The 71,166-nt window shown below is 45.8% G+C and overlaps 4 protein-coding genes across 14 annotated transcripts; 2 read left to right on the top strand and 2 right to left on the bottom strand.

Moving 5' to 3' along the window:
• Positions 1-24,226: 24,226 nt before the first annotated feature.
• On the bottom strand, positions 24,227-30,408 carry LOC127318699 (uncharacterized). 11 transcript variants are annotated; one of them, XM_071822967.1, is made up of 9 exons: positions 30,008-30,383; positions 29,863-29,929; positions 29,714-29,778; positions 28,640-28,737; positions 26,408-26,483; positions 26,223-26,292; positions 25,449-25,682; positions 24,871-24,966; positions 24,227-24,750 (listed from the first exon to the last, which is right to left on the bottom strand). In XM_071822967.1, the coding sequence occupies exons 4-7, from the start codon at positions 28,706-28,708 to the stop codon at positions 25,469-25,471; spliced, it is 429 nt and encodes a 142-aa protein (XP_071679068.1). In that variant the 5' UTR covers positions 28,709-28,737; positions 29,714-29,778; positions 29,863-29,929; positions 30,008-30,383; the 3' UTR covers positions 24,227-24,750; positions 24,871-24,966; positions 25,449-25,468. The 11 variants fall into 11 exon arrangements, 10 of the variants coding, with proteins under 10 accessions (XP_071679068.1, XP_071679072.1, XP_071679066.1 ...); XR_007862086.2 differs by having other exon boundaries at positions 24,871-25,682; positions 26,403-26,483; positions 30,008-30,401; XM_071822971.1 differs by adding an exon at positions 26,134-26,163 and having other exon boundaries at positions 24,227-25,682; positions 26,246-26,292; positions 30,008-30,408.
• A 1,788-nt stretch (positions 30,409-32,196) lies between these two features.
• On the top strand, positions 32,197-33,641 carry LOC127318737 (annexin D5). The gene is made up of 3 exons (XM_051349218.2): positions 32,197-32,746; positions 32,847-33,062; positions 33,166-33,641. Exons 1-3 carry the CDS (start codon positions 32,306-32,308, stop codon positions 33,460-33,462), a joined length of 954 nt encoding a protein of 317 aa, XP_051205178.1. The 5' UTR covers positions 32,197-32,305; the 3' UTR covers positions 33,463-33,641.
• Positions 33,642-43,573: 9,932 nt separating this feature from the next.
• LOC127318739 (annexin D5) lies at positions 43,574-45,076 on the top strand. Its single transcript, XM_051349219.2, has 5 exons — positions 43,574-43,748; positions 43,838-43,983; positions 44,058-44,276; positions 44,363-44,578; positions 44,666-45,076. The coding sequence occupies exons 1-5, from the start codon at positions 43,673-43,675 to the stop codon at positions 44,960-44,962; spliced, it is 954 nt and encodes a 317-aa protein (XP_051205179.1). The 5' UTR covers positions 43,574-43,672; the 3' UTR covers positions 44,963-45,076.
• Positions 45,077-45,190: 114 nt separating this feature from the next.
• On the bottom strand, positions 45,191-58,094 carry LOC127318740 (uncharacterized). Its single transcript, XM_051349220.1, has 3 exons — positions 57,738-58,094; positions 46,768-47,005; positions 45,191-45,582 (listed from the first exon to the last, which is right to left on the bottom strand). The coding sequence occupies exons 1-3, from the start codon at positions 58,017-58,019 to the stop codon at positions 45,443-45,445; spliced, it is 660 nt and encodes a 219-aa protein (XP_051205180.1). The 5' UTR covers positions 58,020-58,094; the 3' UTR covers positions 45,191-45,442.
• Between the last annotated feature and the right edge of the window lie 13,072 nt (positions 58,095-71,166).

Genomic DNA, 71,166 nt, shown 5'->3' with positions numbered 1-71,166 from the left:
ATTCTTTTACTTTATGTTGAGTCAGTTTACCCACTTCTTTCTATCTTAGAAGCAAACACTTGTGTCAACTGTGTGCATTGATTCCTACATACCTGCTTATTTGCATTCATCATATTACTTTGTGTTGACAATTATCCATGAGATATACATGTTGAAGTTGAAAGCAACCGCTGAAACTTATATCTTCCTTTGTGTTGCTTCAAAACTTTCTACTAAGAATTTATTGCTTTATGAGTTAACTCCTATGCAAGTCTTATTGATGCTTATCTTGAAAGTACTATTCATGAAAAGTCTTTGCTATATGATCAGTTGTTTAATCATTGTCTTTACCATTGCTTCGAATCACTTCATTCACTTCATATGCTTTACAATAGTATTGATCAAGATTATGATAGCATGTCACTTCAGAAATTATCCATGTTATCGTTTACCTACTCGAGGGCGAGTAGGAACTAAGCTTGGGGATGCTTGATACGTCTCAAACGTATCCATAATTTCTTATGTTCCATGCTAGTTTTATGACAATACTCACATGTTTTATACACACTTTACATCATTTATATGCATTTTCCGGCACTAACCTATTAACGAGATGCCGAAGCGCCAGTGCCTGTTTTCTGCTGTTTTTGGTTTCAGAAATCCTACAAAGGAAATATTCTCGGAATTGGACGAAATCAACGCCCAGGGTCTTATTTTTCCACGGAGCTTCCAGAAGACCGAAGAGCATACGAGGTGGGGCGACGAGGTGACAGACCACAGGGCCGCGCGGCCAGGGTGGGGCCCGCGCTGCCCTATGGTGTGGGGCCCTCGTGCCTCCACCGACCCTGCCCTTCCGCCTACTTAAACTCTCCGTCGCGAAAACCCTATTACCGAGAGTCACGATACGGAAAAAGTTCCAGAGACACCGCCGCCGCCAATCCCATCTCGGGGGATTCAGGAGATCGCCTCCGGCACCCCGCCGGAGCGGGGAATCATCACCGGAGGGCTCTACATCACCATGCCCGCCTCCGGATTGATGCGTGAGTAGTTCATCCTTGGACTATGGGTCCATAGCAGTAGCTAGATGGTTGTCTTCTCCTCATTGTGCTATCATGTTAGATCTTGTGAGCTGCCTATCATGATCAAGATCATCTATTTGTAATGCTACATGTTGTGTTTGTTGGGATCCGATGAATATTGAATACTATGTCAATTTGATTATCAATCTATCATATATGTGTTGTTTATGTTCTTGCATGCTCTCCGTTGCTAGTAGAGGCTCTGGCCAAGTTGATACTTGTGACTCCAAGAGGGAGTATTTATGCTCGATAGTGGGTTCATGCCTCCATTGAATCTGGGACAGTGACAGAAAGTTCTAAGGTTGCGGATGTGCTGTTGCCACTAGGGATAAAACATCAATGCTTTGTCTAAGGATATTTGTGTTGATTACATTACGCACCATACTTAATGCAATTGTCAGTTGTTTGCAACTTAATACTGGAAGGGGTGCAGATGCTAACCCGAAGGTGGACTTTTTAGGCATAGATGCATGTTGGATAGCGGTCTATGTACTTTGTCGTAATGCCCTGATTAAATCTCATAGTAATCATCATGATATGTATATGCATCTCTATTTTTCAATTTCCCAACTGTAATTTGTTCACCCAACATGCTATTTATCTTATGGGAGAGAAACCACTAGTGAACTGTGGACCCCGGTCCATTCTTTTACATCTGAATACAATCTACTGCAATCTCTGTTCTCTGTTGTTTTCTACAAGCAAACATCATTCTCCACACCATACGTTTAATCCTTTGTTTAGAGCAAGCCGGTGAGATTGACAACCTCACTGTTACGTTGGGGCAAAGTATTTTGATTGTGTTATGCAGGTTCCACGTTGGCGCCGGAATCCCTGGTGTTGCGCCGCACTACACTCCGTCACCAACGACCTTCACGTGGCCCTTGACTCCTACTGGTTCGATAAACCTTGGTTTCTTACTGAGGGAAACTTGCTGCTGTACGCATCACACCTTCCACTTGGGGTTCCCAACGGGCGTGTGCTTTACGCGTCATCATCTTCTAAGAAGCAAAATTGTATATCTCTCTCCATCGCCGAAGCCGAATATGTTGCCGCCGCAAGTGGATGCACTCAATTGTTATGGATGAGGCAAAATTTAAAGGAATACGGTGTCATTTGTGACAAAGTGCCTCTATTATGTGACAATGAAAGTGCCATCAAGATTGAAGATTGCCTATAATCCGGTGCAACATTCAAGAACGAACCATATTGAGATCCGGAATCATTTCATTAGGGATCATGTTGCCCGTGGTGATATTGAGCTTATATATGTTCCTACCAAAGATCAACTTGCCGATATATTCACGAAGCCTCTTGATAAAGCAAGGTTTTGCTATTTGAGGAATGAGCTAAATATCATTGATTCACGGAGTATAGCTTGATCATCTTGCAAACACACCTCTATCTCAAAACTTTATTTGGTTTAGATGTGGGCATGGAAATAGGGGGAGTGCGGTTTAAATTATTGAGCTATCCCTCCCCCCATAAGGCCAACATTAAGAAATCATTCTCTTTATATCATATGTTGATATGTGAGCTTCAATGATGAGTAGTGGTTTGGGCCCAAGATATATCTTCGCGGTGCCATGCCATAACACTCATATATGGTGGCCTAGGTCACCACACTCTTCTTTGTGAAGAGTTGGAGTTATTTGGATTTTCATGTTTTTATTTGACAACTCCTTGTTCTTATGAGAAATCACTCTAGTTTGGCCTTATTCGCTCGTATCTTGCAAACTTGAGTGATCACGTACAATTAACAGTTTGAGCTTTCTAAACCCAAGCCTACACTCATCTATAAGCCATTTCCATCTTGCTCATATGTCATGTTTTGGTAAAAACTTGGAGTTTGAGGAATTTTGGTCGGATGATCTAGGTTGCCCCATCTTATTGGTCAATATGCATCTTATATGTGTTGTGATACTTCATTGCACCACATATGGGCTTATGCAAATAACCAACAAAAGATAGGCATGATTTCCGGTGTTCTGGAATTTTCCAGGAAACCGGATAATCCGGCCCTTGGGTGTTGGATATATGCCCAAGAGGCAATAATAAATTGGTTATTATATATCTTTGTGTTTATGATAAATGTTTATATACCATGCTATAATTGTATTAACCGAAACATTGATACATGTGTGTTATGTAAACAACAAGGAGTCCCTAGTAAGCCTCTTGTATAACTAGCTTGTTGATTAATAGATGATCATAGTTTCATGATCATGAACATTGGATGTTATTAATAACAAGGTTATGTCATTAGATGAATGATGTAATGGACACACCCAATTAAGGGTAGCGCAAGATCACGCCATTAAGTTCATTTGTTATAAGCTTTCGATACATAGTTACCTAGTCCTTTCGACCATGAGATCATGTAAATCACTTATGCCGGAAGGGTACTTTGATTACATCAAACGCCACTGCGTAAATGGGTGGTTATAAAGGTGGGATTAGGTATACGGAAAGTATGAGTTGAGGCATATGGATCAACAGTGGGATTTGTCCATCCCGATGACGGATAGATATACTTTGGGCCCTCTCGGTGGAATGTCGTCTAATTAGTTTGCAAACATATGAATGGTTCATAAGAGACTACATACCACGGTACGAGTAAAGAGTACTTGTCATGAGACGAGGTTGAACGAGGTATAGAGATACCAATGATCAAACCTCGGACAAGTAAAATATCGCGTGACAAAGGGAATCAGTATCGTATGTAAATGGTTCATTCGATCACTAAGTCATCGTTGAATATGTGGGAGCCATTATGGATCTCCAGATCCCGCTATTGGTTATTGGTCGGAGAGAAGTCTCAACCATGTCCGCATAGTTTGCGAACCGTAGGGTGACACACTTAAGGTTTGATGTCGTTTGAGTAGATATGGAATATGGAATGGAGTTCGAAGTTTTGTTCGGAGTCTCGGATGGGATCCAGGACATCACGAGGAGTTCCGGAATGGTCCGGAGAATAAGATTCATATATAGGAAGTCATTTTACATGTTTGAAAATGATCCGGAGCATTTGTGGAAGGTTCTAGAAGGTTCTAGAAAAGTCCGGAAGAAAGACACTATGGAAGGTGGAGTCCCAGAGGGACTCCACATGCTAGGCCGGCCAAACCCTAAGGGGAGGAGTCCCAGGTGGACTCCACCAAGGGTGGCCGGCCACCCCACCTCAAGGAAAGGTGGGAGTCCCACCTTGAGTAGGACTCCCTCCTTTAGTAGGTTTCCCACCAAAGGTAGGTTTTGGTGTTGGGGTCTGATACGTCCATTTTGCATTACCATTTTATATCATAATTTACTGTTATTCATTGATATATTTCATATTTAGAGATGATACTTATGTTATTTCATCTATTTTGCATGTTTCATGATTATTGGAGAATCATTCACCGGAGTCAGGATTCTGCTGGAAAAAGCACCGTCAGAATGCAATATTTCTGGAGATCAACAATTGATGGAAATTACACCGAAGATCTTATTTTTCCCGAAGACGAAGCCAGCCAAAAGGAGGGACCGAGGAGGTCCGCCATGGGCCCCCCCCATAGGCCGACGCGGGCCCTGGCCTGGCCGCGCCGCCTTGTGGGGAGGGGGCCCACAGCCCCCTTCGGCCGCCTCTCCTTCGCGTACTTCTTCGTCCCGAAAATCTAAGCTCCAGAGAATAATCGCGAAGAGACACAGCCGCCTCTGCGGGACAGAAAACACCAGAGAGAAAAGAGCTCTCCGGCGGGCAGGAATCCGCCAGGGAAATTCCCTCCCGGAGGGGGAAATCGACGCCATCGTCATCGTCATCGAGCTGGACTTCATTGGGATCATCATCACCATCATCTCCACCATCGACACTGCCATCTCCACCGCTGCACCTCGTCACCTCTGTAACATCTAGGATTGAATCTTGATTGTTTGATAGGGGAAACTCTCCCGGTATTGATTACTCATTGTTATTGATGCTATTGAGTGAAACCATTGAACCAAGGTTTATGTTCAGATTGTTATTCATCATCATATCACCTCTGATCATGTTCCATATGATGTCTCGTGAGTAGTTCATTTTGTTCTTGAGGACATGGGTGAAGTCTAAATGTTAGTAGTGAATTATGTTGGGTAATATTCAATGTTATGATATTTAAGTTGTGGTGTTATTCTTCTAGTGGTGTCATGTGAATGTCGACTACATGATACTTCACCTTTATGGGCCTAGGGGAATACATCTTGTATTGGTTTGCTAATTGCGGGGTTGCCGGAGTGACAGAAACCTAAACTCCCGTTGGTACATCGATGCAGGAGGGATAGCAGGATCTCAGAGTTTAAGGTTGTGGTTAGATTTATCTTAATTACTTTCTTGTATTTGCGGATGCTTGCAAGAAGTATAATCACAAGTATGTATTAGTCCTAGGAAGGGCGGTGCATTAGCATAGGTTCACCCACACAACACTTATCAAAACAATGAAGATTAATCAGTTATATGAAGCGAAAGCACTAGACTAAATTCCCGTGTGTCCTCAAGAACGTTTGGTCATTATAAGTAAACAAACCGGCTTGTCCTTTGTGCTAAAAAGGATTGGGCCACTCGCTGCAATTATTACTCTTGCATTTTATTTACTTGTACTTTATTTATCTGCTATATCAAAACCCCCTGAATCCTTGTCTGTGAGCATTTACAGTGAATCCTTCATCGAAACTGCTTGTCAACACCTTCTGCTCCTCGTTGGGTTCGACACTCTTATTTATCGAAAGTACTACGATACACCCCCTATACTTGTGGGTCATCAAGACTATTTTCTGGCGCCGTTGCCGGGGAGTGAAGCGCTATTGGTAAGTGGAATTGGTAAGGGAAACCTTTACTGTACGTGCTGATTTTATTTCTGCCTGCTGCTATAATTCATTATGGAGAGATCTTCTCTTGAATTCCTATTTGGAAAATCTACTACTACTGCAAAGGTAGTGGATGAGGCGCCAGGTGAGAAAGAGGTTCCATACAAAATACCTATGAAAATTATTGAACGTGTTGTGGATAACCACTGTGAAGGGGATGGAACTGTCCATCCTGGAGATCATTTACAGTTTTTACATGAATTGTGCGGTTTATTCAAGTGTGCAGGTATTGCTATGGATGAAGTTAGGAAGAAACTATTCTCTATATCGCTGTCTGGTAAAGCGGCGCATTGGTATAAATTGCTGAAGAATGGTGATTCTCTTGATTGGAAGGATATTCTGCCTTTATTTTATTCTAAATTCTATCCTCCAAGTGAAATTCACAAAGATCGAAACCGCATATATAATTTCTGGCCTCATGATGGAGAGAGTATTGCCCAAGCATGGGGGAGATTGAAGTCTTTAATGCTCAAATGCCCCATTAATGAGCTTCATGGTAATATTATTATTGATAATTTCTATGCAAGACTGTCTTTTCAAGATAAGACTTTGCTGGATACTTCTTGTTCTGGATCATTTACACGCAACAAAGAAGAGTTTAAAAGGGACCTTCTTGATCGGATCCAGGAGAATACTGAAGGATGGGAGAACGACAAAGATAGAGAGTCAGGTATAAACTATGATTATAAATGCATTGAAGTTTTTATGGAGACTGATAAATTTCGTAATATGAGTGCTACTTATGGTCTTGATTCTCAAGTCGTTGCAAACTTTTATAAAGCTTTTGCCTCTCACTTTGAATTGCCTAGGAAGAATTTTGATAAGTATCATGAACCATACAAAGATAAAACTGATTCATCTATAAATAAATGTGCTATAATTGAAACTGTTGATCATATTCTTCCTGAAGCATATATTGAAAAAACTCCTTTTCCTGCTAAAATGAAGGAGTATTCTGTTATAACTAGTGCGGTTAATAAAAGTGCAAAGAAACCTATAGAACCTGAAGAACAAATAAAGGTTGAACCTGCTATTGCAATAGTTAAGGATCTTGTGACTGAAAATGTAGAAGATGGTCATATTATTTTCTGTGAAGATGCTTCTAATATTGTTTCGCATCCTAATAAGTCTAGGAAAGCAGTGTTCCTATGCTCTCTGTTAGAATTGGTGATCATTGTTATTATGGTTTATGCGACATTGGTGCAAGTATTAGTGCCATTCCTTATGAGCTTTATACGGAGATCATGCATGAAATTGGTTCTTGTGAACTTGAAGATATTGATGTGGTTATTCGGCTAGCTAATAGAGAAACTATCTCTCCTATTGGTATTGTTCGAGATGTGGAAGTTCTATGTGGTAAGATTAAATATCCTGCTGACTTTTTGGTACTTGGTTCTGCTGCTAGTAAGTCTTGTCCTATTATTTTTGGTAGACCTTTTCTAAATACTTGTGGAGCTGTTATAGATTGCAAGAAGGAAAAAAATTGTGACTAAATTTGCTGGTGAATCTTATGAGTTTAATTTCTCTAAATTTGCCAAAACTCCTTATAAAGCTGATTTGCCTAATAATGATTTTAGAGTTGAACAGTGTGCGTCTATTGCTCTTGCTCCTAATAATCCTTTGCAGCAACATTTGGAGGATAGTGAGAGTGAAGTCTTTAGGGAAGAAAGGAATGAGCTTGATGAAATTTTCCTTCATCAACCTATTCTTAAACATGACTTACCGGTTGAAGATTTAGGTACAACACCACCACCAAAGGAAGATCCTGTTTTTGATTTAAAACCATTGCCTGATAATCTTAATTATGCTCATATTGATGATAAGAAAATATATCATGTTATTATTAGTTCTAAGCTTTCAGAATTTGAGGAAGAATGGTTATTGGAAATACTGAAGAAACACCGAGGAGCTATTGGCTACACTCTTGATGATTTGAAGGGGATTTCTCCCTCTATTTGCCAACATGATATCAACATGGAAGATGATGCAAAGCCTGTTGTTGAACATCAGCGTCGTCTAATTCCTAAGATGAAGGATGTGGTAAGGAATGAGGTATTGAAACTTCTTGAAGCTGGTATTATATATCCTATTGCTGATAGTAGATGGGTTAGTCCTGTGCATTGTGTTCCTAAGAAAGGAGGAATGACTGTTGTGCCTAATGATAATGATGAGCTCATCCCTCAAAGAGTAGTTGTAGGGTATAGAATGTGCATTGATTATCGAAAAGTTAATAAGGTTACTAAGAAAGATCATTACCCTTTACCCTTTATTGATCAAATGTTAGAAAGGTTGTCTAAATATACTCATTTTTGCTTTCTTGATGGTTATTCTGGGTTCTCACAAATTGCTGTTAAAACTAAAGATCAAGAGAAAACCACTTTCACTTGTCCCTATTGAACTTATGCTTATAGACGTATGCCTTTTGGTTTATGTAATGCTCCTGCTACTTTTCAAAGATGCATGTCTGCTATTTTTCATTGCTTTTGTGAGAATATTGTAGAGGTATTCATGGATGATTTTTCTGTCTATGGGAATTCTTTTGACAATTGCTTGCGAAATCTTGATAAAGTTTTGCAGAGATGTGAAGAAACTAACCTTGTTCTTAATTGGGAGAAATGCCACTTTATGGTTAATGAAGGAATTGTATTGGGACATAAAATTTCCGAGAGAGGTATTGAAGTTGATAGAGCTAAAGTTGAAGCAATTGAGAAGATGCCCTATCCTAGGGACGTTAAAGGTATTCGTAGTGTTCTTGGTCATGCTGGGTTTTATAGGAGATTTATTAAAGATTTCTCCAAGATTTCAAAGCCTCTTACTAATCTTCTTCAAAAAGATGTGCCTTTTGTTTTTGATGATGATTGTAAGGAAGCTTTTGAAACTCTAAAGAAAGCCTTAACAACTGCTCCTGTAGTTGAACCTCCTGATTGGAACTTACCTTTTGAAATTATGTGTGATGCTAGTGATTTTGCTGTAGGCGTTGTTCTTGGACAGCGAGTAGATAAAAAATTAAATGTTATTCATTATGCTAGCAAAACTCTTGATGCTGCTCAAAGAAATTATGCTACAACTGAAAAAGAATTATTAACTGTAGTGTTTGCTTGTGACAAGTTTAGATCCTATATTGTTGATTCAAAAGTCACAATTCATACTGATCATGCTGCAATTAGGTACCTTATGGAAAAGAAAGATGCTAAGCCTAGGCTTATTAGATGGGTACTTCTTTTGCAAGAATTTGATTTGCGTATTATAGATAGGAAAGGTGCTGATAATCCTGTTGCTGATAATTTATCTAGATTGGAAAATATTGCTTATGATCCTGTTCCTGTTAATGATAGTTTTCCAAATGAACAATTGGATGTAATAAAGGTGAGCTCGCGAGATAGTCCTTGGTATGCTGATTATGCTAACTTTATTGTTTCCAAGTACTTGCCTCCAACCTTTTCAGATCAGCAAAGGAGGAAATTCTTTTATGACTTGAGGCATTATTTTTGGGATGACCCACACTTATATAAAGAAGGAGTGGATGGTATTATGCGAAGATGTATTCCCGAATATGAACAACAAGAGATATTGAGTAAGTGTCATGGTAGTGCTTATGGAGGACATCACGCCGGAGATAGAACCGCGCAAAAGGTTCTACAATCAGGTTTCTATTGGCCAACTCTCTTCAAAGATGCAAGGAAGTTTATTTTATCTTGTGATGAATGTCAAAGGGTTGGTAATATCTCCAGACGCAATGAAATGCCTATGAATTATACTCTTGTTATTGAACCATTCGATTGTTGGGGATTTGACTTCATGGGTCCTTTCCCTTCTTCAGAAGGTAACACTCATATAATTGTCGCTGTTGATTATGTTACTAAATGGGTGGAAGCTATACCCACAAAAAGTGCTGATGGTGAGACTTCTTTAAAAATGCTTTTAGATATTATTTTTCCTAGATTTGGAGTACCTAGATATATTATGACTGATGGAGGTTCTCATTTTATTCATGGTGGTTTTAGAAAAACTCTTGCTAAATATGGTATTAATCATATAATTGCTTCCGCTTATCATCCTCAAACTAGTGGGCAAGTAGAATTATCAAATAGAGAGATTAAATCTATCTTGCAAAAGACCGTTAATAAATCTAGAAAGAACTGGGCTAGTAAATTAAAGGAAGCACTATGGGCTTATAGAACTGCTTATAAAAATCCTATGGGTATGTCACCTTATAAAATGGTTTATGGGAAAGCTTGTCATTTACCTTTAGAACTAGAGCACAAAGCTTATTGGGCTGTAAGAGAACTAAATAAAGACCCTAAACTTGCCGGTAAGAAGAGATTGCTACAATTGAGTTCTTTAGATGAATGGAGAAGTGAAGCTTATGAAAATGCTAAACTCTTTAAAGAGAAAGTTAAGAAATGGCATGATAGAAGAATTATCAAAAGAGAATTTAATGTTGGAGATAAAGTCCTATTGTATCGGTCTCGTCTCAGATTTTTTGCAGGGAAATTACTCTCAAAATGGGAAGGACCATATGTCATTGTGGAGGTGTATCGTTCAGGGGTAATTAAAATTAGTTCTCTGCAAGGTGATGCCACACAAGTAGTGAATGGACAAAGACTCAAGCACTATATTTCTGGAGATTCTTATAATGAAGATGTTGATGTTATCCAAGTGGTGACTCCGGAAGCTTTCATCAAAGGTCAAATTTACAGTTCTGCAGAGTTCGACTTTGAATAGGTAACAGTACTGGTAATAAAAAGTCCTCGTTTAAATTTACGAACAATGTTTTTGCTATTTTCGGAAAATATGAAAAATTACGAGATCGAAACGGAAGGGAGAAGACGCACGAGGGCGTGCCCCCATAGGCTGGCGCGGGCCCTAGCCTGGCCGCGCCGCCCTATGAGGACGGCGCCTCGTTGTCCCTCTCCGACTCTGGTTCGACCTGGTACTTTCCTTTTGTCGTGAAAATTTCTGCTATATAATCCCCCGGACCCCTGGAGGTCCGTATATCGTTTTCTCGTCGTGTTTTGTTTCGAGCTGTTTTCTGCCAGGATCTGTTTTTGATCTAGAAGCACCATGGTCTCCAACAACAAGGACCCCGATTTGAAGGAAGAATTCAAGGAGGAAGCGAAGGAGATGTCGTCAATAAAAAGGAAGCGGCAAACTGTGGAGAGTAAGCCAATCTTGGTGGGATCGGTTAACACTGGACGTTCTTTTTCTCATAACTTGCAGGGACCTCTACCACCTGCTCTTAGCCTCAACTCTTTCCCTTGTGTGGAGGAAGCACTACGGGTTACCGATGAGTTTTGTGATCAATACCGTGCTCTGAGAAGGGAAGTGGAGATACTTCAGGAGGAGAACAACCGACTTCGCAGAATGCTGGAATATTACTCAATTCCCATCACAAGGCCGCCACCGCCACTTTCAGATAACAATGAATCTCTTCAAGTCTTAGTGCAGAACTGCCAAACTGAGAAGCTGAAGCTGAAGGAGATCTTTAAGGATCGCAGGAACGGACCACCACCATCATCATCGAAGGAGTAATTCATCATCGGTATTGGCATTCCCTTGGTTTGTTCCAAGCTTGGGGGAGTGCCGCGGTATCACATCATCACTATCTTTTACCTTTTTACTATGAAGTAGTGTCATATCATGAGTAGGGAAGTTATCATATAAGATGGTTTGCAGTGTGGAAGTATCTCTCTTTTTAGTTGGTTATCTATGTATCCCTTGGTGTGAGTTATCGTTATGGAATATTAATGAGAAGTTTTATCATTTACATATTGCACATCTTATTTTAGTTTGAAATCTCTATTATGTGATTGATCTTGTTGTTAGTATTGGTATCACTTTGGGAGCATTGAGTAAATCTATTTGGTTTTGGCAAACTTAGCATTGGTCAATAGCAACAATACTTTGAGTTTAAGTAGAACGGAGGAAATACATGTAGATATGTTGTTTCATTCTTGTTAGTTCCTAGCTTAGTTTTCTGAAGTTAAAATCATTTGTGCTTACAAGAAAGATGCATGATTGGTTCTATCACATGTATATTTGTTTGTTTCCCTCAACTCTTATGCTTGCTAATCAACCTTGCTAGCCAAAGACCTGTACTGAGAGGGAATGCTTCTCGTGCATCCAAACCCTTAAACCAAACCTATGCCATCAGTGTCCACCATAACTACCTACTATGTGGTATTTTACGCCACTCCAAGTAAATACTTCATGTGCTACCTTTAAACAATTCAAAAGTTATCATCCCTTATTTGTGTCAATGTTTTATAACTCATGAGGAAGTATGTGGTGTTTATCTTTCGATCTTGTCATTTACTTCTGATAGACTTTCACAATGGACTAGTGGCTTCATCCGCTTATCCAATAACTTTGCAAAAAGAGCTGGCAACGGGGTTCCCAGCCCCAATTAATTAACTCTCATTAATAATTCTCTTCACATGCTTTGCCCTGATCTATCAGTAAGCAACTTAATTTTGCAATAGACACTCCTCCATGGTATGTGAAATGTTGGAAGGCACCCGACGATTCGGTTAGCCATGGCTTGAGAAAGCAAAGGTTGGGAGGAGTGTCATCCATAATGAAACTAAAATACATGTGTAAACAAAAGAGAAGAGGGATGATCTACCTTGCTGGTAGAGATAACGTCCTTCATGGGAGCCGCTCTTGAAAGTCTGGTTGATAAGGTAGTTAGAGTACCCGCTACCATTCGTTGACAACAACAAACACCTCTCACAACTTTACTTTTATGCTCTCTATATGATTTGAAAACTTGAAAAGCTCTAGCACATGATTTAATCCCTGCTTCCCTCTGCGAAGGGCCTATCTTTTACTTTCATGTTGAGTCAGTAAACCTATTTCCCTCCATCATAAGCAAGCAATTGAGTTGTTGTGATCCAACCATCTATATTGTGGTCATGCCTTTTATTTCTTCCTTGTTTAGTACAAGTTTTATCTGAATGAATATAGCTTTGAAGGTTATCAATGATTATGAGGAGATTATTATGATTGAGTATGCAAGTTTTGCTATAAGCTTTAATATAAGAGCGCTGCTCGATAAATAAGTACAATCTGTTAAATGTTCTCTGACCAAGAACGAAGTTTGCCATCACAAATTATGATTTCCTATGCACCTTTATTTGTGATTTCCTTTTACCTGTTTCAAGTTGAATCATATTGGGAAGTTGTTCACTAGAATGTCTTGTGTGAATTAATATGATGCTTCTTGTCCGTATTTTATTTATCGACTCTTCACTCCATAAACATGTGGTCTTGTTTACTGAGTTCAGTTTCGCTTGGGGACAAGCGAAGTCTAAGCTTGGGGGGAGTTGATACGTCCATTTTGCATCACCATTTTATATCATAATTTACTGTTATTCATTGATATATTTCATATTTAGAGATGATACTTATGTTATTTCATCTATTTTGCATGTTTCATGATTATTGGAGAATCATTCACCGGAGTCAGGATTCTGCTGGAAAAAGCACCGTCAGAATGCAATATTTCTGGAGATCAACAATTGACGGAAATTACACCGAAGATCTTATTTTTCCCGAAGACGAAGCCAGCGAAAAGGAGGGACCGAGGAGGTCCGCCATGGGCCCCCCATAGACCGCGCGGGCCCTGGCCTGGCCGCGCCGCCTTGTGGGGAGGGGGCCCACAGCCCCCTTCGGCCGCCTCTCCTTCGCGTACTTCTTCGTCCCGAAAACCTAAGCTCCAGAGAATAATCGCGAAGAGACACAGCCGCCTCTGCGGGACGGAAAACACCAGAGAGAAAAGAGCTCTCCGGCGGGCAGGAATCCGCCGGGGAAATTCCCTCCCGGAGGGGGAAATCGACGCCATCGTCATCGTCATCGAGCTGGACTTCATTGGGATCATCATCACCATCATCTCCACCATCGACCCCGCCATCTCCACCGCTGCACCTCGTCACCGCTGTAACATCTAGGGTAGAATCTTGATTGTTTGATAGGGGAAACTCTCCCTGTATTGATTACTCCTTGTTATTGATGCTATTGAGTGAAACCATTGAACCAAGGTTTATGTTCAGATTGTTATTCATCATCATATCACCTCTGATCATGTTCCATATGATGTCTCGTGAGTAGTTCGTTTTGTTCTTGAGGACATGGGTGAAGTCTAAATGTTAGTAGTGAATTATGTTGGGTAATATTCAATGTTATGATATTTAAGTTGTGGTGTTATTCTTCTAGTGGTGTCATGTGAACGTCGACTACATGATACTTCACCTTTATGGGCCTAGGGGAATACATCTTGTATTGGTTTGCTAATTGCGGGGTTGCCGGAGTGACAGAAACCTAAACCCCCGTTGGTATATCGATGCAGGAGGGATAGCAGGATCTCAGAGTTTAAGGCTGTGGTTAGATTTATCTTAATTACTTTCTTGTATTTGCGGATGCTTGCAAGGGGTATAATCACAAGTATGTATTAGTCCTAGGAAGGGCGGTGCATTAGCATAGGTTCACCCACACAACACTTATCAAAACAATGAAGATTAATCAGCTATATGAAGCGAAAGCACTAGACTAAATTCCCGTGTGTCCTCAAGAACGTTTGGTCATTATAAGTAAACAAACCGGCTTGTCCTTTGTGCTAAAAAGGATTGGGCCACTCGCTGCAATTATTACTCTCGCATTTTATTTACTTGTACTTTATTTATCTGCTATATCAAAACCCCCTGAATACTTGTCTGTGAGCATTTACAGTGAATCCTTCATCGAAACTGCTTGTCAACACCTTCTGCTCCTTGTTGGGTTCGACACTCTTATTTATCGAAAGTACTATGATACACCCCCTATACTTGTGGGTCATCAGGGTCTTATTCGAAGACTTGGGAGACAAGACTTGGGGCTTCCACCTATATAAGGAGGAGCAAGGGGAGGGGGCCGGCCAACCCAAGACCACAAGTTGGCCGCACCCCTTAGGCCGGCGCCCCAAACCCTAGCTGCTCCCCAAACCCTAGCCGCCTCCTCCTCCACATACAACTCCCACAGCGCATAGGCGAAGCCCTGCCGGAGTTCTCCACCACCACCGCCACCACGCCGTCGTGCTGCCGGGATTCCGAGGAGGATCTACTACTTCCGCTGCCCGCTGGAACGGGGAGAAGGGCGTCGTCTTCGTCAACACCGTACGTGTGACCGAGTACGGAGGTGCTGCCCGATTGTGGCACCGTCAAGATCTTCTACGCGCTTTTGAAAGCGGCAAGTGATCATCTTCTGCAACAACGAGATCTAATCTCATAGGCTTTGGAAATCTTCAAGGGTTAGTCTCGTGATCCCCTCGTTGCTACCGTCTTCTAGATTGGATCTTGGCTTGTGTTTCGTTCTTGCGGTAGGAAATTTTTGTTTTCTATGCTACGAATCCCATCATTGGGCAACCCAGAAAATCCGGCCCGGCTGGATTATCCGGCCCCAACTTAGGCCGGATTATCTGGCCTGGGCAGGTCTTGAAGGGGTTGAGGACGAGGCCGCGGGGGCAAATGGTTCACAACCAGCCCCCACGCGCCTCTCTCTCCTCTCTCTCCCCTCAAGGTCGCCGGAGCTCCTCCTCCTCGCCGGAGCCACCCCGTCCGCTCCCTCTTGGAGTTTTTGGGTGGATCGGGTGCTCCTCCTCCCTAGCACTCATCTCCTCCAAGCGGCTCCTCCAATGGATGGGGGTATGGCTCACAATCCCTAACCCTAGGTGTTGTGTTTTATATGTGCTTTTTTCTTGGTGGAGATGTTGCCTAGTTGTTCCAAATCATGTGTAGTATACTCCTCTTGCATGCTATAAGGCTGATCCGGTCATAGACAAGTTTTTGATTGCGATTTCTGCAGATCCAAAGGGCCGGATTATCCGGCCCCCGCGCTAGCCGGATTATCCGGCCGGGCCGGATTATCCGCCCCTAGGGGACACCGGATTATCCAGCCTGGAGCTTCATCGCTGCTGCAGTATTGATTCAATCTATCATGTCTAGACTTCTACCGACTTATAGTATGTTTCTAGAGTACATTACTGTATCATACATGACTTATGAGCATTATCTTCTCTTTGCTATCCATCTTTGCTTCTCACATGTAGTGGTTCTCGGGGTACTCGGAGATGCCCAAGGCATGACCGGTCGAGTGATGAATTTGCACCGAATGCTCCTCGCAAGTCCACCGCTACAAGGCGGAAGAACAAGACAACTAGGAAAAACTACAAGTCAATGGACATTGTCACTTATGCAGCAATCCGTATGAAGAACTGGTATGAGGACGTTGAGAGGGATGATGAGATAGAGGGCAAGCGCTTCTGGTGCTTGGAACAGGAGTTCATCTACAAGGATATATATGAGCCCATGAAGAAAGTGCGACCCATGCAAGCAATCAATGTGGATGATCTGGCGGTCAATGATCATTTTGAGGATGCCATCTGGGTGACTGGTAGGATGGGTTTGCAGGATCTGATGAAGATTCAGTGTGACTACAGTCCAGAGTTGATTAAGCAATTCTTTGCTACACTGGCCTTCAAGAAAGATGATGAGCGTACTATGGAATGGATGTCTGGCTCCACCCATTGTAAGGCAACCTTGCGCCGGTTTGCTGCTATTCTTGGACTTCCAGCAGAAGGTGGTCTCCGCCTCCATGGTCCTCAGAAGACGGACAAAAATGTGCTTTTTCATCTTTATGACTCGTCTGGGGTGGTTGGTTCTACCAAGGGGCTTCTTCCCATCTACAGTCAGGTGCTCCGTTTCCTTCGAGCCACCATTGCTCCAAGTGGTGGCAACAATGATGCACTCAGTGGAGCTCTTGTGTATCTTATGCACCTCAGCCTTAAGTGTGCTCGTGATAGTAATGAGGACCAAGACTTCTCTCTTGATGTCATGGACTTCATCTTTAATGAGATTCATGATGCCATGGTCTCCCGGACCACCATGCCATATGCACCTTATATCCAGCTCCTCATCAACAACTCTGTGGCTATGGATGAAGACTTGAGTCGGTTCCCAAAGGAGAAGCACGCTGTCAAGAAGGCTTACAAGAAGAAGCCGGTTCCCCATGCTGCACCTGCTCCTGATTCCTTTATGGGAGATGCCCGTTCTAGTGGCTTTTGATGGGATTCGTAGCATAGAAAACAAAAAATTTCCTACCGCAAGAACGAAACACAAGCCAAGATCTAATCTAGTAGACGGTAGCAACGAGAAGATCATGAGACTAACCCTCGAAGATTTCCAAAGCCTAACGAGATTAGATCTCGTGGTGGATGTAGTCGATCACTTGCTGCTTGCAAAAGCGCGTAGAAGATCTTGACGGTGCCACAATCGGGCAGCACCTCCTTACTCGGTCACACGTTCGGTGTTGATGAAGACGACGTCCTCCTCCCCGTTCCAGCGGGCAGCAGAAGTAGTAGATCCTCCTCGGAATCCCGGCATCACGACGGCGTGGTGATGGTGGTGGTGGAGATCTCCGGCAGGGCTTCGCCGCAAGCGCTGCGGGAGAAGAAGGAAGAGGAGGGAGTAGCTAGGATTTCTTCCGGACTCTTCTAGAACCTTCTAGAACCTTCCAGAAAAATACCGGATCATTTTCAAACCTAGAAAATGACTTCCTATATATGAATCTTATTCTCCGGACCATTCCGGACCTGCTTGTGATGTCCTGGATCCCATCCGAGACTCCGAACAAAACTTCGAACTCCATTCCATATTTCCATATCTACTTAAATGACATCAAACCTTAAGTGTGTCACCCTACGGTTCGCAAACTATGCAGACATGGTTGAGACTTCTCTCCGACCAATAACCAATAGCGGGATCTGGAGATCCATAATGGCTCCCACATATTCAACGATGACTTAGTGATCGATTGAACCGTTCACATACGATACCGATTCCCTTTGTCACGCGATATTTTACTTGTCCGAGGTTTGATCATCGGTATCTCTATACCTCGTTCAACCTCTTCTCCGACAAGTACTCTTTACTCGTACTGTGGTATGTGATCTCTTATGAACCATTCATATGCTTGCAAGCTAATTAGACGACATTCCACCGAGAGGGCCCAGAGTATATCTATCCGTCATCGGGATGGACAAATCCCACTGTTGATCCATATGCCTCAACTCATATTTTCTGAATACCTAATCCCACCTTTATAACCACCCATTTATGCAGTGGTGTTTGATGTAATCAAAGTACCCTTCCGGCATAAGTGATTTACATGATCTCATGGTCGAAGGACTAGGTAACTATGTATCGAAAGCTTATAGCAAATGAACTTAATGACGTGATCTTATGCTACACTTAATTGGGTGTGTCCATTACATCATTCACATAATGACATAACCTTGTTATTAATAACATCCAATGTTCATGATCACGAAACCATGATCAACTATTAATCAACAAGCTAGTTATACAAGAGGCTTACTAGGGACTCCTTGTTGTTTACATAACACACATGTATCAATGTTTCGGTTAATACAATTATAGCATGGTATGAAAACTTTATCATAAACACAAAGATATATTATAATAACCATTTTATTATTGCCTCTTGGGCATATCTCCAACAGCTTTGCCCCCGCTCGTCATGCTGATATTCATGTGATGAAAAGGCAGGTGAAGAAGCTAAGTTGGTTTCAACGCCACATTCTGTGCATGAACATTGAGATTCACAAGGAAAACTTCGAGGCCAGCCGTCAGCGTTCTGAGATTTAGCATACTCAGGCGGTCATTCTTCACAAGCTCAGTGGTGAGCAAGGACCTCCACCTCAGCCTCCAGTTCACCCAGGATACAGTGGGTGGCACTCTTCTCAGGTTCCATGGAATGATCTTGAGGATTGCATTCAGAGGGCCAACTACACTCGCAGCTCTCCTCCTGCCACTTACACTGAAGATGAAGAGGAGGAACAGGAGTACCAGACCGAAGACGAAGAGGGCTCCGAGTGATCTTCATGGGGCGAGTAGCATCGCGCTTTTCCCCTTTTTGGCGTCTCGATGCCAAATGGGGAGAAGTGTTTTATTAGGACTTCTCGGGGATTTGCATGGTGGTTAGGGCACAAGCATATGCGTTTATCATTCCTTTATTGCTTGTGTCCTTTATGTCGTTTATTTGAACCATTTGGCTTGTTGGTTTGATCGTTTAAAACTATGTGCTATATGTGGTTGTGAGACATCATGTTAAGGATTTCGGATTTCTATGTGTTGAGACCAAGGTTTATTATATGGTGTGTGATGTTATATATCTCCATATGGGTATGATTTCTATCACCTTGTCTCAACTTCATGTTTGTCTATGTCTCGTGTTTGAGCTCATGTTGGATATCTCTTGTGTTGAGGCACCTCACACCTATATGTTGTGTATTTGTATTCAAATGCAAATTACTTGTATGCACACACGTAGGGGGAGTGCCTCTATGTTTTGCCAACATGCTTGCTCTCTATAATGTTTTTTCTTGCAAATCCGTATATTGTCATCAAACACCAAAAAGGGGGAGATTGAAAGAACATCTCTCACAATATGTTTTGTGTGTTTGATGTCAATATATGTGATACACTAATGTTCGATGAAGTGGTGCAGGATTTATATAGGTACATGAATATAAGTGACTTGTGTGGAAAAACGAGTCAAAAGAAAGCTGAAAAAGATTCACCAGACCGGATAATCCGGGCCGGATATTTGCAAAATATCCGGCCCCCATTTTTTGGCTAAGGACTCGAGGCAATGTGGCTCAGTACTTCCCTGGACAAGGGCCGGATTATTGGCCGGACATTTGGCCGGAATTTCCCCAAGGCCGGATAATCCGGGCTGGATATTTTCGAAATATCCGGCCCCCCAAAAATCGGCTAAGGACCAGAGGCGACGCGGCTCAGTAAGGCCCTGGACATGGGCCGGACATTTGGCCGGATTTTGCCCAGGGCCGGATTTTTGGTGGGGGGCGGATTATCCGGCCCCAACTTAGGCCGGATTATCCGGCCCTCGAAGTCTCCAACGGCTGGATTTTGGGGGGGGGGGTATTTATACCCCCCTTCTTCTACCTTCCTCCTTGCTCAATCATTGCACAAAAATCTGCCAAGCTTCACCACCATTAGAGCCACCTCAAGAACACAAGATTTGCAAGATCTCCTCCCTAACCCCACCAAAGCTCTTGATCTTTGGAGATTCGAAGGAGAAGACACCGATCTACATCCTCACCAAAGTGATTTACATTTCCCCCTCATATGCTTGAGGGCCCTCTTGCTAGTGTTCCTCTTTGGATCCCTAGTTGTTTGTTGTTGATGTATTGTTGTGTTGTTACAGATTTGGGAGCCTCCAATTTGGTTGTGGACGTGTGCCCCAAGAACTTTGTAAAGGCCCGATTTCCGCCTCGAGGAAATCCCTTAGTGGAAGTGGGCTAGGCCTTCGTGGCGTTGCTCACAGGAGACCTGAGTGAAGTCTTCGTGACTGTTGGTCTGGCTTTCGTAGCGACCACACTCCTCCAAACGTAGACGTACCTTCTTGCAAAGGAAGGGAACTACGGGAATCAACTTCGTGTCTCCGTGTGCTCCACTCTCGGTTACCTCTATCCTTTATCTCCTCTATATTGCTTTGCTATATCTTGCTTTGTCGTTGACCTTGTCATATAGGTAAATTCACATAGTTGTATATCTAGAGAATTTACATTTGTGTCAAGCCTAATTTGAAAAAGAACTAAAAATTGGTTAGCACCTATTCACCCCCCCCCCCCCCTCTAGGTGCGGCATACGATCCTTTCAATAACGCGAAGTCATCAAGACACGTCAAGAGACGTTTGAAGTCTGTCAGGAAATTGCGAAACTCCGGAGTAATAACTGTTACATATATTCAAACAGACAAAAACCTAGCAGATCCCTTTACAAAGGGACTATCACGTAATGTGATAGAAAGTGCATCGAGGGAGATGAGTTTGAGACCCGTTGATGTTACGCCATAGTGGTAAGCCAACCTTTGTGATCGGGGATCCCGTGAATTAGGACCTGGGAAGAACAAACTAGTGGTTTAATTGAGGAGAGTATAATGTAACCCTCTCTATGTGAAGATGCAAAACTCTCAATTGCTGTAAGGCAGGTTGGCAACAAGCCTTAATGTGTTTATGTTGGCTATTTTAGCAAAGATGCTGTCCTACAGAGTATTCTTGAAATAACACACCTATATGAGTTCGATTGTTAAACGTCGCAATCTATGAGATTTGGGTGATCTCTAGTATACTCATGAAGAGAGCACGAAGTATGACGCATATGCTTCACCCGCGGGGTAGGCTACTGGCAGCCATGTACTGGTCATGAATTTGAGTGAAACCCTGTTCACGCAAAACTTGCAATTCAAGGCTTAGTCCATTGTTCAAGTGTGAATGGATGTAGCTTAAGGTTCTAGGCGGAAGTTCAACTTAACAGTCTCTGCTGAAACAGTGGTATATAAACAAGCTATGAGTATTGGTAAATCTCTAAATGGGTATTTGAGATCTGGTGGGGGATTGTTGAATTATTGGGCCCACATTTGATGGCCCATACTAGATTTCAGATTTTCCCTATAAATCTCAAAGCCCACTTAGTGACAGCCTTGTGAGTTTGGGCCCAAGTTGGTGGCAGCTCACTAGGGAGTGGCAAGAGGTGGGAAGTTTAGTCTCACATGGAAAGTTGGGAGGAAGTTAGACCACCTTATAAGGTGGGTTGTTCCACCACTAGTAAGTGAGTGAGAATAGGAGTGCTACATGCACGCTCCTCCTCCTCCTCGCTCACTCGTCTCGACTCGACACGACACGACACGTCACGTCACGACGCGCGCCGCGCTCGTGGTGAGACTTTCCTTTCTTTTTGCAGTTCAGGAAAACGAACAGAGTCTTAGACGGACGCGTCGCAGTTAGTCGGTTCGGGTCGCTCCTGGATCGTGGGCTATCTGTAATCGACTCGAAACGTTCGTGCAACGTGGGCGTGGCCCATGTTGCCTAGGGTTTCCCAAGCCTATATAATCTCTTGCCTGGCTACCGCAGAAACATACTGAATACACGAGTTGGGGTTTCCACCTCTCTCTGTTTGCGCCGCCATCGTAGCCTACTCCATCCCGCGCGCCGACGTGCATCGGCGAACGGGAGAGCAGGTCTCCGGAACCGCTCGTCCTTGCGATCCTGTACGGGAGAGGGCGAATTAGGTTTTTGGGAAGCGCTCTGCGCGACTGCTCAAGCTCTTCATCACGGGTCGCCTTCCGTCCAAGTCGGGCGGTGCTGCCTACCGTCGTCTTCAACGCCGTCTACTTCGACCCGTCGTCCCTGTCGTCAACAACGTTGTCATCAACAACGTTACTGCTGCGACATCATCTGCTACACCTCCACCGCCACCTCCACCAGATCGGTACGTGCGACATATCTCGATCTGTTTAGCGATGGATGCTTTACCGTTTGCGCTGCTGCTACTCATGTTGATTAATGCATCTAGTATGTTCGAGTTTCACATGTTAGTAGTTGCTGTCATTATGTTTTATGTTCTAGAATTAATCATGAAAATTGTGCCTAATTATCGAACAGTAACGACATCAAAAGATGCGTTCGCGCTACTCTATTTTCTTGTTGTTATTTTTTAGTTAGGTAGTGACTTCTTTTTTTGAATTGGAGGTACTGACTAACTAAACGCCCATCGTTGTGGGGTAAGTCGCTTATATGATCCATTTTTGTACTACTTCCCCGTGAAACATGTCTTAAATTTTTCAATATTTAGATGTATCTAGTCACTCAGTGGTTACTACATACATCCAAAGTTCGAGAAATGTAAAACAGATTTCATGAAAGGGAGGAAGTATTTTTTTTTTTCACTTAAGCGCCCACATTAGCGTCTAGCGTTGTGGCTGCTCTGATAAGACTCTCATGTTTAGGGCATGTACAGTGGTGATGACTCAGCTGTCTGTAAAGGGTAGTTATATGTGATTTTGGTGATGTGGAGGAAAAAAGTGATGAGAGAGAGGGAGGTTGTCTGTAAAGTTACAGACAGTCTGTAGACTTCTTACAGACGCCTTACAGACAGCATTTTTGTTGTTGTATGAAGGGTGTCTATAACTTATACTCACACATGGTTATGGTTAAAAATAGATACCTTACAGACAGATCATTGTAGACGTTATCTATACTATTGTCTATATATGACATGGAGTGATACTACAGACACCATCTGTCTAGACCATTGTACATGCCCTTATTGCCGGCTTATAAGTAGCGCAGCTTCATGATAAATTCTATAACACGCGCCGCACACCTCCTCAGGGCATGGGCCTAGCCCATACATAGATCACCGTGTAGGTTTTTCTTTCAGGTTTTTTCTATTTTCTTATGGTTTCTGTGTTCTTTCAGATTTTTATGGTGTTAGTCCGTTCTTTCAACTTTTCAATTAATGTTTTTTAATAAATTTTTATTTTCAAAAAATCAATTGTCAAATTTGTTCAGTTTTTTAAAATGTTCAAATTGAAAAAAGTTTATTTTCAAAAAATTAGATTTTAAAAATCTCAATTTTGAAAAATGTTCAAATATAATTTTTTTCAATACTTAAAAATGTTCAAATTTTGAAAATATCAAGTTTCTGTAAATATTCAGACATTTTTTTAAGACCGACTAGTTAGAAAACCGAACGAACTACCGAAAAACCCAAAAAGCAAACAAACCGGGCGAAAAACCAGACCTCGATATATAGGCCGGGCCCAAAAACAACAGAGACGTGAGGGATGGCGATTACCGCCGACCTGGCCCCTCCCTACTTCGCCCAGAATTCTTAGGTGACCTTCACGCAATCCTAGCGTAAGCATGGGACTCGCCCATCACTGCGTCAGGTACCCAAATTGCCGGCACAAAAAAGTGCCGGCAAAGGCACCAAAAGTGCCGGCAAAGATTTTTCAAGGCACAAAAAAAAATGCTGCGTTTATTCCAGTCGAGGTAGGTCTTTGCCGGCATTTTTAGAAAAGTGCCGTTAATTATATTTTAAGGCACTTCCAAAAATGCCGCTAGTTAGTATTGCCGGCACTTTTGAAAGATGCCATGGAATCTTTTTGCTGGCACTTTCCGAAAATGCCATAGAATCTTTTTGCCGGCACTTTTCGAAAAATATCACGAAATCTTTTTACTGGCACTTTTCTAGGGATACCATCTAAACTTTTTGCCGGCACTTTTAAAAGATGCCTACAATTACTTTTTCAGGCTTTTAATTCTGGTGCCGCTGATTATTTTCTTAGGCATTTTTAAGGTTGCTATACTGCCTGCAAACATTCAAGCAATCTACAATCAAGCATACATCACACTCAAGAAGTCAAGCAAATGTTTAAAACCAATATTTCCAAGCAATCTAGGTTTGAAACCAATATTTTGAAACATTCAAGGATTCACAATCCAGGCATCTAACTTACATGACCAACAGGGTTCATCTCCACATCATGAACAACATGGTTTGAAACCATTAGATAAAATACACAACAGGGTTGATCTCCTCATCATGAACAACAGGGTTCATCTGCCGCCGAGGAAGAAAGTTGTCATGGAGTTTGGGCCCTGCCTCGCTGCGCGGCCAGATGCCTCGTCGTGCGGCCAGAGGAAGTTGCGCCATCCGCGCCATGCATCCGACGCCACAACCAGGTTCACGTCCCCGACGCCACAACCAGGTTCACGTCGAGCATGATGCCAGAGCACCGGTGAGCGCGCCCTCCGCCCTCCACCCACCCTCCTGCAGTTCACTGAAAATGTTCCAAGTCCTTCATCCTTTTGATAGTAAATATGAAGATAAAACACCCACGGAATAATTGTGCTTGGATCTGCCTCAATGGAGCGTGCAAGAAGTAAAAGAGCCTACAGAATGTATGTTCCGAATTAGAGGTAAGTTGAGTAGCTGAGAACACAATAAATCCAATTCATGTTTGATTGTGTAACTGTAACATGTCCCTAAGCAGTAAGCAATACAATGATCACCTTTAGCCTGTCAGGTTTGTTTACTTTCCCATAATATAAACCAAGTGCAGCCTCTAAGAATAGTTCGACATCGACAGATCCCTATACAATCTTATTCTACACAACAAAAGGTTAAATAAAAACTAATCAAAATATAAGCAGATCAGAGAGCAATGAACTAGTAAAAGATTCAAAGGAAAGTGTCATGTCATTAAATGTGAAAAGAAATGCAAGTGAATAAGACTGGACATCGTCGACAGCAGGTTGAATGTTTTTTGTCAACTGTTGATTAGTCCAAAGAATTTCAATTGCCAATCTTTTTTTTGAAGGGGGTAGCATGAAAAGGGTGTGATATAAGCAAGCAAGTACTCCCTGTGTTCCCTATTAATTGACTCTGATTTAGTAAAAAGTTGTAATAAATCAGTATTATGGAATCAATCAATATTGGTCATATATGAAAACTAAAACCTAATCTGTCATGTCCCTCAACTAAAACAACAGACAAAAAGTTTATACTTCATTTGTTACCAGCAAAAGAGGCATCCTATATGAACTCTGTAAAATCAAGGAGGATTGGTGATATCACTGGTGTGTGTTACCTGGATGCGAACATGGTAAATTAGGTCGGGGCTCCCAAATCCATGGGGACAGATTCAGATGCGAGTTTCATGTCGAGGAGAAAGACCTCCATACCAAACGGCGAGAACGACTTGGTAGAGGTATCCATGATTGGTGCATGGAACTGAACCATAATTACACACGCGTAACTGAACTTTAGGATGTGGCGGTCAGAGAGGCGGAGCTCAAAGCACCTCTGCACCCTCGGGATCGACCTGCGGGGAGAAAAAAAAACACCTTTAGAATGCTTGCATTATTTGAACACAACAGAGGCAAATATTTTAAGATGATCAGTTCTGGAAAAAAAAAAATCGTTCTTTCCCTTCATTTCACTTGGCGAGAAAAAACTGGTATTAGTTATATATGAATTCCATGGCGATCATTGTTATCTGCTCAAGCCACAATAGCTAATGTATATATGAAAAAATTATAAGAAACTTAGGGGGAAAATAAATTACAGGTTATTGTATAAACAACTATCCTATATGTGACGCATTGATATGCACTATATGAGCGTAGCCTAACTGAACCCAAAATGGTCTTGTTGCACAGCTCATGTATGCTATTATGAACAAACTAAGAATACTTCACATTCTATTCTAAAACAACTAAGGACGGTTCACATCCTATTCCGAAACAATTAAGAATACTTCACATTCCATCTACCTTTTTAAAGAAACAATCAATAGTTAAGAGTAGATTTGGCCTGATAGTAGTTCATCAAACAAAATAATATAGCAGTCCAGCAAACAAACCATTCCACGCCGTTTCCTTCCCGGCCCCTGTGACCCACTGGCAATGTTGTCCAGCACACATGACCAAAAGCTGAAACACGACAATATAATGAACTAATCAGCGAAAGCCAACCATGTGGAACGATGGACTAATAAATGAAGTATTGAATAGCCAGCCAATCAAAGCAGAGAAAATTCCACCTCACCGATAGCAGGAAAAGGACCAGCAACAAAATCGAAAAATAGAACAAAACCAGCAGACACCACAAGCTCGATGTGAGTCTGCAAAAGAATTACACCCGTTGGAACAAAAGGATTAGGATAAGCAGTGATAGAGAACGTTTCCTTGATTGAATATTAGCATTACTTGTGTCCGAGCTAGCTACCAGCAAGATGTATGTATTACCAAGAATGGTATGACCATAATATCAATGAAAATCAACAACCATATTATCAAAAGGCAGACGGAATATTTATCAGTGGGTACTAAAAACCTAAATGGTGCAATATATGGTATAGGTGTCCCTCGATGAATAACAATGCTTTTGACCTCGCAAATAGAATACCTATTGTAAACTTTGATTTTACATTAATTATATAATTAAAGTTTTTTAAAAGCATGGAAATCCCTATAATAAGTGTTCTAAACAGAGTGATTTTTTGATTCCTACAGTCCTACCAGAACTTATGGACATGTTTTCTGAAGTTAATTGGCAGTTGGCACCGTCAAATTTGAGGTATGGTATCATGGAAAAATGCTGAAATTGAGAAGGAAAGCATGTGCATTGATAGTCCAAGTAAAAAAAAAGGAACCCATAGAATCCGACATCTACAGGGACCCATGGTTATGATGGACCTGGAATAGCACTACTCATAGTTGCAGCCTGAATACTAATTCTTGCTGTCACTGGAAATAATGATTAAATGAAGTAAGGTATGAAACAGCAAAGGTAAAAATGCCTCTATATTTTATAATACTTCTATTTTGAAAATTGGGGTGTAGATAAGATGCATACAGAAATAAAGAAACAATTTGACAGTTTAAACTTTTTAGTGTGAATGTGCTATATTAACGCCGAAACAGTATCTCTGTTTCACTGTTACCTACTCCCTCTGTTCATTAATATAAGACACTTAAGATATTTTAAAGTGGACTAGATATGAACCAAAATCTACACATTAAAAATAGACTAGATACAAACTAAAGTGGGCGAATCTATAAAAGAGCTAAAACGTCTTATAAAAGAGAATGGAGGGAGTATTTGTCTGCATTAAAAATGGCTTCCTATGCTTGGTTTTTGAGCAATAAGGCAAAAAAGGTGAGGTGACTGATAAGCTAAAAAAATTAGAAAGTAACTCCAGCCATAAATAATGTGGAATTAGTTTGATAAACTCGCTAAAAAAAGTCCTATCGGCTTTGTTAGGAACCACAAAGTTCAGATGTTAAGCACTGTACTATTACTCTTAAACAAAGGTGCATCAACTAATTCAGACATTTTGCCAAACTCATGGTTCCTTGGGCTCTCACTCTTCTCCTAAGAATCTGAACCTAGATAATGAAGTACATCTAGTACTCTGAGCACTAACATGTTTCTGTTGTTGCTGAAATTCGAATTTGATGTCTCAGTTTGGCAGGGATAAGTGGAGATGGACATGCCAGCAATAGATGTATTCACAAAGTGACCAGGTTGGTACTCTGCTAGAATAAGAGACTCATAGTAACATTTAGAAATGTACTTGTACATGAAAGGATTAACCTTAGTACATAAATATACTAGCCTAAGAACCTCAAACAACCAAAGCCTAGATGCAAATACAACCAGAGTATCGCAAAGCTCATAAAGGAAAAAAGAAGAGAAACCCGACATCTTACCTAAACATCATATATATCTTATACGACATATCAATATGCATACAACAACCATCAACAATTAGCTGAATACCAACATAGTAATGGAGATACTAGCACAAAACCATAATTGTAACGAAAAGCATTGTTTAACCCTGGAACTACCAAAACATGTGAGAACCAATTTCCCTTTTACCTTACAAATCATTATGCACATAATTTCTACTATGGGAGTATATCATATAAATTATATGGGGGATTAACAGAGGCATCATGCCTCCAAGCATAACCTAGCTGTCAGGCAAACATTTGCAGTTACCAGAGAGTGGGTACCTCGATTATACTCTGTATAGGAAAGAACAAGACACAATAAAAATGCGTCTTGGGGTTAGAAGGGCCTAAATAAACGTGTGTTTCCACAACAACAAGAAAATAATAATCGTTGGCACAAGTTAGAACCTGTTACATATTCAACTACGAAAAATCTAAGCTAATACAAAACTTGACATCAGAAAAATGGATACGAACTTAGACTGCCGAAGTCCCAAAATTGAAGGGTAAAGTTCTCTAGACAGGCATGTGAGCTTACAGTATCTGCTGGAGTTGAATCCTTGTGAACTTGATTGTTATGAATTCCTTCGAGCATCTTGAGCAACATTTCTATCTATATCTCTAGAACTTTAATCCCTGTAGTTGTATAAAAGGGTAAATACCACACCATAAGAATTTTTTTTTGGAAACAAACTTTACTAAGTGGAGACCAAATATCTGGCTGTATAAGGAACAAGAGGAAAAACCAGCAAGTAACTTTACTGAACATAAGAAGCAAGGTAATAAGATAAAAACATGTATATAGATGACGATGCAAACTTTACATTCTGCTACATGGTTCCACTTGGTAATTACAGAACTCCCTTCTAACTACAAAGTTCATCTAGACATAACCCACAATAACACGAGATAGAGAATAATCCATCTAGGCTACAACACCTACAGACTACCGTTGAAGACCACATCAACGGTGTAGATATGAAAAATATGCATCAACCAATTCAAAAAAAAAATTTGAGAAAAAAAATTGAATATGGTCTACACAAAGACAAAGGGCTGGGGGGTTTACACTATAAGCAGTATTCTTTTCAGTCAATCACCAGATTGTTTTATTTTTTGTCGCCGGGGCTGCATGCATATACATTCTAGTAAACAGTAATATTCCCACTGAATCAATCTAGAGCATAAGCCTTGGCACACAGGACAAAATGAACATCCAGTTAACATGACATATTTAGGAGTTAAACTTTTAGATTTACTTAAAACTTAAACTACACAAACAGCCCATTTCCACATAAACCCCCACAGTCAAAGAAAGCATGAAAGGAGAAGAACTAGTTTGCCGACATATTACTGCTAGGGCTGCACGCTTTACATTAGACTAAACAGGTCGCAGAAGACATAACAACCAATAATACAAGACCGAGAACAATCCGTCTAGGCTACAACACCCACATTCTGTCCATGAAGACAACGTCGACAGTGTATGCAGACGTGACAAAGGGAACAGCAGAAAATCTACGCATCAGCTAATTCAATACGGCCTGAATGCCGACGGAGCTGCACACGGTAACAAGTAAGCAAGGAAACAGAACAACGCCTTCGCAGGTACCTCTCGCCTGAGTTCGTCGTCACAGTTCCCCAAATCCTCATCCAGGTCTCCGCCCGCTGCAAGTTCTGAAACCAAAAACCAGGAAATCAGCCCACGAGTGCGTCGAGTCCGAGCGGATCGGCCGGGGGGGGAAGGAAATTCAAACCCACTTGCTGCGTCGTCGTCGCGGTCGTCCAGGAAGGCGTCCCCGAGGCTGCTCGCGCGCACGAGCGGGTCCTGAGCCAGCGGGAACAGATCAACACCGTGCGGGTCGAGAACAAGGGGTTTACTGAATCGCAGAGGGGGTGGGCGTACCTGGAGGCCGTCGCCGGAGACGCTGCCGGGGCGGCCGTCGCCGGAGGCGCTGCCGGGGCGGCCGCGGAAGCAGGAGAGGAAGCAGCCCATGGCGGCGAGGGATCCTACGGAGAGTGCGCTCGGTGCCGGGCGGGCACGCCGCCTCCACGGCTAGGGTTTCACGGGCGCTTGCGCGTGGGTGCTGGAGAGGGCCGCAACGGCGGGGAACCAAGGGAGGAGATGGCGACGTTGTATTACCGGCCAGCTGCCGCGGAAGATTCAGCCGGCGGTGGCCGGAGCGGCAGGCGGCGGTGGCGACGGCATCGCGTGGGCGTGAGGAAAGGGGAAGACGACTTGTGAGAGAGGTCATAGGTGGAAGGAGTTTTCTAAATAAGTGACTTTTTTAGGGGTTTTCCACAAAATGAGCAAAAATCGCCGGCACTGTTAGGCTATAATGCCGCTGTTACAAAGCACGGCAGTTATCAAAATGCCTGTAATCAGGCCAATATTGCCGGCACTTTCCTCAACTGCCTGTATTGATGCAAAGATTGCCGGCACTTTCCAAAATTGCCAGAACTAATGCTGCATTAACGGCAGTTATAAAAAAAATGCCTGAAAAACTAGCCATTAGCGGCATTAGGCTAAAATGCCGTCCCCAAACTGCCGGCAATCAGGGTACGTGGGGTAGTGCATTAAGTGTGCACGTGTGTGTGTGTTTTTTTTTGCTTTTTTTGGTGGTTTTTCTTTGGGTGTCTTCTGATCTCTTTGTTTTTGTCCCTTAGTTTTTCAATTTTATTTTATTGTCCTGCCCTTTTAAGTTTCAGGCTTTTCTTATTTCATGTTTTATTTTCCTGTCGTTAGTTTGTTAGTATAATTTTTCATTTCCATGCTTCTTTTTCGGCCTTCCTACATTTTGTAAGTACCGTGCATGCATGTTTTTTGAAAGTACACATATCTTTTTCATATGTGTGAATTTTTTTTTAGAATTGCTTTTTATTTATTAACATTACTTGTAAGCATACGAAGAAAACACCACTCTTAACTCCTATATACTATGAACATTTTTATAGGGCCTCGAGGAACTGGTCCCTCGAGTCACTTCTAGGAGGGCGGCTCAGTCGAATTCCAAGCCGCCATCCCTTCGGTCCTTCTCCCTGTCCCCTGCCCACCATGCCATAGCCCATACCCATAGGACACTCCAATAGCCAAAGCCCTCTCGACAAACGGCAGCGGTGCGGCTCATCCCCTTCTATTGTCGTGATCTTCGGCCGAGCATGGTGTATGGCGGACCCGAAACCGTTTGATGATAGAATGGTTGTAACACCTATGTGGGTAGAATCTCGGTGGCTGACCGTGGATCTATGTAGCCACGGCTGCAACGATAGGTCCGATGACGACAATTGGATTGACTCGATGGAGACACCAATCGTGGCCACGCTGGTACCGTGTTTGCATTTGGAGAGGCAGGGCAATACAACTGGATTTATCAGCTTCTTTGTGTCGTTCTAGCCTGCAGATTTTTGTGAAAATGATTTTTTATTTAAACTTTTTTTGAATTTGAATATTTTTTGAATCCTAAACCCTGCCCAAATTGCTGTAAGAGCCATGACGGCCGAAAAATTGTAGTCCGACCTGAGTAGCTTTCAGACCAGTTCTGTACACTAGTTCTTCTTCTCGCAAAAGAAAAACTTTAGTTTTTCTGCATCATACGTCTATTGGATGATGGCTGTGTGGAGTGTACATCCAAACAATAAGTACTAAGCAGGAAAGCGGGGCCAGGAGGTAATATTATAGTGTAAAAGATTGAATTCAGTAGCTCCCATGTCCTGAGCGTGGAAGATGGATGTTTCTTCCCGTACCTCCCTTGTCATGCAGGTAGGAAAAACCTAGCCGCCGACCACGGGCGTGTTGGCTGGCGTGCCACATCACCCACCACGGATGCCACATTTTGATCTGTATGGCCCATCTGGTATGGGCCGAAAGGCGCGCGGCGCAAGGCGATTGATCCTCACTGGGTCTGGGTCGATGACGACGATGAGGAGGCATATTTCCCTTTGCCTTTCCCGGTGATTCGTGGTGAAGTGGTGGGGGTCGCCGGCCACGCGACCGCGTCGATCGGACGCGGTGTACCATCTGCCCACGGCGTTGATTGATCTATCGGTTGATTCCCCGCCGGGCGTTTCTTCCTCCTTTAAAACCCCCGGCCAGTACGCAACGCCAGCACAAGCGGCAGACTCACACGCGGCCGAGGCAGGGGTAGAAATTAACGGCCATCTGAGAGAAGAGAAAAATTAGAAGCTCGGAGAGGTCGCGCGATCCATGGCGAGCCTGAGCGTGCCTCCGGTGCTCACGTCCCCGCGCAACGACGCCATCGCCCTCCACAGGGCCTTCAGAGGGTTCGGCTGCGACAGCACGACGGTGATCAGCATCCTGGCGCACCGCGACTCGACGCAGCGCGCGCTCATCATGCAGGAGTACCGGGCGCTGTACCGGCAGGACCTCTACCACCGCCTGTCGACGGAGCTCAGCGGCCACCACAAGAAGGCGATGCTGCTCTGGGTGCTGGACCCCGTCGGACGCGACGCCACCATTCTGAACCAGGCCCTCAACAGCGAGATCACCGACCTGAGGGGCGCCACCGAGGTGATCTGCTCCAGGACGCCATCGCAGCTGCAGGTCATGAAGCAGACCTACCGCGCGCTCTTCGGATGCTATCTCGAGCATGACATCACCGAGCGCACCTACGGCGATCATCAGAAGGTAGGTTTCGTCGGTTCTGCAAACTTTTCCTACTACTGTATTTCAATCTACAATTAATCCCAACCTTTTCCTTGTGTTCTTGACGCGTGCGTGCCTGCAGCTCTTGCTGGCGTACCTGGGAGTCCCACGCTACGAAGGCCCGCAGGTGGATCCTTCGGCGGCAGCGTACGACGCGAGGGAGCTCTACAGAGCCGGGGAGAGGAGGCTGGGCACAAACGAGCGGACCTTCATCCGCATCTTCAGCGAGCGCAGCTGGGCTCACATGGCGTCCGTCGCCGCCGCCTACCAGCACATGTTCACCCGCTCCCTCGAGAAGGTGACTCATATATATGTTCGGACATTCAAATTTCTCTCGTGTTCCTTCTCCCCTACGCAGAATCAAAAGTTCATATATATGTCTGTCTCTCTATCTGTCGCAGGCTGTGAAGAGCGAGACGTCGGGCAACTTCGAGTTCGGGCTGCTCACCATCCTCAGGTGCGCCCAGAGCCCGGCGGGGTACTTCGCCAAGCTGCTGCACAAGGCGATGAAAGGGCTGGGCACCAGCGACACGGCGCTGATACGGGTGGTGGTGACCAGGACGGAGATCGACATGCAGTACATCAAGGCGGAGTACCACAAGAAGTACAAGAGGTCGCTGGCCGACGCCATCCACTCCGAGACCTCTGGCAACTACCGGACCTTCCTCCTCTCGCTCGTCGGCCGAGACCGTTATTAGAATCGCACCAGTATGGTGCCGTGGCTCGGCTGAGTGCCTATGCTTCCGCCTTCCTGGTCCGCTATGGCCTATGGGTGATAGATGCGTGTGTTTGGAATGTTCGTGTACATTTTTTTTTGAAATCAGTGTTTGTGTACATATTTGTTTCCCCCTGGAATGACATATGGTGTTAAAAATAATTCTGCGACATCATTTCCTCCGCATGGCATTGCCATAGACAGAGGCTTACCATGCCAACTAAATACCCGACAATCAACTCCAAACTCCAGCTAGTCGACGTTTCTCTAGGGAAGAACATTGGTCTAGAGTGGGCTGAAGTACCTTTATTCTCATCGTCGCCAATGCCCCTACACTACAGGTACGGAACTCGAGGATCCTATGGGGACTGAGCATCTAATCCGAAGTTCCCCACCGCCTAGCTAGATCGGTCGACGAAGGGCAGGGGAACCAATGATTTCGGGGCCAACGACTGAGGGGATACATAACGCCTCCTGATCGCATTCACTTGAAACCCTATGAGAGAGAAAAAACTCGTCGTGTGGCATATGGTGTTAATTGGTTATATGTACCCGTGATGCTGATGTTCCATTGTCTATACATTTCCTCACTAGTCAACACAATCATGCTGTTGAGGTATTATACAACGGTATATTTTGTTCGGAGGGGCCACACTTGTAGATTGGAATGGTAGCATACCGAAGATAGGCCCCGAACATACAAATCCGGTAAAAACCTTACTTCATGTGTGTGTGTATGTATGTGTGTGCGCGCGCGTGTGCGCTTGCGTGTGTGTTGGAGGGGGGGTGCGTGTGTGCGCGCGTGTGTGTGTGTGCGCATGTGTGTGTAGTGGATGGAGGTAGAAGATTTTTCGATAAAGGGAATATATTAATATCAAGAAGATACCAATTACACCCAGCCTCTGCAACAACGCACCACCCTAATGGCACTACGGATGCACACAACCAAAAAACAAGAAAAGAAAACTAAGAAACAAAAGTCCCGCTACAGTATCTCGGGCCTAACAACAGCAATACATCCACCGCCAAGACAACACCTGAATTACAGACTCTCCAAAAACGACGCCTCCAAGAAGGGAACAGTGCTCAAACACCGTCGTCGCCCGATCAAAGATCATAGGTTTTCACCCTGAAGATAGTCCCCGCTCTCAAAACAATGCCTCCACCAAGATCATTGCCAGGCACAACCAATTAAGGCCAGACCTTGGGTTTTCACCCTGAAAGGTAGGACTCTGCACTTCACCTGTGTTGTCGCCCCCACTTTCATACCGCTGCCGTGAAGCCCGGAACACCAAGCAAGTCCCTCAACAGCGCAGAGACTTGAACCTCCCTTAGCTAGTCCTCCCCTCCGGCCTTCATGAAATTCTCTTCTTCCGACTTTCATCATGGATCCATAGTCACTTGATGTCAACACAGAAAAAGAGCTTCGCGCCGCTCCCTCCAGAACCAATCGGTCGGAATAAAAACATGGGTGCGCATGACCGAATACCTCCGATCCAGCAAACTCCAGGCAAAAGCACTGTTACATTCGCCGGCGGAGCCTTCCGGAACTCAACACTCCGGCTAGATCACGAGTCCAGGCCTTCGGAAGGTCCTCCTCTTCACGCAAGAGAGGCCCTAGGACCGCCGCCTTTATGATGATAGGTAGAAGATGATGGTAGGTCGATCTGTTGCGAGCGAATGTGATCTTACTAGTTTAACGACCCCTACTCCCCTTACATAGACAGTGAGAGTTAGTGTTACAATGTGCCAAAGGGTCTACAAGGGTCTAACGGGATACTAGTTCCAATTTGAGTCGGTTACATGAGAATTTGGAAGGATCAGAGATCAGTGATCTTCCATATCTTGTATTCCAAGACGATCTGGCTCGGGCTGCCATCTAGGATGTGAGCCCATGGTATTTGGTCCTTCGTGGAACTAGGCATGCTAGTGTTGACCTTGCTGGTCCCACTCGAGACTCATATCCTCGACAATAGCCCCCCTCCCCAGTCCTTTGAGATCGAAGCGAAGGAAATTTCCTTATTTTGTTCAGGCTTGAAGTTTTATGTCGAATCACTCATACGAATGAAACATGTCATCAGAGTAGAGTTCGTGAAGGACTCATGTACCAAACAATGCTTGTACCATTTGAACGATAAAAATCCTTCCTTTCAAATTGGGCAGGAGGAAACCCATGGCCATTTAGTCAGTGAATGACTGGATGATCCTTTGATGGATCGACTGGAATTCTGGTGAGCATTCCCGAATTGTTCCTCCGAGGAGGCATAGATGACCCTAAAGCTGTCCTTCTTCTATTGACTGGCCATATTTTCTAAACGGAACGCCCGTGGCAAACTATACTCGGTCCAATGAGGAGGGCAGAGGTCACCTAGCAAATATTCTATCGGTTCTCGACTAGCTGATGAAGTGAGAGATGATTTATGAGAAATCTTAAGTTAATTCTATGAGGAGTTCAAAGATCCCATTTATTGACTAGCATGTATGTGCCGAACGCTTTGTGAGCAACTCTAGGGTGTGCATTGTTTGTTTGCGTAGCGTGTGCCTCGGTGGTGTGTATCGCTTGTTGGTGCGCCTAAGCCCTAGGGTGGCCCAACAACATGGGTTGGACCGTTGCCATGGTTGCAGCCTCCGTGTGGTTTTCTGATGATAGGATTCTCCCCTTTGTTATCGACATATTCCTAAGGCATTGATCTTTCTTCTCATGCATTCGCCTTCCATGCATGTAAGCTTGTTCCAACTGTTGTGGTGCCTGATACGTCTCCAACGTATCGATAATTTCTTATGTTCCATGCTACTTTGTTGATGATACCTACATGTTTTATACATACTTTATGTCATATTTATGCATTTTCCGGCACTAACCTATTAACAAGATGCCGAAGAGCCAGTTGCTGTTTTCTGCTGTTTTTGGTTTCAGAAATCCTAGTAAGGAAATATTCTCGGAATTGGACGAAATCAACGCCCAGGATCTTATTTTTCCACGAAGCTTCCAGAAGTCCGGAGAGGAAACGAAGTGGGGCGACGAGGCAGCCACACACCAGGGCGGCGCGGCCCAGGCCCTGGCCGCGCCGGCCTGTGGTGTGGGCCCCTCGTGGCGCCCCTTGACCTATCCTTCCGCCTACTTAAGCCTTCATCGAGAATAACTCCAGTACCGAGAGCCACGATACGGAAAACCTTCCAGAGACGCCGCCGCCGCCAATCCCATCTCGGGGGATTCAGGAGATCGCCTCCGGCACCCTGCCGGAGAGGGGAATCATCTCCCGGAGGACTCTTCACCGCCATGGTCGCCTCCGGAGTGATGAGTGAGTAGTTCACCCCTGGACTATGGGTCCATAGCAGTAGCTAGATGGTCGTCTTCTCCTAATTGTGCTATCATTGTTGGATCTTGTGAGCTGCCTAACATGATCAAGATCATCTATCTGTAATGCTACATGTTGCGTTTGTTGGGATCCGATGAATAATGAATGCTATGTTATGTTGATTATCAATCTATCATCTATGTGTTGTTTATGATCTTGCATGCTCTCCGTTATTAGTAGAGGCTCTGGCCAAGTTGATACTTGTAACTCCAAGAGGGAGTATTTATGTTCGATAGTGGGTTCATGTCTCCATTAAATCTGGGGGAGTGACAGCAACCCCTAAGGTTGTGGATGTGCTGTTGCCACTAGGGATAAAACATCAATGCTATGTCTAAGGATATATTTGTTGATTACATTACGCACCATACTTAATGCAATTGTCTGTTGTTTGCAACTTAATACTGGAGGGGGTTCGGATGATAACCTGAAGGTGGACTTTTTGGGCATAGATGCATGCTAGATAGCGGTCTATGTACTTTGTCGTAATGCCCAATTAAATCTCACAATACTCATCATAACATGTATGTGCATGGTCATGCCCTCTTTATTTGTCAATTGCCCAACTGTAATTTGTTCACCCAACATGCTTATTCTTATCGGAGAGACACCACTAGTGAACTATGGATCCCGGTCCATTTTTTACATCGAATACAATCTACTGCAATACTCGTTCTACTGTTTTCTGCAAACATCATCATCCACACTATACATCTAATCCTTTGTTACAGCAAGCCGGTGAGATTGACAACCTCACTGTCACGTTGGGGCAAAGTAATTTGGTTGTGTTGTGCAGGTTCCACGTTGGTGCCGGAATCCCTGGTGTTGCGCCGCACTACACTCCGCCGCCATCAACCTTCAACGTGCTTCTTGGATCCTACTGGTTCGATAAACCTTGGTTTCTTACTGAGGGAAAACTTGCCGATGTACGCATCACACCTTCCTCTTGGGGTTCCCAACGGACGCGTGATGTACGCGTATCAAGCTCTTTTTCTGGCGCCGTTGCCGGGGAGATCAAGACACGCTGCAAGGGGAGTCTCCACTTCCAATCTCTTTATTTTGTTTTTGTCTTGCTTTGTTTATTTAGTACTTTGTTTGCTGCATTATATCAAAACACAAAAAAATTAGTTGCTAGTTTTACTTTATTTACTGTCTTGTTTGCATACTCCATATTAAAAAAACACAAAAAAAAATTAGTTACTTGCATTTGCTTTACTTATTTCATTATGTTTCCTCCTAATTTTACTTTAAAAGATATACCGGTAGGACAAGGGTCTATAATTGGAAGAGATAATATAGAAGAATTTTTCACCCATGTTAGTATGCATGAAGATCTCGAAGATATACCCCTGGCAAAAACTGTCCCTACCTATGAAGATGCCTCTGTCTGTTTGGTACGCATGATGGAAACTAGATTTATTAGTCTCAATCCCATGATACAACACATGTTTCTTACACTTTCTGACATGGAGAGGGGAGAAAAGAGAGATTTTGTTTTAAAAGTCTTTGTGCGAGAATTTGAGGATATAGCCAAAGAAGCTAGAAAAGTTTTTATTAAGCATAAGAGGCTTGGTATGTTCACCTATTTTAAAAGAACACTTGAAAAGATGGACATGGATAGAATAAGGTATACTAATAATGTTAATAATGGTGGGGAGATTAAAGCACCAATACCTTGCAAGCTCCTAGGAATGCATGAAGCTCTAGATGATAATTATGCTTGGCTTGTCCCTGAAAATTTGTTTGATGAGAATAGCAAGCCTAAGACTAGTGAAAAGGGAGCCTCTGAAACTTACATATACAAAATACAATGCATGGTCGAGAAAACTCCAAACCCCGCTATAGATGCATCGTCTCTTGATAATACTTGATATACACTTTCTGCGCCTAGCTGAAAGGCGTTAAAGAAAAGCGCTTATGGGAGACAACCCATGATTTTACTACTGCACTTTTATTTTATATTTGAGTCTTGGAAGTTGTTACTACTGTAGCAACCTCTCCTTATCTTAATTTTGTTGCATTGTTGTGCCAAGTAAAGTCTTTGATAGTAATGTTCATACTAGATTTGGATTACTGCGCAGAAACAGATTTCTTGCTGTCACGAATCTGGGCTGAATTCTCTGTAGGTAACTCAGAAAATTCTGCCAATTTACGTGAGTAATCCTCGGATATGTACGCAACTTTCATTCAATTTGAGAATTTTCATTTGAGCGAGTCTGGTGCCTCTTAGAAATTCGTCTTTACGGACTGTTCTGTTTTGACAGATTCTGCCTTTTATTTCACATTGCCTGTTTTGCTATGCTTGATGGATTTCTTTATTCCATTAACTTTCAGTAGCTTTGTGCAATGTCCAGAAGTGTTAAGAATGATTATGTCACCTCTGAACATGTGAATTTTGATTATGCACTAACCCTCTAATGAGTTGTTTTAAGTTTGGTGTGGAGGAAGTTTTCAAGGATCAAGAGAGGAGGATGATACAATATGATCAAGGAGAGTGAAAGCTCTAAGCTTGGGGATGCCCCGGTGGTTCACCCCTGCATATTTCAAGAAGACTCAAGCATCTAAGCTTGGGGATGCCCAAGGCATCCCCTTCTTCATCGACAACATTATCAGGTTCCTCTAGTGAAACTATATTTTTATTCCATCACATCTTATGTACTTTGCTTGGAGCGTCTGTTTGTTTTTGTTTTTGTTTTGTTTGAATAAAGTTGGATCCTAGCATTCATTGTGTGGGAGAGAGACATGCTCAGCTGTTGCACATGGACAAATATGTCCTTAGGCTTTACTCATAATATTCATGGCGAAGGTTGAAACTGCTTCGTTAAATTGTTATATGGTTGGAAACGGGAAATGCTACATGTGGTAATTGGTATAATGTCTTGAATAATTTGATACTTGGCAATTGTTGTGCTCATGTTTAAGCTCTTGCATCATATACTTTGCACCTATTAATGAAGAAATACATAGAGCTTGCTAAAATTTGGTTTGCATGATTGGTCTCTCTAAGGTCTAGATATTTTCTAGTAAGGGTCGAACAACAAGGAAGACGGTGTAGATTCTTATAATGCTTACAATATGTCTTTTATGTGAGTTTTGCTGTACCGGTTCATACTTGTGTTTGTTTCAAACAACCTTGCTAGCCTAAGCCTTGTATCGAGAGGGAATACTTCTCATGCATCCCAAATCCTTGAGCCAAACACTATGCCACTTGTGTCCACCATACCTACCTACTACATGGTATTTCTCCGCCATTCCAAAGTAAATTGCTTGAGTGCTACCTTTAAATTCATATCCTTCATCTTTGCAATATATAGCTCATGGGACAAATAGCCTAAAAACTATTGTGGTATTGAATATGTACTTATGCATTTTATCTCTTATAAGTTGCATGTTGTGCGATAACCATGTTCCTGGGGACGCCATCAACTACTCTTTGTTGAATATCATGTGAGTTGCTATGCATGTTCGTCTTGTCTGAAGTAAGGGCGATTTACCATGAGTTGAATGGTTTGAGCATGCATATTGTTAGAGAAGAACATTGGGCCGCTAACTAAAGCCATGATCCATGGTGGAAGTTTAAGTTTTTGACAAATATCCTCCATCTCATATGAGAATATTAATTGTTGTTGAATGCTTATGCATTAAAGAGGAGTCCATTATCTGTTGTCTATGTTGTCCCGGTATGGATGTCTAAGTTGAGAATAATCAAAAGCGAGAAATCCAATGCGAGCTTTCTCCTTAGACCTTTGTACAGGCGGCATAGAGGTACCCGTTTGTGACACTTGGTTAAAACATATGTATTGCGGTGATAATCCAGGTAATCCGAGCTAATTAGGACAAGGTGCGGGCACTAGTAGTATACTATGCATGAGGCTTGCAACTTGTAGGATATAATTTACATAACACATATGCATTATTACTACCGTTGACAAAATTGTTTCTTGTTTTCAAAATTAAAGCTCTAGCACAAACATAGCTATCAATGCTTCCCTCTGCGAAGGGCCTTTCTTTTACTTTTATGTTGAGTCAGTTCACCTATTTCTCTCCATCTCAAGAAGCAAACACTTGTGAGAACTGTGCATTGATTCCTACATACTTGCATATTGCACTTATTATATTACTTTATGTTGACAATATCCATGAGATATACATGTTACAAGTTGAAAGCAACCGCTGAAACTTAATCTTCCTTTGTGTTGCTTCAATGCCTCTACTATGAATTTATTGCTTTATGAGTTAACTCTTATGCAAGACTTATTAATGCTTGTCTTAAAAGTACTATTCATGAAAAGTCTTTGCTATATGATTCAATTGTTTACTCATTGCATTAACATAACTTTTATCGCTGCATTCATTACATGTGCTTACAAATAGTATTGATCAAGATTATGATGGCATGTCACTTCAGAAATTATCTTTGTTATCGTTTACCTACTCGGGACGAGTAGGAACTAAGCTTGGGGATGCTGATACGTCTCCAACGTATCGATAATTTCTTATGTTCCATGCTACTTTATTGATGATACCTACATGTTTTATACATACTTTATGTCATATTTATGCATTTTCCGGCACTAACCTATTAACAAGATGCCGAAGAGCCAGTTGTTGTTTTCTGCTGTTTTTGGTTTCAGAAATCCTAGTAAGGAAATATTCTCGGAATTGGACGAAATCAACGCCCAGGATCTTATTTTTCCACGAAGCTTCTAGAAGTCCGGAGAGGAAACGAAGTGGGGTGACGAGGCAGCCACACACCAGGGCGGAGCGGCCCAGGCCCTGGCCGCGCCAGCCTGTGGTGTGGGCCCCTCGTGGCGCCCCCTGACCTACCCTTCCGCCTACTTAAGCCTTCGTCGAGAATAACTCCAGTACTGAGAGCCACGATACGGAAAACCTTCCAGAGACGCCGCCGCCGCCAATCCCATCTCGGGGGATTCAGGAGATCGCCTCCGGCACCCTGCCGGAGAGGGGAATCATCTCCCGGAGGACTCTTCACCGCCATGGTCGCCTCCGGAGTGATGAGTGAGTAGTTCACCCCTGGACTATGGGTCCATAGCTGTAGCTAGATGGTCGTCTTCTCCTAATTGTGCTATCATTGTTGGATCTTGTGAGCTGCCTAACATGATCAAGATCATCTATCTGTAATGCTACATGTTGCGTTTGTTGGAATCCGATGAATAATGAATGCTATGTTATGTTGATTATCAATCTATCATCTATGTATTGTTTATGATCTTGCATGCTCTCCGTTATTAGTAGAGGCTCTGGCCAAGTTGATACTTGTAACTCCAAGAGGGAGTATTTATGCTCGATAGTGGGTCCATTAAATCTGGGGGAGTGACAGCAACCCCTAAGGTTGTGGATGTGTTGTTGCCACTAGGGATAAAACATCAATGCTATGTCTAAGGATACATTTGTTGATTACATTACGCACCATACTTAATGCAATTGTCTGGTGTTTGCAACTTAATACTGGAGGGGGTTCGGATGATAACCTGAAGGTGGACTTTTTAGGCATAGATGCATGCTAGATAGCGGTCTATGTACTTTGTCGTAATGCCCAATTAAATCTCACAATACTCATCATAACATGTATGTGCATGGTCATGTCCTCTTTATTTGTCAATTGCCCAACTGTAATTTGTTCACCCAATATGCTTATTCTTATCGGAGAGACACCACTAGTGAACTGTGGACCCCGGTCCATTTTTTTACATCGAATACAATCTACTGTAATACTCGTTCTACTGTTTTCTGCAAACATCATCATCCACACTATACATCTAATCCTTTGTTACAGCAAGCCGGTGAGATTGACAACCTCACTGTCACGTTGGGGCAAAGTAATTTGGTTGTGTTGTGCAGGTTCCACGTTGGCGCCGGAATCCCTGGTATTGCGCCGCACTACACTCCGCCGCCATCAACCTTCAACGTGCTTCTTGGCTCCTACTGGTTCGATAAACCTTGGTTTCTTACTGAGGAAAAACTTGCCGCTGTACGCATCACACCTTCTTCTTGGGGTTCCCAACGGACGCGTGTTGTACGCGTATCAGTGCCCCCATTGATGTTAGATTCTTGTTCCCTTTGCTTTTCCCGATGATGCTGCCGGCGTTGGTGTAATGTACCTCCACGGTGTGCATCGTTTGGGGAGTGAGCCCGAGCCCTAGGGTGGGCTCTGGCCTGGCAACTTTGCCCGCCCAGCAAGCATTCCTCCTTATTTGCGACCTTTCGCTGTCAAGGGAAATGTGCTCAAAGTAGTATATGTATGATCATTGTAAGATGTCCTCAACGATACATTGTATTGATTTGTTTTGTTAGGTTTATTAATTTAAAGTCGGGCTTTATAGCCTTTTATCAAACGATTTTGCTAGCTACAACTGAGTCCTACACCATTAGATTTGTATTGTCATTAATGCAGTTTATTTGCAAGATGGGTAGCAGCATATCATTTTTAGTTGCAAGTTAGGCTGCAGCTGAATTTTTTCAGTTGCAAGTGAAATTGCAACTAGAAAAATATCTCTTCCAAACCGTCAGATTTGGTTTTTTACACATGCTAATGGTGATGAGTTGCACACAATTCAATCGGAGGCATATTTCTCTGCCTTTCCCGCGATAGTGGGGATCTCCAGCCACACGCGCCCGCGTCGATCAGACGCAGTGTACCATCTGCTCACGGCTCACGGCGTTGGTCGATTCTCCGGGCATTTCTTTCTCCCTTTAAAATGCCCCCGTACGTACGCAGCACCAGCAAGAGTCAAAATCATAATATAGCTCACCGAACGGCAGAATTATCCTATACAAACTGAGAAGTACTAGAAGAAAAAGGCGAGGTTGTGCTCCATGGCGAGCCTGAGCGTGCCTCCGGTGCTGACGTCCCCGCGTAACGACGCCATTGCCCTCCATAGGGCATTCAAAGGTAATTACACAAACAGATTGAAGCCGTGGTGAAGGTTGGCACCCAAATAATGAATGTTTCCTTTCTTCGATCTTGTGAATGTGTTGCAGGGTTTGGTTGCGACACCACGACGGTAACCAACATACTCGCTCACCGCGACTGCACCCACCGCGCGCTCATCATGCAGGAGTACCGTGCGCTGTACCGCCAGGATCTCTACCACCGCCTGTCGACCGAGCTCACCGGAAACCACAAGGCATGTACTGTAATACTGTATCTTGAAACTTAGGTAGAATGATGATGATAACACGACTCTGCCTGCCCTTGCAGAAGGCGATGCTGCTTTGGGTCCTGGATCCCGCGGGCCGCGACGCGACCATAGTGAACCAGGCCCTCAACGGGGAGATCACCGACCTGAGTGCCGCCACCGAGGTGATCTGCTCCAGGACGCCGTCGCAGCTGCAGATCATGAAACAAACCTACCGTGCCAAGTTCGGCTGCTACCTCGAGCATGACATTACCGAACGCAACTTCGGCGATCACCAGAAGGTCCTCCTTCGTTTATCGGTTCTGCTAGTGCATTTGAACCTATAATCAATATGTCCGCTCTTCCCCACTGTTCTTGATGCCTGCAGCTTTTGCTTGCGTACGTGGGTATCCCGCGCTATGAGGGCCCGGAGGTCGATCCTTCGGCGGCAGCGTCCGACGCGAGGGAGTTGCACAGAGCTGGGGAGAAGAGGCTGGGCACCGACGAGCGGACCTTCATCCGCATCTTCAGCGAGCGCAGCTGGGCGCACATGGAGTCCGTCGCCGCCGCCTACCAGCATATGTTCGCCCAGTCCCTGGAGAAGGTACTCTCATAATCAATCTTACCCTTCCGAAGCAAAATCAAATCACGCCTAAGAAGAGATCGTCGTCGTTTCGTTTGTGTGTCGCAGGCTGTGAAGAGCGAGACGTCAGGGAACTTCGAGTTCGGGCTGCTGACCATCCTCAGGTGCGCCCACAGCCCGGCGGGGTACTTCGCCAAGGTGCTGCACAAGGCCATGAAGGGGCTGGGCACCAGCGACACGGCGCTGATACGGGTGGTGGTGACCAGGACGGAGATCGACATGCAGTACATCAAGGCGGAGTACCATAAGAAGTACAAGAGGTCGCTAGCCGACGCCATCCACGCCGAGACGTCCGGCAACTACCGGACCTTCCTCCTCTCACTCGTCGGCCGCGATCGTTATTAGGACATCACCACATCTCTGCTTCCTAAACTGCTATGTGTGATCAATGTTATTAATTGGAATGTTTGTGTACATACCTGTACCTTGGGTTTATTTTCGCATGAAAAGTTGTCATTAGTTACTGTCCCTTGTAATGGCATAATGGTGTTAACGTACCACCGGCTGGCAATATCAAAGTCATTTTCTATGCATTTTCTGTATTAGCAATCGCAACCATGGCTTACATGTAAATTTTATAGCACACCATCACATCTTATTTCCATACTCAACGGCCAACATCGGCTATCTCACTGTCCAGAAGATCACATAACATCCCACAGCTTGGCTTATTGGACCAATATACAGGAAACGGTCGCATGTACCCTACCCTTGAAGAGCTATACTACGCAAGCCTTAATTCACAAAGGGCATAGCTTCAGGAAGTACATAAACACAGCAGCTCGGCCTGGATGCAACTACAGCATGAGGCAGCAAATGGCCATCTCATTCTGCGGGCTTCTCTCTCACATGCCGAGAAGCTGAATATGATTGCATAGCAGAAGTTGTCATGCCGATGGAGTGCTTGGTAAGGTCCATGCTCTTCCTTGCAGCAAACCATATCGTCCAAAAGAATCCAATCCAACCTGCATCAAGTTTCACGACGTTAGCACATGTGAAATTACCCAAAATAAATTATTACTATTATTATTCCTATGGAATCAATCAACACAGTTGTTCTACGTTCCTTCTCAAGATATGAAGCATCACTTTGCAAGATATGGAGCATCAATATCTGCACAATTTTCCAACTATTTCGCTACCAACATCGCTATTTTTGCTAAAGTAGTACCCTTTCTTGAACCACTTTATTCCCCCTTATCTCAGTCGACCCGTCAATGTGCGGAATGGTGCCCCGATGAATGGTGACTAGCAATCCAGCTAGAAAAAGAAAATGACTTGACAGCATATTGGCCAACCGCATCTCAGACTTTCATAAAGTTCCGTGGAGATGCTGATTTTAAGACCTAAAACTTGTAAATCACTCCCATGTTTTAAGGATTAATTAAAAAAACGAGTCAAAGAACACACCAGTCTGTACAACGATTCGCCAAAATTTAAACAACATAATAAAAAAAACTTCTTGCTATCTCTATTCTAAGTTACCTTCCAAAGTACATGAGTAAACTAAGTGAATCCATTATCATAAATTACTGTTACAAGATGATGCAGCTGATGCATAACATCCAGTCTCATTTTAGTTCCACAAATACAGGTTAAGGCAAATGATTCTACTGCACGCAAATGCAAGCAAATAGGCAAAGTGATAAACCATTATGAAATCAAGATAGCCCAGACTCAAAGAGAAATAATTGTTTTTCTATGTGTTAAGCTACATTAGCAGTTGGGACAGTAGCCACTTATTTACGGGAAGAATACTTATCACCTAAACATCCCTCATATATGATTAAATCACTAAAGATACAGGATACCTCCAGATACTTAGCTCACTGGCTTTGCCATGTCAAGATCGCTGAAAACATCGCAAGCAAGTATATACAGAAAAGGACCAGCCTGGTCAAAGGGAGATTCACTGGTCCTACGCATACCCTTCATAATGGTCATGCACCAGGTGGCTATTCGAAGGAAAACTAGTATGGCTGTAAGGACTGTAGGAATAATTTGCAGGATGGCATAAGAAAAGCCACATAATTTGCTAACTAATTAATGACTTTTATGGCTCTAAAAGTTTCATACCAATATAAAAGCATTGAACCATTAAGTAAAATAATTTAATTTAGGGTAAACAAAGAGACAAGGAGATGGTGTACCAGTAGCAATCATGACTGCAACAATTGCCGAGATAACCGTGGCCGAAATGACGAATATAGCAACTGATACTGCTCCGACATACACTGCAACTAAGCAAGCAAAGAATAGAGCCAAGAATCCTCCAGCAGCCGCCAAGGACATAAGGACTGAAACAACGATGGCATTAGCGGTTGCAACCAGAAGGAAGGACATGAAGATCAGCAGGCCAGTCAGTGCTATCAGCGTAATCGTTCCAACCTGTAACGAATAAAATGAAGGTAATCAATTCACTGTCCAACTTAATTTTTTTATTCCGACCATCAATGCTAGAAAAAAGATGAGATTTGTCGTCAATTCAACAAACAAATTGTACATGCTATAACTAAAAGCATTCCTACATCCAACACTTATGCAAGTCGCACATCACAGAGATACATAATAATCCACCGTGTATTTTCACGTAGAACATGTAGAGCATATCAGCACATCATTTTTTTTTTGCGAAATTTCCACCTATCTATCAATAGTCATCAACAGTACAACAAAAAACCTGAAAAGTAACAGAAAATACAAATAGGTACTCGGACACTAGCACGATCCGAAGGCGCGCCGCCGTCCTCGCCCCTCCATCGCCGGAGCCGAGCAAAGCTTGTCGTAGTAGAGCTTGTGGTAAAGTTGTCGTGCTAAGGCCCCAAAGGACCAGCACAACACAGCATCAACCATCGCCAATGTTGATGACTGTAGATCAGAAGATACTGACATGAAACCACACCAACCAACACGAAAACCGATCGGATCCCGGAAGGTCCGCCAGATACATCCTTTAACTCAGGTAATCATGTAAACAAATTTTTTCGAGAATAATCATGTAAACACTGTGACCCTAAGTACAGATACAAAAACTTAAACATGACAATGAATCGAGTCCCTAATAATGCATCCAACATGTCTCAATTTTTCACATGAGTGTATCCTAGCTTGTATGACATTTGTAAGACCACCATTATATCAGTTTCTATGGTGTTAAACAATGCTTGGCACAAGAACTCCGATTGGGAACACTTCGAGGCTTGGAAGTACACTCCGATTGGGAGCACTTCACCTCTTCCAACTTTTAAGGGTTCAGGGTGAGTTCTGCACATAAAGCTTCAAAATTTCAGGTATTTAGTTCCCACATAAATTCTTGTGGAGTGTATCTACAATCAGATCCTTTCTTTGATTAGAAAGACCATACTAACTGATGAAATTCTGACAACAGGATGATGGGAAGGGGAAATTATTGCATTTCTGTGATGGAATCAAGGTGATAGGACATTTCTTTATTTTTACTATACAGTAGCTAAATTCGTTTGAAGGGTCATTCAGTGCATGGTTTACATGTGGTATGGATGGCAGATATATGGATATGCTTGGATGGTCGCCAAATCCCAAATTACGAATTTTTGTCATGACCAAAATTTTAGTCTTTGGTTGGATAGTAGGATTTGTGTTGGCATGCTAATGTCTCTTTGGCAACTCTAGATCATTTTTCTTGCCACTGTTGGTCAACTTATTGGAAAGCAAAAGTTCAACAAATTATTTTGGCTAGTGAAATATCTGGAAGGGCAAACTTGGGTTAGTAGCCTAGTACCAAACAAACCGACAATATGGTATATTGTAGTTAGGGGTTTAACTGTAATCAGGCTGTTCTTTCCCCAACATCTGGCCTGGAGGAGGATGAAGGTGGGGAATGGAAAGACAACAAGCTTCTGGCATGATGCATGGTGTAGTTCTCAATCCTTGAGAGATAGCTTCCCAAATATTTTCAATATCTGCAATGAACAAACTATGACTGTCGCAGAGGCTGCTGCTTGTGGATGGAATTTTTCCTTTAGAAGATATTGTCTCCTGACTTAGCTCTCCAGGTACATGGATTGTTGAATATTGTGAGACAGGCCACCTTGTCACAAGATAAAGACAGGCCTTGCTGGAAATGGACAAAGAATGGGATTTTTACAGTTAAATCCGTGTACAATCACCTGTGTAGGAATGCAGTGGACAGATCTTTCAGACATTTGTGGACAATCAAAATCCCTTTGAAGATTAAGATCTGGTTGTGGCTCATTTGGCATAATGCCATTGCAACAAAAGATAATTTGCTGAAAAGAAATTGGCTGGGGAGTGCTTCCTGTCAGTTCTGTAACGAAAATGAAACCATTTCTCATCTTTTATTTGAGTGTACTGCAACAAAATTTGTCTGGAGCTCTGTTGCAACAGCAATTGGTGCCTCTGACAGGCCTGGGAGTTTTACACAGTTCTTTTGGTGGCTCCCTCGTTTAATTCCAGCTAGTAGAAACGTTCAAATAGCCGGTCTTGCTGCTATATGCTGGGCTATCTGAAAACTCAGAATAGAGCTTGTTTTGAACACAAACTCATTAAAAACCCCAATGAACTGATCAGTTTTGCTGTTGTGTTCATGAACTATTGGGTAGGTCTTCACAACTCTGGCTGTTCCATCGTCTGCACATACTGATGCTCAACCTGGAGGATTCCTTCGTATTGCCGATGCTACTATGGAAGACCCTGCCGCTGATCGCATGGAGACTGATGACTGATTCGCCTCCTTCCTGCCTCGACCAGTTTGTGCAAACAAAACTAGCATGTCCGATGGTGGCTGTTATGCCTTTTGCGCAAGTTGACTCCCCGGCCGAGCGCCTGGCTTTTACTTTTGAGTCTATTTTGATGCCCTGTAATAGATTTAGCTCTCTAAAAACGCTAGCAGCTGCGGCGCTCTCCCCCTACTATCTGCTGTGCGCGGCATAACATTGATGTGGGGTGGCCTTCGGACACCTCCACCTCAAGACCGACAAGTGCAGCTCCGCCTATCGTCGATGCTACACCATGGCCAAGGAGTCCCCCAAGTGGACCAACAACACAAACCCCCGCCATATATGTCAAGGTGAACTCTTTCCTCTCTATGGTCAACCTCAACACCAACTTGAATGGTATGCTACCTCATGCCTATCATCATTGTGTCTATAGGTGCCGACATCGACAAGGACCAAGAGAGAAAGAACTCCCATGGTGCAAGGAAGAGAGAAGAAGAAGAAGGAAAGAAGAGAAGAAGGAAGAGGAAGAAGAGGCGGGAGGAAGAGGCCCAGCCTGGCCGGTCCAGGACCCGGTCAGACCGGACCCACAACCGGGCCATCCGGTCCCAGGCCCGGTCAACCGGGCATCCAACCGGATTCCCCTGCATCGTACCGGAAGGCAACCGGAAACTTCGCAAGATCCCGGCTGGCGCCCGATCGACCGGACCCAGGACCGGACCACCCGGTCACAGACCCGGTCTGACCGGACCCAAACCGGATTTGACGAAAATGATTTACCAAACTGCCTAAGTTATCCACTTGCGTACCTTTTCGGCCCAAGTTGCCTTGTACCTCTATATAAGCACCTAGGTCATCCCCTTTACCCCTTAGACTTGTTTTGAACTCAAACCTACCTTTGAGCTTAGTCTCCCTACGGTTATCATCCCTCTGTAATCAAGGCACCTTGGTTGTTGACTTGGATCTTGTTGAGTGAGATTCTAGTACAAGTTACTCTCTCTCCCTCATCAAGTTCTTCTTCTCCAACCCCAATCTCTCTCCGGGAATTCTGCCGCGTGCCTCTTCCTCGGAGATTCTATTGGCGTGGTCCATCGAGCCACGGAGGTAAGCATCGGGTGTATCGGGTTGGTGTGCGTGCGTGAGTCTCGGTGTTCTTCGTGTTCTTCGTGTTCCTCTCGTTCTCCCACCTCTCCCCTTGGTTTTTGGGGTCAAACCGCGAGATCGGGCCACTCCCAGGATCTTAGATCATCATCATATGGTATCAGCAGCTCTTGGTTACCGCGGATTTGACCCTCCACCCACCCAATTTCATCTCTGAAATTTTTTCCCCAAAAATCCCCAAAAAATAGTCCCAAATTGCCTCTTGACCGATCTGTGATTTGGTTGCGTTTTGAGTGGTTTTGGTCCATGGATTTGGTGTTGGAGTGCTTGATCTACTATCTCCCCAACTTTTAGCCCCCAATTCCATCGTTTCCCTTCGTTTTGGTCGATTTGGCTTGGTTTCGCTCAAAAACAGGAGAGAGAAACTGCGCCCCGCGAAATCCGGTCAACCGGGCGCCAACCGGACCGGTGACCGAACGGCCTGGCGTCAGGGCCGGTCAACCGGGCGCCGAGGCAGGCGCCAGCCGGGCCAGAACCGGTCCAGCCGGGCAGTAGACCGGCAAGCCGGCCCCGGGGCCCGGTCAACCGGGCGCCAACCAGGCGCCACCACTACCACCACCTCCGCCAACCACCGCCGCCCTCTCCGCCGCCGGCAAGCACCGCACCCTCCCCAAACCACCGGGAAACATCACCGCGGCCCCATAACCTCCGCCGCAACCACAAGAGCATCGAAACCACCACCACCGGCTTACCACCGCCACCACCGCCAAGCTACTTTGACCCTTTTCTTCCGCTAACTTGTGTTTGCTTGTTCCGGTTTGAGTGCCTTGTTTGTACAACTAATCCGCAGCTACGAAGCAAGCGACGACATCCTCGGCACCCCGGACTTGCAACCGTACTCTTGACACCACCACCTTCATCGCAAGTTGTGTGTTCATCACCGCCTAACATCTTAGGTATAACTTGCATTCCCCTTGTAACCCCTCTTCTTTTGCGATCTATCCTATCGAGCATTGCTTATCAAGTGTTGCGAGACATTGCACGTGGCCCCGATTGTGAGGTGTGTGCGTAGTGTGGAGTCAAGCTTCTAAGCAAAACTCGTGTGGCAAGATAGCAAAAGTGAGCTAACGCTAACATAGAGCGTGAAAAAGAAAGAGAAGCACAAAAAGAGTACAAGTGCCATCATACATACAAAAGTGTACAAAGTGCCACCATAGATACAAAAGAGTGCAAGTGCCACCATATACAAAAGAGAAAAAAGCTTTTAAGCAAAAGAGAGATATGAGAAGAGAGGCCGCGTGTAAATCTTGTTGTCTCTCCGTTGCAACCAAAGCTTTGATCTCTTCTTGTGTTAGTGTGACACCGAGCACCCTTGTTTAAGGGTTTCTTACACTTTTCCGCTCATTCCTTGGTCGCACTAACCCCATTCATCTCGTGTGTGCGTTCCATATCTTTCCGTGTTTCTAGTGATCATCGTTTTGACATTTGAATTTTTGGATTTCACCCACTTTTAACAACATACTCGATCTTGGATTTTGTCTTTTGGCTTTCCACCATACTCACCTAACACCATATTTGCTAACTTTTGCGTGTGGTTTTGCGTGTGTACCCGATACACTTGATCTTGCTTTTGGCTTGGTTGATTACCTCAATACTATCTTACCTTGGTAAGAGTGCGAGGTAGTGTTCTTCCACTAACATATACCATATAGATCTTGTCATGCTAACATGTATAGCGACAAAGAAGATACGGAGGAGTACACGGAGCACTTCGAGGAGGATACCTCCTCAAGCACCGCGGATGTGGAGGAACATGTGGAGCTCGACACCGACTATGGCTCCACGAGCATCACCGACATGACCGACATCGAGGAGCTCTACATCGATAATGGCTCCTCAAGCATGGATGACATGGTGGAGCACCACCTTGAGGACGACATCGACGAGCTCTACATCGACAATGGCTCACCACTCATGGACGACATGGTGGAGCAACGCCACGAGTACGACATCGACGACATGGTGGAGCAACACCACGAGTACGACATCGACACCATGGCGGAGCCTCACCTACGCTCCACGATGAGCAAAGACGATGCTCCCACGTACACCTACGTCGCCAATGGAGCTACATATGAAGATAGAGGACCCCCACGATGGCACCATCATATGGAGCATCAAGAGCGTCCCCAACATGATCGCCATCGACACACTTCTTCGAGCTCCACAAGGCGCAACCATGAGAGTGCTTATGCACAAGATCATCGACATCAAGGACATCATATGGAGCTTCAAGGGCGTCCCCAACATGATCATCATCGACACTCTTCTACAAGCTCCACAAGGCGCCCCAAGCAATATGCCAAGTCGCATGAGCCATCATCTAGGCATGGCAAGGACCGTCATCGATTCACACCATCTCATGATAGTCGTCGACCACTACCACCTCATGGTCTACATCAACATACGTCACCACATGAGCTTCACCGCCACAAGCCACTTCATGATCGCCATCGACCAACATCCCCCAAGGATCTTCGACGACCCTCATCAAGACACGGTGATGAAGCACGACGACGAGAGCCTCGACATGAAGGCGACAAACTCCATCATAGGATGTCCACCACTCCAAGTATGGCAAGTGCACATCGCGCATACCTTCCTCATATGGCCACTTCTACCTCTTGCGCCACCACCACAATGGCCCCGAGCTCATCACATGCCTATGGACTCCGATGCTACAAGTGCAAGCAACAAGGCCATCGCCCACGGGAATGTCCCAATCTCCTATGTGCGGTATGCAAGGCCAAGGGTCACGAGGCATGGCAATGCACAAAGCCAAGCGCCAAGACGCTCTACTTCGACGAGCTACAAGCCCAAGCCACCAAGAAGCCTACGGAGCCCACACTTCAAGATGAAGACCTCCAAGGCCATCGCAAGGATGATGTGGATCCGAGCCTAGCTCTCCACGTCACTACGGCGCCACCGATGGAGGACGACTTGGGAGGCGATGGAGTCGAGATGGTTGAGCATGGGAATTCCCCTTCAACCAAGGAGGCGCATGGAGATGAGAAAGTCGAGCCTACTCCTATATGCTTCATTGATGAGTTGGTACCAATCCCATGTGAGCATGAGAGCCACTTAGCCCACTTGAGTGAGAGTGATAGTGAGTTGAGTGACTTCCACCCCATATGTGAGTTTGAGTGCTTCCGTTTGGAGGACATGAGTGATACACTAAGTGAGTTGAGAGAGGTAGATGATAGGTCCATGGAGGACATCGCATTTGCTAACACATTAACCTCTCCCTCGTTTGTGTCTTCTTATGTTGCACTAGGTTCCACGGAGGACGAGTTCCCGCTCATGGAGACGATGTACATGGTGCATGAAGATGATGATATCTCACCATGCTTGCTCCAAGATGGACATGTCGACCACATGGATCCTCCTACTTCCACAACACCTACTTCAAATGAGTCGGCCGACAAAGGTAACAACATAGGTGTTGATGATGCCATGATCCCACTAGTGGACATGATGACTTATGAATGCATGCATGATCTTGATGATACATTTGCTACGTCACATGCTACTTTCACTTTCCCATGTGATGCTTTGCTTGATAACATTGTTGATCATGTGAAATTGCTTGCTTGTGATACCATGACCATGCCATGCTACGAGAGTTTCACGTTTTCCCCGCTTGCTTGCCATGATAATGATTATGATAATACTTGTGTTGTGCCACCCTTGATCAACACTTGTTCTTTACATAGGGTTGTCGACAACAATGATAACATGTTGAACATGCTTTGCCCAAAATGTTTGCACCATTCCATGATCCTTGCATCCAAGATTGTGAACAATTGCTCTTTCTTATGCTTGGTATGCAAGAATGCTTATTTCATTGTCCACAAGATGGCCCCCATAGCCTTCTCACTTTTTGATGATCATGAGTTACCACATGCCATGAATGCACCTTCTTGCCATATGCACCATCGCCATGCATTTCATACTATCTTGCTTGACACTAATGGTGATGTGCACAAGTCATGGAACATCATGATGGATGATGTGTTCCTCTACCATGCACACACGCTTTTTGTTTTCTCTTTTGTGTGTATAGGTACCCGAATGACAACTTCCACCGCTACGGAGCATGAGCTCACGAAACGCGCAATTGAGAGCTACCCCAACACGGACGAGATACATGATCCAACCCATGGGATTCACGCCAAAGGGTATGTTCCCAAACGCCTTCGTCCTTGTGTGTTTCCGGCTTGTCTTGTCGAGCTTCCGGTTTGGACCAAGGCCTCGTCACCTCTTTTGCCTCTTATGCAACATATCTTGACACATCTTGTTGGCACAATGGTTGTTGTATGTCTTGATGTTATCATCATACACTCCGAGAATCTCAAGGACCATGTCATACATGTGAGAGACACCTTATGCATCTTGTGCCACATGTCACTCATAAAGTTGCTCTTCTTTGGATTTCTCATTTCACCTTTGGCAATTGAAATGGACTCTTTGACACTTGAGGATACCCATACTTGGCTCACGCCAACCATACTTTCCCAAGCTAGAAGTTTCCATCTCTTTGTCATTGCACATAACAATTTTGCCCAAAATTTTGCCGCCAATACTTGCCTTTTGATTGTTCCATTTGTGTGGGACAATGCTACACATCACATTTTTGACACTTTACAAACCAACCTTTTACATGCACACACTTTTGCCCCACCAAATTTTGAATACATCGACACTCTTTTGGTTCCCATTTTTGCCAAATGCCTCTTGGCGAAACGACATGATGCTTCGTATTTGATTGAGAGCCTCTTGTTCGCCGATCATCAAATTGGCATCCACAAGCTTTCCATTCGCAAGTTGTTTTTCCCCAAGTTCTTCTTCGACCACGACTTTGTCCATCCATTACTACATGGGAGAAACGTCATGGCCTACATCATCGTTGAGGAGGAACAAGAGTCGAGGGCGACTCTTCCCCAAGGGGGGGGGGAGATGATGTGGGGTGGCCTTCGAACACCTCCACCTCAAGACCGACAAGTGCAGCTCCGCCTATCGTCGATGCTACACCATGGCCAAGGAGTCCCCCAAGTGGACCAACAACACAAACCCCCGCCATATATGTCAAGGTGAACTCTTTCCTCTCTATGATCAACCTCAACACCAACTTGAATGGTATGCTACCTCATGCCTATCATCATTGTGTCTATAGGTGCCGACATCGACAAGGACCAAGAGAGAAAGAACTCCCATGGTGCAAGGAAGAGAGAAGAAGAAGAAGGAAAGAAGAGAAGAAGGAAGAGGAAGAAGAGGCGGGAGGAAGAGGCCCAGCCTGGCCGGTCCAGGGACCGGTCGAGGCCAGGACCCACAGCCGGACCATCGGTCCCAGGGCCCCGATCAGCCGGGCGTCCAACCGGATTCCCACGCATCGTGCCAGGAAGGCAGCAGAAAACTTCGCAAGATCCCGGTTGGCGCCGTCAGGGACCAGACCAGGACCACCGAGTCCTGAACCGATGCAGCCAGGACCCAAACCGGATTTGACGGAAATGATTCACCAAACTGCCTAAGTTATCCACTTGCGTACTTTTTCGGCCCAAGTTGTCTTGTACCTCTATATAAGCACCTAGGTCATCCCCTTTACCCCTTAGACTTGTTTTGAACTCAAACCTACCTTTGAGCTTAGTCTCCCTAGGGTTATCATCCCTCTGTAATCAAGGCACCTTGGTTGTTGACTTGGATCTTGTTGAGTGAGATTCTAGTACAAGTTACTCTCTCTCCCTCATCAAGCTCTTCTTCTCCAACCCCAATCTCTCTCCGGGAATTCTGCCGCGTGCCTCTTCCTCGGAGATTCTATTGGCGTGGTCCATCGAGCCACGGAGGTAAGCATCGGGTGTATCGGGTTGGTGTGCGTGCGTGAGTCTCGGTGTTCTTCGTGTTCTTCGTGTTCCTTGCGTTCTCCCACCTCTCCCCTTGGTTTTCGGATCAAACCGCGAGATCGGACCACTCCCAGGATCTTAGATCATCATCAAACATACTTGCGTGTATGCCTGTGTGCTGTATTTTCGTTATCTGATGGTAATGAAAATCGATCCCTCGATGGGTCGCTTGGAAAAAAAAATGTGGCCTGGAGGCAAGTTATCATCTTCGTTATCTGATGGTAATGAATTTTTTGTCATGACCAAAAATTTTGGTCTTTGGTTTGGATAGTGGGAATTTTTTTGGCATGCTAATGTCTCTTTGGCAACTCTAGATAATTTTTCTTGCCAATATTGGCCAGCTCATAGGAAAGCAAAAGTTCAACAAATTATTTTGGCTAGCGAAATATCTGGAAGGGCAAACTTGGGCTAGTACCAAACAAACCGACAATATGGTACATTGTAGTTAGGGGTTTTACCTGTAATCAGGCTGTTCTTTTCCCCAACATCAGGCCTGGAGGCAAGTTATCATCTTAGTCGTGCCAGCTACCACGATGCTGTAAGCTGTTGTCAATTGTTTTGTCTGTCCCGATGTTCTTTTTTTTTTTTTTTGCGAGTACAAAGAAGTGGAACAGCACAGCAAATTACAGAAAGGTCCCTACAGAAAACAAAAAATACAGCCCTGCCCTTCTGCAACTCGACCACATCGTCGTCCCGAGCGCCGTCGGTGGCGCGCCGTCGCTCCTACCCTCCTTCACGCCTTGGATCGAAGGTAGTCCCCGAGCGAGCGGGAAGTCGCCGATCGCCGGCCCCGAAGGGCCTACACCGAAGGACGCCGTCGTCGCCGAACCGAGCCGCCCCAGCTTCTTCGTCGAGATCTTCAACAGTGCCGGATCCGCCACGGACCACGAATGCGGCAAGGGGAAGTCGCGACCAGCAGTTCCACAGAACCGCCAGCCCGACGAAGGCGGCAGATCGACGTCGGAGCCCCGCGGAGCGCCGCCATCGAGGAGAAGAACCACCGCCAGCAAAACCACTCCGACCGCGCCGATGTTCTGAAAGCGACTATTTATGGTGTGCGATAATGGAAATCGGAGTTTTTCCTCCTATTGCTAATCAACTCCCATTCATCGTGTACTGCATTGCAGTTGTTAATTATTACAATCTTATTAGTTACTTACTAACAAAGAAAATAAATCCCCACTAAATAGGAAACACAAATGTAGAACAAGCAAATTAGTACTATGGACGCATCTACACGGTCAGTGATGTGCAATAATAAAATTCGCGTTCGCATGAAGAAACACTAGAAATGAGTAACATTTGGTGAACCAATTGCTGAATGGACGGATCGGGGAACAGGCTCACCGAGATGACGAGGATAGCGCGGAGGCCGCTGCCCTGCTTGGTCCAGGCGAGCAGGTCGCGCGCCGAGTTCTTGGAGGCCTCCCGCAGCCGCGGCGCGCTCTCGCAGGACGCCGTCCGGAGGCGGCGCAGCAGCGGGTCCCCGTCGGCGCCGGGCGACCAGACGCCGTCGACGAAGCTGCGGAGCACCCCGGGGAGCGTGTCCTCGCCGGAGACTTCCACCGCGCGGCCGTCGGAGACCTCGCCGTTGGCCATCTTGGTGGCCGACTCGCCGGATTCGGCCATGCCCGGGGTTGAGTGGGGAGTCAATGGAACTCGTCGATCGGGCGAGGGGAACCGGAATGGGGACGATGCGGTGCTGTTCTACGAGTTAAGACAGGTCGGTTGACACGTGTCCCTGTTGGACATCAGTGTCTTCCACGTAGGTGATACACGTGTGTCACCTGTCGGCCGTTGCCTCGTCGCTAAAGTCTTGTGCGGCGAGCGGTACACGTGCACGTGGGTGCAGGACAGCCCAGCCACTTGTAGTCTTGTGCAACGTCACTTTCGTCGTTTTAATCCGGGCTGTTTGGTTCGCTTGAGTCACCCTGTCGGCACGGTCACCGTTTCAATTTCAGTATACAATTATTGTAAATCTCACATCTGGCGACATGAGCACACTAACCATCTTGGTATTAATGATAACATCGTTTTCCACTAAGCAAAGTTCATCTTAGCAACATATCTGTTGTGAAATAAAACATATGATCTATGGGAGGGATGTCTTTTCTGTGGGGAAAAAGATATCTCCTCAATACACCCCTTCATAGCTATATATAAAGTGGGTCTCCCATATTGCAATAGAACAAAAGAATCATTTGGTCCACTCTTTTATGGGGAACGTATCACCTGAAAACAACACAGTTCCTGAAAATCTGAAAATATTGGTAAGAGCCGTTGGATCTTGTACCAACGATCTGATCAGCAACCTCAGTCCCACCTCCACCCATTTTATAGAACAACCCTTGCAGTTACAAGAAAGACCAATCGTGTCCCCAATCCCTCGCTCTCCGTCCCGTCTCCAGCCCTCCGATTCTCCACCATTTGGCTGCCCATGTAGGTGTTTCCAGGTGATGACCGGGGCCGTCTCTTCCAACAACCCACTGAGAATGCTCTCGCAGCAATTCCAGCCGCCATATCGATTTCTTGCAGGATTAGTGCAGTAGATCCATCTGCAGTGTTTATTTCTTGAGTTTGGAGTTCATGCTTAGATTCATTGTTCAGGCTGTCTGCGTGCCTGTTCTGATTCATCTCTTGAATTATGAAATTTCATGACCCTTTCTACTATCAATCAGCTAAAGATTTCCTGATTTCCTCATGTGATTTGCTCATGAATTATGGGACTTTTTGTCCGATCTAAATGGTGCAATGTTCATTCTTTTTTTATTGTTCAGATCTGATTCCGTGTGTGTTCATGCTCCCTTCCTACGTATGAATGGTGCTTGCCTACTGCTGGTAGCGGTGGAATCAAATGGTGAATATGCATGCGTTTTCTTTTTTGCTCATGACCTGGTCTAAAACCAAACTGCATGATATATGTCTGCGCTCGTTCTAGTCGTTCGTGACATCAAAGAAAGCAGGATTTTTCTCTTTATTTGTGCTAAGATCTCGGAGTGATTAAATATTAAGCATTCTTCACTGATACAAATTGGTCTGTCCAGACCATTCCCCAACCGTGAGAAGAAGACTACTCTACGGGCATACATTATTGGTCCAGGCCGTTTTCTGCAAATGTGCATAGACTGATTGATGGTGGGAAGAAGACTTCAATCCAGCCGTTGGTACATGATCGAAGGGCTAGGAACAAGAATTTGCAGATTTGCAGAACTTGTCCATTTTCACCAGATATGTCCCCCTCTTTTATGTCTCTCCTCTTGAAACTACAACATATTTAACATCACACTCTTGCTCTTCGATAGAGAGATGGGCGGCTTCAGATTGATTCCTTACCAATCGGCGAGGCACGACGATGGAGGGCGACTCCTGCCGAGCGTAAGAAATCTGGTTGAGCATGTAACATGGAGAAATGGAAGCGCTTGCACCCGAAACAGGAATAGCAGTTGCCGATGATGCGCTCAAGCACTTTACTCTCCAACAACGAGTAATCAGCAAAAGACGACGAAGTTTTGTCAGTCGATGATCGGACAAATTTGATCTCGATGCATGCTACACCCGGTCAGAGAAATCAATGGATCAATGCATGTGTTGTTTGCTCGTTTCTGTAGATAGAGATGCAATGCTCATGTATTGATCGGATGCATATGGCGGTACATATATAGACCAAATTCTCCACTATACAAGGAAGGAGGCGGGCCCAATAGTAAATACAAAGATATGTATCGCTATACAATAACTACAGAGGATACACATCCAGATATACAAGATATGTATCTCAACACCCCCCGCAGTCGAAGCGTCGCCTGGTCGAACGCATAGACTGGACCGAAACTCCTCAAAAGATGCCGTAGGAAGACCCCTTGTCATGATATCCGCAAATTGTTGGGAGGTGGGCACATGAAGAACTCGAATGTGTCCAAGGGCCACCTGTTCCCGAACAAAATGGATGTCCAGCTCAATATGCTTGGTGCGGCGATGGTGGACCGGGTTGGCGGAGAGGTAGACGGCGGAGACGTTGTCGCAGTAGACCACGGTGGCTTTGGCGACAGGACATGAGAGCTCAACGAGGAGTTGCCGCAGCCAGGAGACCTCAACAACCGCGTTAGCAACAGCCCGGTACTCCGCTTCGGCGCTGGAGAGAGAGACCGTGGGCTGTCGCTTAGACGACCAGGAGATGAGCGAAGGTCCGAAATAGACGCAGTAGCCGGACGTGGAGCGACGCGTGTCTGGGCAGCCGGCCCAATCGGCGTCCGAGTAGGCGACGATGTCCGTGGCGGTGGAGGCGTGGAGAGAGAGACCGAAGTCCATGGTACCACGAATGTAGCGGAGGATCCGCTTGACCGCAGCCCAATGAGGATCCCGCGGAGCGTGCATGTGAAGGCACACCTGCTGAACAGCATACTGCAGCTCGGGGCGAGTCAAGGTGAGGTACTGCAGGGCACCGACGATGGAGCGATAAGATGACGCATCCGTGGCCAAGGAACCGTCTGTGGCGGAGAGGTTGGACTTCGTGTCGACCGGCGTGGCCGCGGGTTTGCAATTAAGCATACCGGCGCGGTCCAGGAGCTCTAGGGCGTACTTGCGCTGATGAAGGAAGAAGTCGTCGGTGCGACGTACGACCTCGATGCCGAGGAAGTAGTGCAGAGGCCCCAAGTCCTTGAGGGCAAACTCAGCGCGAAGACGCTCTGTGAGCTGTCGCAGGAGGTCCGTGGAGCTGGCCGTTAAGATGATGTCGTCGACGTAGAGCAGCAGGTACGCGGTGGTGGCGCCGTTGTTGTACACGAACAGCGATGCATCGGAGCGGGTGGAGCGGAAGCCGAGTTGGTGAAGAAACGCTGCGATGCGCTGGTACCAGGCGCGTGGGGCCTGCTTGAGCCGTATAACGAGCACGAGAGCAGGCACACATGGTCGGGGTGGGCGCTGTCGACGAAACCAGTGGGCTGCTGGCAGAAGACCTGTTCCTCTAGATGGCCGTGAAGGAAGGCGTTGGAGACGTCCATCTGATGCACGGGCCATGCACGGGAGACCGCGAGCTGAAGAACAGTGTGGATCGTCCCGGGCTTGACAACCGGGGCGAAGGTGTTGATGAAGTCGACGCCGGCGCGCTGGCAAAAACCACGAACCACCCACCGCGCCTTGTGGCGGTCGAGAGTACCGTCCGGATGGAACTTGTGTTTGAAGACCCACTTCCCGGTGATGATGTTAGTGTGAGGGGGGTGGGGAACAAGCGTCCATGTCTGGTTCCGCTGCAGGGCGTCGAACTCGTCATGCATGGCCGCAAACCACTGTGGGTCGTGGAGAGCAGCCCGGGCAGAGGCGGGCAGGGGCGACAGTGTGGCTGGTGAAGGCGCGGAAGTCGACGCGGTGCAGACATACTCGTCCGAGGGGTACCGCGTGCTCGGGACGCGAATCCCCGCACGGGCGCGCGTGAGGGGGCCCGTCGCCGGCGGCGGAGGAGGCGGAGGCGGGACCGGAGGCGAGGCATCGCCCGAGCTAGGGCTCGAGGGCGACGTGGTAGAGGGCGCAGATGACATGGCGGTGCCTGAGGCAGTGCTCGAGGGCGATGCGGGCGGTGTCTGGGGCGAGGCAGCGGTGCCCGAGGTGGGGCTCGAGGGCGCCACGTGTGAGCCCGAGGCAGTGCTCGAGGGCGTCACGGGAGGCGTCGCAGCTGGAGTAGAGGGAGCGCGCGGTGGCGCTGCCGAGCCAGGGACCTCTACCGAGGTAGGGCCGCGACGCCGCGGACTGTCAGTCGCGGGAGGAGGAGTCCTCACCTGTTCCTGCGCAAATGGAAAACAGTGCTCATCAAAGTACACGTGCCGGGACCTGATGACGCGATGAGAGAACGGATCATAGCAATGGTAGCCTTTGGTGTTAGCCGGGTAACCGAGAAATACACACGGAATGGAGCGAGGTGCGAGTTTATGAGGGGTGGTGGCAGCGGTGCTAGGGAAGCAACGACAACCGAAAATGCGGAGACCGTCGTATGAAGGGGGTGAGCCAAACAGGAGGTTATGGGGTGTGTAATTCCAGCGAGGGCGACACGGGCGTAGGTTGACTAGGAGGGTGGCGGTGGAGAGGGCGTCCGGCCAGAACTGGGGGGGCATGTGGGCGTGGAACAAGAGGGTACAGACGCAGTCATTTAGAGTGCGTAGGACGCGCTCGGCGCGGCCGTTCTGCTGGGAGGTGTATGGGCAGGTTAGGCGAAAGATGGTGCCGTGGGTGGAGAGGAGGGTGCGGATGGTGGTGTTGTCGAACTCCTTGCCGTTGTCAGTTTGGAGGGCGAGGATGGGACGACCGAACTGCGTAGACACATAAGAATAAAAAGCGGTGAGCGTGGAGGCGACGTCAGATTTCTTACGAAGAGGAAAAGTCTAGACAAAGTGAGAAAAATCATCGAGAATAACAAGATAATAAAGAAAACCAGAATGACTCGGTATAGGGGACGTCCATACATCACTATGAAGTAATTGAAAGGGAAATGATGCAACTGTGGATGAAGTACTAAAAGGAAGCCGAACATGTTTGCCTAGTCGGCAGGCGTCACATGAGTGAGCCGCCATGCATTTTATTACATGAAAAAGAAACGCCTCTCATTATTTGATGGAGCGAGGTGAAGCTGGGATGGCCAAGACGAGCGTGCCAAAGTTCGACACCGGCAGAGAGCGCCCGAGGTGTAGCGTGAGTGGAGGGAGATGGTTGAACGGGGTACAGGTCACCGGGACTCTCACAGCGGTGCAAAACCATCCGGGTACGGGCGTCCTTTACAGAAAAACCAAACTCGTCAAATTCCACAGTTACAGAGTTATCACGAGAGAGAGTTTTGACGGAAACTAGGTTCTGAACAAGTTGTGGTGAAACTAAGACATTATTAAGAGACAATGGTGTAGAGTTAGAAGGAAAAGGAGTGGAGCCAATATGAGAGATGGGAAGACCAGCACCGTTACCGACGATGATGCGAGAGGAAGTGGATGTCGGAGCTGAAGTGGAAAGGTTACCCGGGTGAGCAGCCATGTGTGCGGAGGCTCCGGTGTCCATGAACCAGTCGCCACCGCCAGAGTAAGCACCCGGCGAGGGGGCGTGCTGAAGGGCGGTGTACAGCGCGGGGTCCCAGTGGGCCGTCGGGGCCAGCGGCATCATGCCGCCGTAGGGCAGGACGGCGGGAGCGTAAGGCAGGCCGGCGGGAGCGTAGGGCAGGCCGGCGGGAGCATAGGGCAGGCCGGCGGGAGCCTGCAGTGGCGCGGCGATGAAGGCCTGGTGCGTCGGTGGGCGGGGGCCGACGGTGCCGGGGATGGGGGGGCGCGGAACGGGCATGGTGTAGGCGTGCACGACCCCCATCCAGGGGTTGTGTCCGCCTGCCCACGGCGGAGTGGGGTGTGAGTACCCGGGGCGCGGACCGACGATGCCGGGGCCGCCGTTGCTGCCACCGCCACAGCCACCACCACGGCCACGGCGACGGCCGTGGCCACCGCCCCCTCCTCCTTGGTGTTGGTGCGGCTGAGGCGCAGGTTGTGGAGGGGCGGGGGTGGGCGCCGGTGGAGCTCCTCCGCCATGAGGAAGAACGATGTTGCCGCTGGCCCATAGAGCGGTGTGAACCACCCGGGTGCGCACACCCTTCAGCCGCCGTTCCTCCAGCCGGAGGTAGTCGACCGCCCGCTCGAACGTAGGGTTGGTCATGAGGGTGAGGTTGGAGGAGGCGTTGCCGAGGTCCTCGTTGAGGCCGGCGGTGAGGGTGGAGAGGAGGAGCTCGTCGCCAATCCGGAACCCAAGGTCCTGGAGCTCGTCGGAGATGGCCTTGAGGCGCAGGCAGTAGGCGTCCAAGGTTTGATCGCCCTGGGGTGTGCCGAAGAATTCCTGCTGCAAAAAGATAACACGTTGGAGCTTGTTATTGGTGAAGAGGTTGTTGATCTTTCCCCACACCGTGCGGGCATCATCGCGGATGATGGTGGCGTCGATGGCCAGCCAGTCGGCGTCGCAGGCGAGGAGGTCGGCGGTGCCGTCGATGTGATCGCGTAGGTTGTACTCGCGGAAGAGGAGGTAGAAGTACGTCTTCCAGGCGAGGTAGTTGGCGGCGGTGGTGGACAGCTTGACGGGGACATGGTCGGTGATGGCGACGGCGCGGAGCTGGCCAGGGTCGGGGTTGGAGGAGTCGGCGAAGGGGTTGGAGCTAGGGGTTGACATGATGGGGAAGGGGAGGCGGCGCGCGGCTAGGGTTTAGGGGTGGGGGGGGGGTGCGGCGCGCGGGGGAGAGAGGCGGCGCGCGGCTAGGGTTTAGGATCTGGGAGGTGTCTGATACCATGTAGAGAGAGATGCAATGCTCGATGTATTGATCGGATGCATATGGCGGTACATATATAGGCCACGTCCTCGACTATACAAGGAAGGAGGCGGACCCAATAGTAAATACAAAGATATGTATCGCTATACAATAACTACAGAGGATACACATCCGGATATACAAGATATGTATCTCAACAGTTTCTTTAACTAAAGCAAACAAACAGGGCTAATAAATTCTATTGTTGCTTCCGCATGCATACACCCGCTAAAGGGAAATTAATCTGGTCGTCTACTACTTGTGTTTCGCATGCACATGGACGGAGCATTCCACGTGCTAAGAGCATTTCCAGCCGTTTGGGCTCCCCACCCAAATCCGGCGATATTATCGTCCGGATTGGAGGAAAATTTGGCCTGGGGAGGTCCATTTTCCCAGCCACAAGCCCAGGATGGATGTAACGGACTTCGGCGAATTCAGACAAAATTGGCGAGTTCGTTCAAACATAAGCGAAATTTAATGATATTTAACATATAGAGGCGAGTTCGTACATAAGTAGGCCGAATTCGAACATATATTTGAATTCGGCGATTGGCAAACTAAAATTTAAACTAAAGAACGGCCTACTACATGCCGAAATGGTGGTAGAAGGACGTGTAGTCGCCGCCGCCGTCGTCGTCGCTCGAGCCGGCGTTGTCCTGGGGCGGCGGAGCCTCGTATCAGCGGCTCGTGCCCTGGCCAGCGTTGCCGGCGCATGGCGGCGACGGACGGTACATGTCGTCGTCGCTGCTGTCCTCGACCTTGACCACCTCCCTGGGCGCGGCGTTCCTAGCGGCGGATGGTGTGGCGGCGCGGGCGGCGCGTTGACGCGCGGCAGCCAGATCCAGCAGCCGCCATTGCTGCTCCCCCTCCTCGTGCTCCCAGTCCCGCCTGGACCACTCCAGTGCGGCGTCTTCGGGGAGGGTGTTGTCGGCGGGCACCAGGTCCTTCAGCGACCTTGCGATCGCCTCCGCCACCGCGGTATCCTCCGCGCGCCTCGCCTCCTCCTCGGCGAGCTGGTTTGCGGCGTCCTCCTTCTTCGACGCCTTCCTCTTCCGCCCGCTTTGCGGAGAGGACGGCTGGTCGCGGATGACGAGGGCGCCGCTACTGCGCCGTCTGCTCGGCGGTGGCGACGACGGTTCCTTCTTGATGGTCGAAGGAGCCGCCCATTCCTGCTTGACGGTGGCCGGCGTCGACCCACCGGACCTGGATGCCGACCGCGAGCCAGACGAGGAGGAGGACGGCGTCATCCTCCTCGGCATCCACGAACTACCGTGCCGGCGCGACACGGTAGCCGCCACCGGCGGTGGCATCCCCAGGACGGGGGAGTTTCCATCCTCGATGTGCGCGAGCACGTTCTCGAGGGTGCGGCCAGGCGCGCTCCACCATCGTTTGCGGCCGGCGGCGTTGTTCCTTGCCGGAGGAGGAGGAGGGCCATCGTAGGACGCCAGTTCCCGTTCATACTAGCACCGGAAGAACGCGATCCACTTCTCGTGGTTGTCGGGGAAGAAACGCGGATCCGCGCGCTGCTCGTCACTGAGAGTGACGAGCACCTCGTCGATCGCCGCTTCGAGTAAGGCACCGCCCGTTGGCGGCGGCGGGATCGGCACGCCGCCTGCGCTCAGCCTCCATCCCCCCGGTGCGCGGAAGTCCGGCGGCGCCGGGTAGCCCGCCGCGTGGAGGAGCCGTCCCTCCCATTGGTGGAGAGAGCGGCGGCCAAAGCCGTTGTTGGCTGCACCGTCGTTCTCCATTGCTCGTTCGAGTTCGGGGAAGATTTGGTGGAAGGCGAGTGAGGTGAATGCGGGGCAGACGCGGTAGTTCGGCGATAAATAGAGGTAGGTGTTGGAGATATGCCCAAGAGGCAATAATAAAAGTGGTTATTATATATCTTTATGTTTATGATAAATGTTTATATACCATGCTATAATTGTATTAACCGAAACATTGATACATGTGTGATATGTAAACAACAAAGAGTCCCTAGTATGCCTCTTAACTAGCTTGTTGATTAATGGATGATTAGTTTCATAATCATGAACATTGGATGTTATTAATAACAAGGTTATATCATTGTATGAATGATGTAATGGACACACCCAATTAAGCGTAGCATAAGATCACGTCATTAAGTTATTTTATATAAGCTTTCGATACATAGTTACCTAGTCCTTATGACCATGAGATCATGTAAATCACTTATACCGGAAAGGTACTTTGATTACATCAAACGCCACTGCGTAAATGGGTGGTTATAAAGGTGGGATTAAGTATCCGGAAAGTATGAGTTGAGGCATATGGATCAACAGTGGGATTTGTCCATCCCGATGGCGGATAGATATACTCTGGGCCCTCTCGGTGGAATATCGTCTAATATCTTGCAAGCATATGAATAAGTTCATAAGAGACCACATACCACGGTACGAGTAAAGAGTACTTGTCAGGAGACGAGGTTGAACAAGGTATAGAGTGATACCGATGATCAAACCTCGGACAAGTAAAATATCGCGTGACAAAGGGAATTGGTATCGTATGTGAATGGTTCATTCGATCACTAAAGTCATCGTTGAATATGTGGGAGCCATTATGGATCTCCAGATCCCGTTATTGGTTATTGGTCGGAGAGAGTTCTCACCCATGTCCACATAGTTCACGAACCGTAGGGTGACACACTTAAGGTTTGATGTTGAAATGGTAGAACTTGAATATGGAATGGAGTTTGAAGTATTGTTCGAAGTCCCGGATGGGATCCCGGACATCACGAGGAGTTCCGGAATGGTCCGGAGAATAAGATTCATATATAGGAAGTCATTTTATAAGTTTGAAAATGATCCGGTGATTTTACGGAAGGTTCTAGAAGGTTCTAGAAAAGTCCGGAAGGAATCACTAAGGAAGGAGGAGTCCCGGAGGGACTCCACCTCCCCATGGCCGGCCAACCCTAGAGGGGGGAGTCCAAGGTGGACTCCACCTAAGGGGGCCGGCCACCCCCCCACATGGAAGGGGGGAGTCCCACTTGAGGTGGGAGTCCCACCTTGGGTAGGTTTCCCTACTACATGGAAGGTTCTTGTGTTGGGGTCTTATTCGAAGACTTGTAGTCCAACACTTGTGGTTCCACCTATATAATGAGGGGCATAGGGGAGGGGGCCGGCCACAACAAAGCCATAGCTTGGCCGCACCCCTTAGTGGCCGGCCACCCCTCTCCCAAACCCTAGCCGCCCCTCTCTCCTCCACCTCTCCCGCACGCTTAGCGAAGCTCCACCGGAGATCTCCATCGCCATCGCCACCACGCCGTCGTGCTGCCGGATTCAAGGAGGAGCTACTACTTCCGCTGCCCACTGGAACGGGGAGAAGGACGTCGTCTTCATCAACACCGAACGTGTGACCGAGTACGGAGGTGCTACCCGATCGTGGCACCGTGATCAAGATCTTCTACGCACTTTTGCAAGCGGCAAGTGATCGTCTACCGCAACAATAAGAGCCTACTCTTATAGGCTTTGGAAATCTTCAAGGGTGAGTCTCGATCATCTCCTCGTTGCTCCCGTCTTCTAGATTGCATCTTGGCTTGGATTGCGTTCTCGCGGTAGGAAATTTTTTGTTTTCTATTCAACGAATCCCTACAGTGGTATCAGAACCATGTCTATGCATAGATGGTTGCACGAGTAGAACACAATGGTTTGTGGGCGTTGATGCTTTTGTTGTCTTTAGTTTGAGTACTTTGCATCTTTGTGGCATAGTGGGATGAAGCGGCTCGGACTAACTTTACATGACCGCGTTCATGAGACTTGTTCCTCGTTCGACATGCAACTTGTATTGCATAAGAGGCTTTGCGGGTGTCTGTCTCTCCTACTATAGTGAAGATTCAATTTACTCTTCTATTGACAACACTAGTATCACCGTTTGGTTCATATTCGTAGGTAGATTAGATCTCTCTCGAAAACCCTAAACCACGTAAAATATGCAAACCAAATTAGAGACGTCTAACTTGTTTTTGCAGGGTTTGGTGATGTGATATGGCCATAATGTGATGATGAATATGTATGAGATGATCATTATTGTATTGTGGCAACCGCCAGGAGCCTTATGGTTGTCTTTAAATTTCATGTTGAGTAGTATTTCAAAATAGTTGTAATAGTTGCTACATGAGGTGAACAACCATGAAGACTGCGCTATGGACCTTGACGCTACGCCGACGATGATGGAGATCATGCCCGTTGATGATGGAGATCATGTCCGTGCTTTGGAGATGAAGATCAAAGGCGCAAAGACAAAAGGGCCATATCATATCACATATGAACTGCATGTGATGTTAATCCTTTTATGCATCTTATTTTGCTTAGATCGCGACGGTAGCATTATAAGATGATCCCTCACTAAAATATCAAGATAATAAAGTGTTCATCCTTAGTAGCACCATTGCCAAGATTTGTCGTTTCGAAGCATCTCGTGATGATCGGGTGTGATAGAATCAACAAGTGCATACAACGGGTGCAAGCCAGTTTTGCACATGCGGATACTAAGGTCGCCTTGACGAGCCTAGCATGTACAGACATGGTCTCGGAACACGTGATACCGAAAGGTAGAGCATGAATCATATGATTGATATGATGAACACTTTGAGTGTTCACCATTGAAATTACATCTTGTCTCGTGATGATCGGACTTAGGTGTGATGGATTTGGTTCGTGTGATCACTAAGACAATTCGAGGGATAAATTTTTGAGTGGGAGTTCACCTAGATTTTTAATTATGTTGAATTAAAATTTGAACTCAATTTGTCATAAACTTAGTCTAAATTATTGCAAATACATGTTGTAGATATGGCGTCCCCAATCAATTTTAACCAGTTCCTAGAGAAAGAAAAGCTTAAGAGCAACGGTAGCAACTTCACCGACTGGTTCCGTCATGTGAGGATCTTCCTCGCTGGCGGAAACCTGCAATATGTGCTTGATGCACCGCTAGGTGACCCTCCTGCAGAAACTGAAACCGATGAAGTAAAGAATGTTTACGCGACTCGGAAAGCTCGGTACTCTCAAGTTCAGTGTGCCATCCTGTGCAGTCTGGAAGCCGATCTTCAAAAACGTTTTGAGCACCACGATCCTCATGAGTTGGTCAATGCGCTGAAAGCTATATTTGAGACTCATGCGGCCGTGGAATGCTATGAAGCATCGAAACACTTCTTCAGCTGTATGATGGAAGAAGGCAGCTCCATTAGTGAGCACATGCTCGTTATGACCGGGCATGCGAAGAAACTCAGTGACTTGGGAATAGTGATTCCTAATAGACTGGGGATTAATCGTGTCCTTCAATCACTGCCACCTAGTTACAAGAACTTTGTGATGAACTACAACATGCAGAACATGAACAAGGAGTTACCTGAACTCTTTGGCATGCTAAAAGCTGCTGAGATTGAGATCAAGAAAGAGCACCAAGTGTTGATGGTCAACAAGACCACCAGTTTCAAGAAACAGGGCAAGTCTAAGGGAAAATTCAAGAAGGGTGGCAAGAAAGTTGCCACGCCTCCTATGAAACCTAAGAACGGCCCTAAGCCTGATGCTGAGTGCTATTACTGCAAGGAGAAGGGACACTGTAAGCATAATTGCTCCAAGTATCTGGCTGATCTGAAGAGCGGCCTTGTCAAGAAGAAGAAAGAAGGTATATCTGATATACATGTTATAGATGTTTATCTCACTGGTTCTCGTACTAGTACCTGGGTATTTGATACTGGTTCGGTTGCTCATATTTGTAACTCGAAACAGGAACTAAAGAATAAACGAAGACTACTGAAAGATGAAGTGACGATGCGCGTTGGAAACGGATCCAAAGTCGATGTGATCGCTGTCGGCACACTTCCTCTACATCTACCTTCGGGATTAGTTTTTAGCCTAAATAATTGTTATTTTGTACCCGCGTTGAGCATGAACATTATATCTAGATCTTGTTTAATGCAAGACGGTTATTCATTCAAGTCTGAGAATAATGGTTGTTCTATTTTTATGAATAATATCTTTTATGGTCGAGCACCTGAAAAGAATGGCTTATTCCTGTTAGATCTCGATAGTAGTGATACACATATACATAACATTGATGCTAAGCGAATTAAATTGAATGATAATTATATGTGGCACTGTCGTCTTGGTCATATTGGAGTGAAACACATGAAGAAACTCCATACTGATGGATTACTTGAATCACTTGACTTTGAGTCACTTGATAGATGCGAAGCATATCTGATGGGAAAAATGACTAAGACTCCATTCTCTGGTATGATGGAGCGAGCTACTGACTTATTGGAAATCATACATACCGATGTGTGCGGACCAATGAGTGTAGCATCGCGCGGTGGTTATCGTTATGTTCTAACCTTCACAGATGATCTGAGTAGATATGGGTATATCTATTTCATGAAACATAAATCCGAAACTTTCGAGAAGTTTAAGGAATTCCAAAGTGAAGTAGAAAATCAACGTA

This window comes from Lolium perenne, chromosome 7, assembly GCF_019359855.2.
Source record: "Lolium perenne isolate Kyuss_39 chromosome 7, Kyuss_2.0, whole genome shotgun sequence".
In the NCBI taxonomy this organism is placed as follows: Eukaryota; Viridiplantae; Streptophyta; class Magnoliopsida; order Poales; family Poaceae; genus Lolium; species Lolium perenne.
Note: the sequence above shows the minus strand (reverse complement) of the source record. Positions and strands in the feature narration are given on the sequence as shown.

Coding starts and splice junctions, on each gene's coding strand:
- LOC127318699 (XM_071822965.1), bottom strand. CDS start 28,708: ATGTTGCTCAAGATGCTCGAAGGAATTCATAACAATCAAGTTCACAAG. Junction 26,484..28,639: donor ATTCAACTCCAGCAGATACT/GTAAGCTCACAT, acceptor ATTCTTTTGCAG/ACTCACATCGAGCTTGTGGT. Junction 26,293..26,407: donor TGGTCCTTTTCCTGCTATCG/GTGAGGTGGAAT, acceptor GTCGTGTTTCAG/CTTTTGGTCATGTGTGCTGG.
- LOC127318737 (XM_051349218.2), top strand. CDS start 32,306: ATGGCGAGCCTGAGCGTGCCTCCGGTGCTCACGTCCCCGCGCAACGAC. Junction 32,747..32,846: donor CCTACGGCGATCATCAGAAG/GTAGGTTTCGTC, acceptor GCGTGCCTGCAG/CTCTTGCTGGCGTACCTGGG. Junction 33,063..33,165: donor TCACCCGCTCCCTCGAGAAG/GTGACTCATATA, acceptor TATCTGTCGCAG/GCTGTGAAGAGCGAGACGTC.
- LOC127318739 (XM_051349219.2), top strand. CDS start 43,673: ATGGCGAGCCTGAGCGTGCCTCCGGTGCTGACGTCCCCGCGTAACGAC. Junction 43,749..43,837: donor CCTCCATAGGGCATTCAAAG/GTAATTACACAA, acceptor AATGTGTTGCAG/GGTTTGGTTGCGACACCACG. Junction 43,984..44,057: donor AGCTCACCGGAAACCACAAG/GCATGTACTGTA, acceptor CTGCCCTTGCAG/AAGGCGATGCTGCTTTGGGT.
- LOC127318740 (XM_051349220.1), bottom strand. CDS start 58,019: ATGGCCGAATCCGGCGAGTCGGCCACCAAGATGGCCAACGGCGAGGTC. Junction 47,006..57,737: donor GCGCTATCCTCGTCATCTCG/GTGAGCCTGTTC, acceptor TATTCGTTACAG/GTTGGAACGATTACGCTGAT. Junction 45,583..46,767: donor TGCAGTCATGATTGCTACTG/GTACACCATCTC, acceptor AACTTGATGCAG/GTTGGATTGGATTCTTTTGG.